The 72,089-nt window shown below is 44.1% G+C and overlaps 1 protein-coding gene across 5 annotated transcripts; it reads left to right on the forward strand.

The window, feature by feature from the left end:
• The first annotated feature begins 2,217 nt into the window (after positions 1-2,217).
• On the forward strand, positions 2,218-56,400 carry LOC131110065 (inactive ubiquitin carboxyl-terminal hydrolase 54-like). Of its 5 annotated transcripts, XR_009120830.1 has the most exons (22): positions 2,218-2,430; positions 7,708-7,879; positions 13,105-13,624; positions 22,569-22,661; positions 28,895-29,029; positions 32,180-32,293; positions 32,382-32,464; positions 33,751-33,856; positions 37,659-37,805; positions 40,092-40,241; positions 40,535-40,733; positions 40,977-41,159; positions 43,851-44,070; positions 44,176-44,535; positions 44,606-44,733; positions 46,528-46,680; positions 51,891-52,038; positions 53,760-54,490; positions 54,563-54,690; positions 54,766-54,900; positions 55,091-55,224; positions 56,257-56,398. XR_009120830.1 is itself a non-coding variant. In XM_058062758.1 (21 exons), exons 3-21 carry the CDS (start codon positions 13,481-13,483, stop codon positions 56,344-56,346), a joined length of 3,447 nt encoding a protein of 1,148 aa, XP_057918741.1. In that variant the 5' UTR covers positions 2,218-2,430; positions 7,708-7,879; positions 13,105-13,480; the 3' UTR covers positions 56,347-56,400. The 5 variants fall into 5 exon arrangements, 3 of the variants coding, with proteins under 3 accessions (XP_057918741.1, XP_057918739.1, XP_057918740.1); XR_009120829.1 differs by having other exon boundaries at positions 54,563-54,900; XM_058062758.1 differs by lacking the exon at positions 55,091-55,224 and having other exon boundaries at positions 56,257-56,400.
• Positions 56,401-72,089: the final 15,689 nt, after the last annotated feature.

Below are 72,089 nucleotides of genomic sequence, written 5' to 3' on the forward strand. Positions count from 1 at the left end.
TCTAATTTGGAGGCTTGCCTCATTGATATTAAACATTGGATGTCCTGTAACTTTTTACTCCTGAACTATGATAAAACTGAGATGGTGATCATCGGCCCTGCTAAACAGAGCCGCCTGTTTAAGGACACCACTCTGAGTTTTGATAATAGCATAATTTCCCAAAGTGACTCTGTGAAAAATCTGGGTGTGATATTGGACCCGACTCTATCCTTTCATAAACACATTAAGAATGTTACTAAAACAGCATTTTTTCATCTTCGCAATATTGCGAAGATACGACCTATTCTATCCACCTCTGATGCAGAGACCCTAGTCCATGCATTTGTCACGTCTCACGTTGACTACTGTAATGTACTGCTTTCTGGTCTTCCAATGGCGAGTCTCAAAAGCTTGCAGTTAGTACAAAATGCTGCAGCGCGACTTCTTACAAGGACACGTAAGTGTGACCATATTTCACCAATACTAGCCAACCTGCACTGGCTCCCAGTTCATTTAAGATGTGACTTTAAGGTACTGCTTCTGGTTTACAAAATATTACACGGGTTGGCACCTTTTTATCTGGTGGACCTAATTGTACCCTATGCTCCGTCTAGAAACCTACGCTCACAACACGCCGGTCTTTTGACTATCCCGAGAGCCAGAAAGAAGTATGCGGGCTCTAGAGCCTTTTCCATTCGGGCCCCAACGTTGTGGAATGATCTACCTGTTAATATTAGAGCTGCTACCTCAGTAGAAATGTTCAAGTCCCGACTTAAGACTCATTTCTATACTTTAGCGTTTAGTTAACTAACAGTTAACTAAACAACTTAACGTTGACTGCCGCTCCTTCTCTCTCCCATACCGCCCCCCCGGCTGAGGGGGGGGGCGGGGGGGGGTCCAGGAGAGGCTGTTTTGGAAGTTTGCCTTGACGAAACTGGACATCGGACGTGGCCTACCTTGGAGGCGCTGCAGCAGAGGGATAGTGATCATCTCAAGACCCGTGGCTGCCCAACTGTCCTAATGGCTTCACATCTTGGACCTGGACTATTATACTCTATGTTTATATTTAACTGTCACATGTAAACCTCTCCACATCCATTGCAGCCTGGTCATCCTAGAAGGGGGATTCCCCCATCTGCGGTCCCTTCTCAAGGTTTCTTTTTCCCTAATGGGTTTTGAGTTTTTCCTTGCCCTGATGGGGGTTCAGATCAGGGGATGTCGTTTGTCGTCTATTGTCTGTCTTCTACTGTTGCCTGCTTGTTAAGCCCTTTGAGGCTCTTTTGTGATTAAGGGCTATATAAATAAACTTGACTTGACTTGACTTGACTTTCTTCAAATTATTTTCCAATTTATTTTGGGGTGGACCATTGGCCCCCGGGGCGTCAAACTTTTTTGTTTCAACTTTATTTGTTGTACAAGTTTTGTGATGATGGTTGAGGTCACAGGTTTTTTAAATGTTCATATCCACTTGTATCCCAGTGGATATAGAGTCTATTTTGGGGGTAGGCAGGGGTGGCCAAACATAGTCAAGTCTACTGCACTCTCTTATGGATTATCCAACGTTTCTCATTCATTATCAGTCTCTATTTTGGGGTCCTACAACAGTGGGTGGGCACCCTGGGCCTCATAAACTCCTGCTACAGCCCTGTAAAATCTGTCAAGTAAACATGGTTACAATATAGTATCCCAAAGAGGAGTATGATGGTCTGCCGTGCATGGCTGAGACCTCTCACACTGTGGCTGCAAAGCGAGGCTGGCGGGTGTCAAATGTTGGACAGATGTCCTCGGCATGTTGCTGTCAGCCGGTCAAATATGATAGTGCTGTGTGCGTGTGCGTGTGTGTGTGTCCCTCAACCAGGTCTAATGGAATGACATCAGTTGTACAGTTTCTGACCGTACAGTGCATCCTTAACATGGTAGAGCGCCCTTGCCATGTAGAGGATCATTAAGTAGCTTCTTTTGCAGTATTTTCTTAAACAGGAGAATGGATCCGTCATATAGAGGATCTTTGACTCGCATTTTTTTGCAGTATGTGCTTAAAAACAACATTTTATTTGAATAGCCCTGCCTTGAACTATCAGAGAATGCGTGAAGACTATACGGGGCAGGATGACGTCATTCTCTCGCCACACCGTTATAGAATTGCTATGCTGCCCAGTAGGGGGCGGCATGGCGCTGAGCTTCAGGACACGTCACAGGCGGCTGAAGTGAAGCGGCTGGTGAAAGAGGAAGAGGAGGAAGGAGAGCGGTATCGCGAGAGCGGTGGTGTGGCTCGCGACCGCAGCGCTGGATGGGGAGGACAGAGTTGCCTGCCTGCCTGCCTGCCTGCCTGAATGCCTGCGTGGAGTGGAGTGGATACGCCCACGGCTCAGCCTCCTCTTTGCCGCTGAATCACACTGTGGGACACGCGGGAGGACGGAGACCGGCGGCGCCTGGCTGCATCCATCCGGGGTGAGTAAGAGCGGGTCCGAGCGCGCGTGTGTGTGTACTGCATGGTTGCTGCGTGTGTGTGTGTGTGTGTGTGTGTGTGTAGTCAGCGTGTTGGCCAGCATCCTCATCAGCGCCATGATCCGTCCATCAGGTGTTCTTGTGCAGGGTCACCACTTCTTTTTATTGCTCAGTCATTTCCGCCTCGGATCTTTCCCTGTCATCCCGCATCACAGGTGTCATTGTGTTGGCGGATCTCTGTGTTCTGATGTACAGCCCTGGCAAGGTGCAGCACGTTTGGGGTGGGCGGTGTAGGTTCGGTCTCTCAAACCGCAGCCTCTTACCGGGCCCATCCACGCGCTACCCACCACTAGCCGGGTGGCCGCTTTATTATTAATTTAACGTTGCGGTTGGAAGATTGATGCTTTTGGACCCCCAATGAGGACCCCGGCGTGGTACGATCCACTATACACACACTACACAGACACACACATGTGCAAAGTAGTCCAAGTCCTGCATTGTCTTCGGGACGTGTGTCTTTCATGATGTCATGATGACATGGTATCAACACTAACACATTTTCACTAAAAATACACATGCAAAATCGGAGTGATCATTATAGGTCATTAGGAACCAATTAAGAAAAATAGCACTGTTTTTGAGTGAGCGATTTATTGTAAACAAGCCTGACAGTGAAATACTGTTAATGGAAAGTTTAAGAGCACAACCTTTATGAGGCAAAATTGTGTCTAAAATGTGGTTTGAATTTAGTGTCAGGTATTCACACTGGCTGTGTTCGAAACCGCATACTTACCTATACTACTCATACTAACTTTTTGAGTATGCAGTGTGTCTACACTGGCAGTATGCGATTTTTGAGTATTTATCGTCAGCTTACTACGCATACCCAAATTACCCAGGATGCAACGCGACATGACGTCACCGGGACGAGATCAGTCGGTGTCAAGCAAAATATATTGTGAGTTGGTTCGCTTCTTGTTTTCAAAGTAAAAGCAGTGATTTATCACTATGTTTTTTTGTATGAGAAAAGCAAGGGGTGTTTTATTTTGGGAAAATAACCGGAAGTGTATTGCTCACTAGCTAGATTAAATTTTGCTGAATTGAATAGGAGTGCAATGCATTGTGGGTTATCATGTAGTACGCTGTAGTGTAAACGCTTTGCATACTGTCTGATGGATTGGGTATGCAGTATGAAGTGTGGATAGTATGGGCATGGAAGTATGTAGTAGTTAGTATGCAGTTTCGAACACAGCCATAGTCATGATCTCTTGATGGCAAAGGCAAAAAAGCGTTCTCTCTTTGAATGTTGAGCTGGGTAAGCAAGGCCTCTTGCAGCGCACCATTGTTGCTGCGTTTGGACGCCTTAAGACAAACAAAACGGTCAAGTGGTAGAACCGGCCCTGAGATGGAGGATCAAGATACGAGACCATTGTTGGCCCAAAGAATATGGTTACGGGTGCCGAATGTCGTCTAATAACCAACCATCAGACGCCATCTGTGACAGAAGGCTTTTAAGAACAATGCCTGAAAAATGCCTTCAAAGCCCCAGGAGAGCATCAAACATGGGACATTGAGAGGTGGAAAAAATGTATTATTCTCTGATGAGGAAACAAATGTAACCATGACGGTCCTGATGGCTTCTCACCTGAGATGGCACAATGGAGGGGGCGCCATCATGCAGCTAAAGATTGTGCAGGGTTCAAACGGCAGCTGACTATATGTAGATGTTGCGGGGGGCATCCCTCATGACCGAAGGTCCTCATCTGTGAGGTAAAGATAACCGAACGATGATGCAGTTGTCGCTTGCCTGAAGAAGGACTTCTTCCAGAGGAATAAGCTCACTCTTTTGGACCAACCTCCATGTTCCCCTGATTTAAATACAATAAAGAACACTTGGGGATGGATGGCAAGAGAAGTTTAAAAAATGGAGTTCCAGATAGTGGATGCGGATGCTGAGGTTCACATTGGGAGTGACCAGGATGGATAGGATCAGGAAGGAGTACATCAGAGGGACATTACATGTTAGAGGTCTTGGAGATAAAGTCAGAGCGGCCAGACTGAGATGGTTGGGACAGAGAGGAGAAAGAGGAAGAGAAAGAAGAAGACGACACCACACAATTGGGGCTTACGAAAACCACTTTTATGCTGTCTAAATTCCATCACACTTTCAATACATAAATATAACATATACTGCATGTCTTCCAAGATGTAGAGCATGGTTTACATTGTATCACTGTAGGTTTACAATGCTGTCTGAAGCCAACGTGCAGCTTTGGAAGTCAGCCATAAAGCTAAATTGGATGTATTTCAGTGTTTTATTTTTTTTCACAAATGTTCCTGTGTTTGTTGCCACTGTGGCTCATCCGGGGGAATTGTGTTCAGGGAGACTGGGAGGAAGTTTTATATACTAAGAATATTCTAGCTTTGGGACGAGCGAAAAAAGATCTACTTGATTAGACTTCTCTGACTGTTGACGGTTCTGTTTGCAGTGAAAATGAGCCTGAAGGATGACAAATAAAAAAAAAAAAGACTTTAAATGGTACAAATAGGGCACCTGAGCTGTTTTACGGGCATCTTTTAGTGTTTGCATAACGGCTTTGTGAATTTACTGTATTTTTTTATTTTTACGGCCTATTAAATAACTGCTATCTGTACTCATCGGGGGCAATGTTTGATGGGCGGAGGCCCCACTGCAACCCCTTAAAACAACCTCACCTGCTCGGAAATAATCATTTGTACTTGACTTTTATTATTATTTAGTATTTTGGAGTCATTGATTTGAGAAGGAAAGGTTTTTATCGCTTATCTGATATAAAACAGACCTTGCAAACAATAATATGGGATTACACACATTGGCTGAATGTTTACAATCAGGGGTGTCCAAAGTGCGATATGGGGGCCATTTTTAGCCCGCAATTAGTTTTTTATCGGCCCTCGACATAACCTAAAAATAAAATTAATTAATTATCACTGCGATATATTTATAGGTATTACCGATACCACAAAGCTAAGGTCTCCGGAAGTACTGGACCAGTGAAACCAATTCCTACATTTTAATTGTAAACTGAAAACATTTGGGTTTGACGTGAAAAGATGAATATAAGACCAAGAGCATCTGGGTCTGATGCACCACCAAAATTCGGCCCGGCGGCCATTTACGGCTTATTCTAAAAACACAATTAACACCAACAAAAATGGAAAAATCATCAGTAAATTGACAAAAACAAAGTCAAAATATTACCACAAAAATGTTGTGAGGTAACCAAAAAAGTCATAATTTTATGAGACAATAATAATAACATAAAAATGTATTTATAATAACATAATTTTGAAATATTTAAGAAAAATTAAATTATATTTTTCAAATTGGCAGAGTGGTTAGCATGTTAGCCACACAGTCAGTAGATCGATTCTCCGCTCAATTGGCGACTCCAAATTGTCCGTAGTATGAATTAGAGTGTGAATGGTTGTCTGTCTGTATGTGCCTTGTGATTGGCTGGCCACTTGTCCAGGGTGAATCCCGCCTCTCGCCCTAAGACAGCTGGGACAGGCTCCAGCATACCTAATAAGATGGTTGTATGGATGGGAATTTGATGTTTTAGTTTTTGTTATTTTTAAATTTGAAATACCTGGATCCTGGAGAGTGTAGGTGAAGGTTCCTACATTCCCATCGTTTTTTGTAAGGGAATCAGTTGAATAATGCTGACATGCTTAAGAATGAGTACAAAAAATGTAAAAACATACTACATCCTGTACACATATGTACTATGGCATTACATGACTGACACCACGTTGCATGCAATTACATTACTCATGGTGTCTTTCATACCTTTTATTTGGGAAAAAATGTCAATTTCTTCAGACTCCTATGTGTCTATGTGACAAGAGTCAAACATAGTCAGAGATGTCTATAAGACTTCCTCTTAAATAAAGTTTGGAAACCCTTGATTTAGACGATATCACCTTATTTTTTTCATGTGAGCAAAAGTTTATTGCAATCAGATTCACAATTATTTGTTTTTTTCCCCACACATAAACTACTCTCTGTTTTTCATGTTGTTTTCACCTCTAAATCCAATCTCCACAGTCAAAACCTATCCTACCCCAATCTGATACCCACCGTAGACATAGACATTGACTGTATTCAGCAACTGTAGGTGTAATGGCGTTACGGGTGCAGTTCCACTTTCCAGTTTACGACACACACATGACCTCCACAGCAAAAGTGTCCGGCCTTGGTGTTCTGGCGTTTGCTAACAATGTGAAAAAAGCAAATGATTCACGGTGTCTATTTGCGGGGCGAGCTGTCAAAAGTGAATCACCGTCTGCGCAAGCTAATTTTTCCCTGGGAGTGTGCAACTGAAGGCACCCCCCCCCTTCTTGTTGACATTTCAGCTTTTCGTCGGAATGTAGGAGATTATGAGAGGTTGCGGTTTTAAGGAAGAGCAGATTAAGCGATAGCAGAGGATGAGGAAAGGAAAGGATAAGGAACGCACGCTCCGCCGTCTCCTTTGACCTTTACCATCAACAGAGTGCCATCCCACATGTTTCTGCCGCTAAATCTTAAACATCCATTCCTTATTGTCTCCTCGCTGAAAATCCTCACCAATCCTGGCATGTAAATAAGGATGCTTATGTAATAGCCTAAATATTAAACACATTCTGCGGGTGTGATTGGACCTGTGCATATGTGCTGCAACGCATATGCACATAAGTATTAATGTGCATGCATGTGCTCCCTCACGTACGCTTTATGGGAAATGACCTTGACGATTGCAACAACCAAAAAAAAAATCATCAGCACGTGTGCCTACTGCATGTTTCCACACATTTAGGATGGAAGCACAGAAGGCAGGATGAACCCTGCCTATTGTCAACAGGGGCTATTTGAAGTTACACGTAACCCACTTACAGGGAACCCACTGTGTGTGCACGCACGTGAGGTCATGCATGTGATGTATTTTTTTCGAGGAGGGGTAGATGGAGACAACAACAACAACAACATCAAAATAATGAATGAGTCGAGGTCACCGCAGGAAATGTGAATGGAGGTTCATTTTGACCTTTGCTTTGCAGTAAGCGTCTGCGAGTGAGCCATCGTCATCGGTGACACCGGTGTCAACGTCCCCGAGCTGCACGGTGACAGAAACACCGACAACAATGCCAGGGCTTGTCAGAGTCGAGCAGACTGTGGGAGGGTGGTGGTGGGCATTGAGAGAAAGACGAGAGTCTTTAAAGTTCCTCATGGGCGACTAATTGCATCCGTTTTGTGACTGATAGGGATCCATGTTGGGTGAAATATCCGTATGGCTGCCAAAATAGCCAAAATGCGTCCTCCGATGACCGGCTGGTCGTACTAGCCCCCTCTTCCCAAGGTGGATTCCAGACGCCATAAGCCGCTGGACTTGGAACCAGGGAAGGCCTGCTCTGCTGCCCGGACCGGCGCCACAAGGTACCTCAGAAGTGGTTTGGGCTCGGGTGGGGGTTTGCGGCGTCAAGCCGCTGGGCACGGGAGCCAGGCCTTGGGAACCACTGGGGCTGCCACTTGGTCGTCGTCTGGTTGGGTCATTCTGTCACGTTCGGACATGGTCATGTAGTGTATCAACCCCAGGATGCATAGAGGACCCAATTGCAGGTAAAAATGTATTTATTGCCAATGCTATGCAGCAGCACCACTCGCTAGCATGTCCAACATAAAAACCACAATGACCCAACGTGACAGAATGACCCAACCACGAAAGGAGCGTGCACCTGAACCAAATAGGCATCACAGAAAATGGGAAACAGGTGCGGGAGATATTGGAAAGCAACGGAACACAGAACAGAGCAACACAGGAAGTGAATACAAAAGGGCATGAACCAGGAACAGAGGAAAAGAGGAAAACTAAGAAAGCTGGCACAAGGGGGTGAAGCCCAATCGTGACAAATATAGTATCATCTTGGTTAGATCTCAATACCTGACGTCTGAAGAAAAGTGCAGCCAATTGCGAGTCACCAAAGATTTTGACTGACTACCAGATTTGGAGGGAATTTTGGGGTATTAGGGTAATTCAGAGGAGAAAATGCAGAGGTGATCAAGTATAGGCTCTCACAGAAAGTCAGATTTTTTTCAAAACTCATTACAAAGATGCGTATTTTCCACATTCGGTTGTTAAAAATATACTTGAGCATTGCGAAGGGAGCCACCACAAAGAGGCTGAAGAGCCACATGTGGCTCTGGAGCCGTGGGTTGCTGACCCCTGGGTTAACGTGACAGCAAACATGGGGGCCATCCATCCATTTCCTAATCTAATCTTCCAATAGAACCATAGCTTGTGCAAAAGTAAGAAGTTGATTGAGGAAAGCGAACATTTAAAAGTGAATGGACGTACCAATATGTGTTTTGTTTACTTCTCTGATTGGTTCATCGATGCCAGCGTCGGTACTATGTCCCTGTGTCAGCGGGAAAGGGTCCGACAGACAAGTGGAGCGCTTAGCGAAGTAGACCAACAACATTATCAATTTTGGAACTCATCGGTGCACACATAAGGTGCACCGGATTATAAGGTGTACCGTTGATTTTTTTAAATCAAATTAAAGACTTTTAAGTGCATCTTATAGTGCAGAACATACAGTAGTCTGTCTGATGGTTGTAAATTGTGAACACTGGAAGATGGTGTCAGTAATTATCAGGCCACTAGTAGTGTTGTTATCAAAGTCATTGGTGAATATATTATCCATTAAGTTGGCACAGTGGTCTGTTAGTCTATGACATCATCTATTACCTTATTCTTATGTGGATTCAGAAGATCAATATTGTAGTCTCCACGTATTAAAATTATTGTGGACTAATGTCAATAAAGGTTGTTTTGATCTGATACTTGAGTTCTCTCCTGATTTCAATGGTTCAATTGTTGTAGTTCCGATTTTTGTCCACATAATCAGCCACTCCTCCTCCCCATGTGTCGTTCTTGTGAACACAGATCATATCATAGCCTTCCTGCTCAAAGTCCATGCCTTTGTTTGCGTTCATCCAACTTTCAGAGATTGTGATTACTTTGGAAGGTTCCTTGAATTGTAATAACAATTCGTGTAATGACAACAGTCATACTGATGATGTTTGAGCTGTTTTCCTTTTCCATGTTGGAGTAATTTTTACTATTTTTCTAGGTCCCTGATTTTTTTGACAACAAGCACTCTGGCTTCCGGTCCATCATTTAGCCTGATGAAAATTTAGCAGTTGGCACGCCAAGTACTTTGGATCCTTTTCCTTGCTTTCTTGGTGATTTCAGCATTACGCTTTGTCAGATGCTCATTCATGTAGACGTTTGTCAGCTCCTTTCCCTGTTTCAGTAGAGCTGTCTAGAATTTCCTGACAATGACGATGACTACAAGTGTGGTACCACACAGATGATGTAGAAGTATTTCATTTAAACTCAACATACAACCTGGCATCATGGCTTGTGCCAACCTTTTGATGGTTGAAGTAGCTGTTTTATCAATTTGGTTATTTGTCGTGGTCTGCTGTTTACAAAGTGCTCCTGAAAAAAGGGACACAGGCACATAATAATAATAATAATAATAATAATATAACAATAATAATAATAATAATAATAATAATAATAATAATAATAATAATAATAATAATAATAATAATAATAATAATAATAATAATAATAATAATAATAATAATAATAATAATAATAATAATAATAATAATAATAATAATAATAATAATAATAATAATAATAATAATCATGCACTTCACATCAAATAAATGATCTCAAAGTGCACATGTAACAGATTGCATGACACTTTTACAGATACAATAATTCCAGGTAGACTGTTACGTGTAAAATATATAGTCTGGCCCCCCTGTCAATTTTGTTAAATCAATGCGGCCCGCGAATCAAAAAGTTTGCGCACCCCTCATGTAGATGGATTGGATGTATTATTAATCTTAGAAGTCACGGTCTCCCAACAATTGATGCGCAGTGTTTCATTACATTTGATATTCATATGAGGTAGTCTGTTTGGACTACCTGTTATATACGTATAACAGGACCTGTTATATAGTGTCTTTCATAAATTAATTTATCAGCATGACCTGCCACATCATTGACATTTTCTACATGTGGCCCTCACTGGTAAAAGTTTGGACATCCATGCATTGAACGACATTACTCCCGATGCTGGAACACCTTATTCTACTGGTTCCTCCTGGGCGCCAGTGCACGGTCGGGGGATTTGATTGACTGGTGCCTTGACTCAGTGTGGCTTCCAGGAACTCTGCAGCATCAATACACATCATCATCACTTGCTGGCCCCATGTGTCTCTACATGTGTGTGTGTCTCAAACCAGCATGTGTTTGTGTGCGTTAATATCACATGGTTCGGCTTTGCCTCCCACGTGCCTGCTCGCTTGGCCTATTTCCATGGTAACTAGCCGACAACACACACACCCACCAGTACACAGATAGAGGTCGTATATAAAAGCACTTGCCAGAGCGATCGTGCTGGGCTGTTGGAGGCTGTAGAGTGCAGTCAGAAGGAGAATGTGTGATCGCACTCTCCACACCCACTCGGCGGGACATACACTCGTACACAAACAGTTGGTGTATGCTGAAACAGAAGCTCTGAATACTGCTTGGGGGAGGCAAAAATCGCCAACACAGCCATGACTGGCAAATCCTTCCATAAATCCTGTTGGCAAAGTGGATTTGTGGTTTTATGTATGATGTTCTGATAGATATATACCGAGATGTATAGATAGATTATCTTTACCACAAAGCCCCACGGACCACTGGCCTCTTTCCAAAGAAAAAGGGGGGTGCTGTGCCACCAAAGCAAGCTGGCAACGAGTCAGGTGAGGCCGAGGAAGATGTTGCCAGAAGCGGCAAATGCCCACTAGCCCGAGTCTCGAGGTGTTATGCAATTTTGTGTACGTACATCAACACACGGAGGCAGATTTTGCCGCTAAGTAGTGATTATGAAATGATTTCGGTGCACTGGTGCTATGTCAAGCCGACCTCAGAGGGAAAGCTGATTCATTGGCACCATCTGATGAAAATCACATTCAGTATGTCGACCTTTTAATATAACGCTCGACAGTACAGTTCAGTGTAGAATTGTTCCTTACTTCTAAAAGAGCCAGTTTTACGGCTCTTTATCCATCAGTCTTGGACAACAAATGCAACATTTTAGACCGATACCTGACAATACAAGGCTCATTTATTTGATTGGTGAAAGTGGACGCAGATGGACATCAGAGTCCAAGTTTCTTACCCGGACAAGGGTAAGTCCCAAAGAGATCCTGCCCAAAGTGGGGAAGTTGAAGTACCGCAGGGTTCTTGTTCACAGATGAGGGACGGATGGATCGGGACATTAACAGGTAGACATTAGCCACGTATACATGGACCCAAATATTCCGATTGCATTTGGTTTATTTGCTCAAACGGAAAGAATTGAACCTTTGTATACACCTCATTCTGAAAGAAAAGCGCCAATCCGAATGAATATGTAATCAGATTCACAGGGGTGGAATATTCCTTTCCCCAATCTGATTGTCAGGGTGCGTTCTTCTTCTTCTGTTGTTTATTGGCGGTTAGCAAGTAGCTTTCGGTGTGCATTACCGCCACCTGTGGAACAGAATCTAAACTCTTCTATGCTTTATTCAAGTCCAGTTTTTCTTAAAAAAGAAAATAAATATCTATATAAAACATGTCCTGAGTTTAACTATAAAATATTAGCAAGATTGAATAGAATCTTTTCCTGTTTAAATTGATCCCGGGTACATTCTTTCAGCGCATGCTCAGACATGACGTAACACGCAGCTTGAGATGTTCTTCAGTTTTAAAAATGGAGGCAAGCAATTGGCAATGGACTGCTATGCGAAGTTTGTTTTTGATCCAAACTAATTTCAAGACCGGACAAACGAAAAACAATACGGAGTTATTCCAACAATTGAAAGTAAAACTCGGGGAAGCCGGTATCACATGATGTTGATGTTTACGTTTTACTGCACATGCCCCATTGACTATTCTTTTTGATTATAGCGGCGCATGTAGACAAGAGATTGGAATATTCCTTTCCATGTATACCACTGTTTTCGGAAAAGTCATTCGGAAAGATTCCATTTGGAAAACTCCTTATGTATACGTGGCTACAGACTCGTTGAACTAGACCAACGGGTCAGCAACGTTTAGCATCAAGCCATTTGGGTTTGTTTCCACCAAATTAAAACCCAATTGGAGCCACTAAACCTATTTCGTGTCTGGCTTCCTGTTCCTCCTTATGAAGGAGGTGGAGCCATAAGCCAGACCCGTTGTCATGGTTCTTAAGAAGTGTTCACCGAAGTGTTGGAGCACACATTGATTGGTTCCAGTTCCACGACCCTGGGAAGTCTCATGACGGTGTAGTAACTACGTAGTGACTGAACCTGAATCAGTGGCGGTTTCAGCCAGATCATGGACTCCTTGTTAGCCACCATTATTACTTCAAGATGCCAATCAGCCTTCAATTCTGCACAATGACCAGAATCCTTAAGACTTAAGGGTTTGTACCTCATATGTTGTGTTTTTGTAAGATTCTTACGGACATACTTTTTGTTACAAAGGGTGTCTATGGATGTTTACCTGGAAAACGCAGACAGGGTTTGACCTTTGTGCGCTGACACAGCTTGGTCCTTGTGTCTCCCAGGTCCAGTGAAGAGGACATGAGAGGACATGGGAGCATCTGGCCGGCCCAAACAACAATTATCTGACCAAAGTAGTCAACTTGCCAAAGGAAGTGACAAAGGAGTGACAAACAAACGGCAACAGAGACTCTGGCAGCAAGCACTCAGATTCTAAAGGGGTAAAACCACCGCTGGACAGGGGCCGGCTTGTATGGGGGCCAAATCCCCATCCAAGTCACAGCGCGTCTCCTCGATCCTTCGTTCTCCTCCCTCCTCTGTCTCTGTTTTTCTCTCAATCTCCCTCTTTTACTCTTATGGGAGTGACATAGAAACTGCTGCTCTGTCCGCTGCTCGGTCCCTTCCCTACCTTGCCGAGGGAACGGGAGCGTCCAGGTAGGGATGTCGTGGAAGAGGAACTACTTTGCGTCCGGTGGCGGGGTGCAGGGGCTGGCGACCCCGAGAACCATGACCTCCTTCGCGCCAAGCAAAGGCCTGAGCAACGAGCCGGGACAGAACAGCTGCTTTCTGAACAGCGCTCTGCAGGTCAGTGACACGCAGTCAGTGATATGAAGTCGCTGATGTGGCCTCTGGGTTTAATGCTGTGCTTGTTCTCGTGTTGTGACCCCGATTAATGGGAGGAAATTCTACAAGATTGTAGTGTGTCTGTAGACATGTTTTATCCATTTGTGAGTTCCAAAGCCATGCAAGTTGGGAGCGTACAATTGTACAAATTGATGACAAATGACAAAAAGATTCAGGGGAAACTATAAGGACTATAAGGACCCTAGCCCATGTTATCTATTGATCAATTCATAATTGAATAGGTATGATACAGTGTATAATTTGCCTGTTTTACACAGAGATACCGAAAAAGCCTGATCCAAGCCATAACAGAGATCCAGTACTAGGCCTCTTAGCAACTTACGGGTACAGCAGGGCTGTCCCTAAAAGAACAATCTACTCTACTGTGTCCCATTTAGACTGATTACTGGAATTGAATTGTTTGACAAAAAGATGCCACAATGTGCCGAAACTGCAGCGACAAGGCAGAATCCTTTAAGATACCACATACAGTCAAATTAGGCTGGGGTGTCCTAAATCAGTGGTTCTCAACCAGCGGGTTGGGACTCAAAGGATCCATCCGGGGTGGGTTGCAGACAGCTGGTAGAAATCTACATCAAAATATGGACTCTGAAGTCCAATTGTAAATATCTGATTCTGTGGTCTTTTTGGTATTTCATTTTGCCTTGGGGGCTGCACAGCGGTGGTGGTTAGCATGCAGGCCTCACAGCTAGGAGACCTTAGTTCAATTCCACCCCCGGCCATCTCTGTGTGGAGTTTGCATGTTGCGCGTGCATGCGTGGATTTTCGCCTGGTACTCCGGTTTCCTCCCGCATTCCAAACACATGCTAAATTAATTGGCGACTCCAAATTGTCCATAGGTATGAATGTGAGTGTGAATGGTTGTTTGTCTATATGTGCCTTGTGATTGGCTGGCCACCAGTTCAGGGTGTGCCCCGCCTCTCGCCTGAAGACAGCTGGGATAGGATCCAGCACCCACGCGACCCCTGTGAGGATAGGTGCTAGAAAATGAATGAATGAATGAGTTATAGTTTTACATGCATAAAATAATACCAACATAATTATCAATGGCAAAAGAATTTATCATCACTTTTTTCTGTTCTGTGCTTTTATTTTGTATTTGTTTCCTGTTTTGCCACTGTAAGCTGTGCCTTTACTTTCCTTGCGTGCGCTATTACTGCAGCTGGCTCTGAAGTATAATTAGCCGTCGTATTTAGCTCAGCTGCTCTGTTTTGTAGTTGTTGGTTTATTCTGCTTCCCTTGGTTGCTCTTTATGCTCCAAGATACCAACGACAGCCTTATGGTGAATCACCCGCTTCCTGTGATGACCCGGTACTCTGTTACTTGCTTGTATTCCAAAGGTCTGTCTTCTCTGTTGGTTATTTAGTAGTATTTGCTATTATTCTACCTCCTTAGGGTGTGTGTGCGGCTTAGCATCATTGCCATAGTAGTCTTCTAGTTTTGGGGCAGGGGAGAGGCAAACTTTGGGGTTTAATAATAATAGCACATACAACACAGTAGAGGTGTGTGTCTTGACAAATTTTCACCCTTTTGTGTGGAGTGGTTCAGGAGTAGAAATGCTCTGCTTGTTTCAACTTGACAGCATACTGTACTTCTTTTGTTTGGACCAGGCAAAGGGTACAGCGCCCCGAGTGGACTTTTTGTACACGACAAGTTAAAGCACCATCATTCACATGCACGCATTTAACTGATAATTAAACGTGACAGCGAGATAAGCTCCATATTAATGAGAGTTTGCATGTTCTGCTCTGGTTTTGGCATCGTTTGAGAGAGAGGGTGTTTGCAGAGATGCTTACTCTGCATCGCCGATGCTGCATTTCTCGGCTGTACACACACACATACAGACCTCAAGACGTCCAGCTGGCATGGACACACACCTACACACACAAGCCCTGACTCTTCAGATGAGGAGATGGAGAACGCACTAAGCTCTACACGAGATGGGGCAAAAGCTTAGCGGCCGATGATGGAGATGGAGGAGATGATGGAGGAGTACAAGAAAGAGATGGATGAGGAGGATCTAAAAAATAAAAACAGTGCACGCTAGCAACTGACAGATTAAAAGTTAGGAAGGGAAGGAAGGTAAGACAAAGAATGTGCAGAGTGAGTGCACTCTGCAGGACTGGGTACATTAGCACTTGTGTTGACAACATTGTGCTCACCATACAAGTCAGGACGTTTCCGAACCAGAAGCCCTGGATAAACACGGCCACTGTCCTGCGTACTCATGAATGCAATGAAGCTAAGTACAAAGCTGCCCAGTATGAGGGAAGCCATCACGCTTCTCTGATGCTGGATGACTGGATTCTATTCAACTGCTGACTCTGGGCAGATGTGGGGAGGCCTGCAGCACCGACAACACCACCACCGGCACCATCAGCTCTGCAGACAGCCTTCCAGATGACCATGGTGCCCCTCCCTAAGAAGCCACCTACCTGGACCCCTTGCAGTCTACCTACAGTCCCAATAGATTTACTTCGGATGCCATCACTGCTGTTCCAAAACAAAAGACTCCAACATCAGGATGCTCTTTGCGGACTATAGCGCCGCCTTCAACACGGTAATCCCCCACAAACAGTCTATGCTTGGTTCTCACCCCATCCCCACTAGCTCTGTCAGGATCGGTAACAGGACATCAGCCAGCATCACCACCAACCACCAACACAGGAACTCCACAGGGATGTGTCCTCAGCCCCATCTTCTACACCTGGGATGGGCAAACTACGGCCACATGCGGTCCACCAAGCATTTGAATCCGGCCCACCAGTTGCTTTCTCAGTATTTCAACTTTTAATATACAAACTGGCAACATGACTTGCACGTTGGATGTCTTATTTAGTAAAAAAACAACAACAAAACTGTCAAATTAAATTCCATAGTTTGATGTGGTCTGATGTTTATGATATAACACTTTTACAGCTAAAATTAGACAAATAATTATCACGACTTGGCCACGTGGCGGAGAGGTCGGATCCCAGGATGCAGGACACAGCAGGCTCAGGTAAGGTTTTACAGCTTTAATTGTCCAGGTGAGCGAGACACAATTAACTAAAGGCGACAGAGCACAAAAGAGGGGGCTCCGTGACAGAGTGCATGCAGGCACAACACAAATTACCAGAAAGAACAGTGAGCAGTCTTAGAGGCCAGCGGGCTACTGGACGGGTAGGAGGGTGCGTGGCTGAGGCGCGAGCAGCGCTGGAGGGGCACAGAAGCAGGGCCACAGCTAGGAGCTGGTCTGTCACGTCCACAAAGGAATAATCTAGCACCCTCCTGCCGCAGCTCAGTGCCTTAAGAAGGAGACCGGAAATGAGGACGATTGGCAACAGCTGCGCCCGTCAGGTAGCTCCGCCCAACTCAAGGGAGGTCCACATCTGCAGATGCACAAAGAGAGCAGTAAGAGTCCAAATAACAACAGAAACCGGACGTGCCCCAAACAGAAATACAAGGTAAAAGCACATGTCACTGCGCAGCGTGGCAGTATTCCCTCTCCCAATTCAACGGGTGGTCCTAGGCGGACAACCTGGCTTGTCTGGGAACTTGTGGTAAAAATCGGATAGGAGGGTAGGGTCGAGGATAAGTGACCGGGAGACCCATGAGCGATCCTCGGGACCGTAACCCTCCCAGTCCACGAGGTACCTGCCCCGTCTCCTGGCATCCAAGATAGACCTGGCTGTAAAGGCTGGGTGTCCGTCCACCAGGCGAGGAGGGGGAGGAGGCACTGGTGGTGGGTTAAGCTCGCTTAGAGTAACCGGCGTCCCGCCTGAAGCCGGTGGAACTGCCCTGTCTCCAGGGCAGAGGGGATTCTGCGGAGGGGAACAAAATGAGCAAACTTCGTGAACCTATCCACAATCGTAAGAACAGCCGTGAAACCCCTCGAAGCGGGCAGATCTGTCACAAAGTCCAAGACAATGTGCGACCAAGGGCGAGAGGGGGTGGGGAGAGGGTGAAGCAGGCCTGCCGATGGTTTGTTGGACGACTTGTTTCTGGCACAGACTGAGCAGGCAGCAACGAAGCTCTTTGTGTCGGCGTGGAGGGAGGCCACCAAAAGCGCTGGGACAGGAGGAAGGCTGTGCATCTGGCTCCGGGGTGACAGGCGATCTTAGAGCACTGGCCCCAGGTCAGGACCTCCGACTGCAGGGACCGTGGGACGAACAGTCGGCCTGGAGGGCAGCCCGCTGGGAGAGGGGTGTCCCCGCTGGCTTCAGCCACCCTCTTCTCGATCTCCCACTGTAGTTCACCCACGATGCAGGACTGGGGAAGGATGGCGTCAGGTGTTGGGTCCTCAGCTTGTGGTGCATGCATGCGGGAGAGTGCATCTGGTTTGCCGTTTAGGGAACCTGGGCGATAAGTCAGAGTGAAGTTGAAGAGGAAGGAGGAAGGAGGAAGAGAGCCCACCGGGCCTGGCGGGGGTTGAGGCGCTGGGCAGAGCGGATGTATGAAAGGTTTCTGTGGTCAGTGTAGATGACAAACGATGTGCAGTGCCCTCCAACCAGTGCCTCCACTCCTGCAGGGCGAGGACCACCGCCAACAGCTCCCGATTGCCAACATCATAGTTGCGTTCAGCGGGCGATAGATGCCTGGAGAAAAATGCGCAGGGGTGCAGCGTCTGGTCAGAGCTGGAGCGCTGGGAGAGCACGGCCCCTACGCCAGTATCGGACGCATCCACCTCAACGAAAAACGGGAGAGAAGGGTTAGGGTGAACCAGAACAGGTGCAGAGGTGAAGGACTTGAGGTGCCGAAAGGCCAAATCGGCCCCCGGTGACCAGGAAAACGGAACCTTGGCAGATGTCAGCTTGTTCAGAGGGTCGGCGACTTTACTAAAGTCGCGAATAAAGCGCCGGTAAAAGTTGGCGAAACCCAGAAACCTCTGTAACAGCTTCCTAGATGTAGGAGTGGGCCAGTCAACCACAGCCTGGATCTTGGCAGGGTCCGGTTTCAGTTGCCCCTTCTCCACGATAAACCCCAGAAAAGGAACTGACGGTGAATGAAAAGTGCACTTTTGAGGCTTGACAAACAGACGGTTCTCCAAGAGCCTCTGGAGGACAAGGTGAACGTGCTGCAGGTGTTGTATGGTGGATGAGGAGTAAATAAGAACGTTGTCAAGATAAACAAAAACAAAGTGGCCAATCATGTCGCGTCAGATATCGTTAATGAGGCATTGGAAAACTGCAGGGGCGTTAGTAAGACCAAAAGGCATGACGCAGTATTCAAAATGCCCTAATGGCGTGTTAAAGGCTGTCTTCCATTCATCCCCCTTCCGAATACGGATGAGGTGGGAGGCACTACGTAGGTCCAACTTAGTGAAAATGGTGGCAGTGTGAAGTGGAGTGAAGGCGGAATCAAGGAGAGGGAGAGGGTATTTATTTTTTACCGTGATGGCATTGAGTGCCCTAAAGTCGATACATGGGCGCAAGGAACCTTCCTTCTTTTGGACAAAAAAAGAACCCCACTGCCAAGGGGGAGGAGGATGGCCGGGTATGCCCTGCAGTGAGGGAAGTGGAGATGTACTCCTCGAGAGCCTTCTGTTCGGGTTTAGAAATGTTGTATAGTCGGGAGGAAGGAAGCGGCGCCCCGGGCAATAAGTCAATGGCACAATCGTAGGGGCGGTGAGGGGGAAGCAAAAGACTTCCCTAAAAGGGTGATACTCCTCCGGAACCAGAGATAGGTCAGGCGAGACAGGAGAAGGGTTCGAAGGACAGACCGGAGGAGAGGCGGAGCGGAGACAGTTAGCATGGCAGAATGAACTCCAGTTGACTATTTTAAAAGTGGACCAATCAATACAAGGACTGTGACGGTGCAACCAAGGGAGACCCAGAACTACAGGAGGTGTGAGGGGATAACAAAAAACAAATGGACTCCCGGTGGTTGCCAGACAGCAGGAGTGAGACCTGGCGTGTCTGGTGCGTGATGCTGGCTAAGTGGCGTCCGTCCAAAGAACGCACATTTTTGCATCTCTCAACACACACAGTGGGGATATTAAGTTCCTTTACCAAGCCACTGTCTATAAAGTTCTCGTCAGCGCCCGAGTCGGCAAGGGCAGAAATAGCAAGGTGCCCCTCCCTTCCCCAAGACAACGTACCTTCCACTTGCAGGCGGCCACGGAAGCAGTGGAGGAGGGAGGGGGGGATCGTCCGCCCACAGATGAGCTCTTGGTAGGAGACGAACGTCGAGTGGCTGGCTGGCTGGAGCAGTGGGAGACTGGATGGTCCACAGCGCCGCAGTAGAGGCAGAGGCGAAGACGCAGACGGCGAAGTCTATCCGCGGCGGATATCCAGTTGGCTCCCAGCTGCATAGGAACCGCCTCCCCGATGCTCTTGGTGGGTGAAGCCATCGACGGTGGAGGCGGAAGTGCAAGAGTTTCGTGGGGGTGAGAGAGTAGCTGGGGGCGTTCCCCACCACACTGACGGCTGCGCTCCCGCAGACGGTTGTCCATTCTGATGGCGAGGGAGATGAGCTCTTCGAAGGAACGGGTCTCCAATTCGTCCAGCAGACGGGGACTAAGGCTGGCCAGGAAAACGCACCGTAGGGCTTTTTCATCCCAGCCACTCTCCACTGCGAGAATGCGGAAGGAGATTGAGTGATCAGGAGGCGCAGTCCAACCTCTCGTTCTCTGACCGGGTGGTCGAACACGTTCTTGAGCTCCCCAACGAACAGGGGTAAGCTGGAGAGGAGTTCCGGCTTGTTTTCGCTCACCACCATGGCCCATTTGGCGGCGCGTCCAGTCAGAAGACCAATTATGTACGCCACCTTGGCAGAGTCGGTGGCGTAGGTTTGCGCTTGCTGGCAAAACACGAGGCAGCACTGGTGGAGGAATAGTCTGCACTTGCCAAAATTACCCTCATACCTGGAAGGGTGAGGGATATTGGGCTCTCGTGGGACCAGTTGGAGCTCCGACGATGTTGTGGCCGGTGGCGGAACGGCATCCGAGGGGGCGGCCACAGGCGTGCCAGTCATGCGGGCGTGCATGTCGCGGACCAATATGGAAAGGTCCTGTAATGTCCGCTCGTGGTCGCTGATCATCTGCCCCTGGGCCTTGAGGGCAAACTCGAGCTACTGGTGTTCCGTGGGATCCATAGCATTGGCTGGATTATTCTATCACGACTTGGCCGCGTGGCGAAGAGGTCGGATCCGAGGATGCAGAACACAGCAGGCTCAGGTAAGGTTTTACAGCTTTAATTGTCCAGGTGAGCGAGACGCAATTAACTAAAGGCAACGGAACACAAAAGACGGGGCTTCGTGACAGAGTGCATGCAGGCACAATACAAATTACCAGAAAGAACAGTGAGCAGTCTTAGAGGCCAACGGGCTACCGGACGGGTAGGAGGGTGCGTGGCCGAGGCGTGAGCAGCGCTGGAGGGGCACAGAAGCAGGGCCACAGCTAGGAGCTGGTCTGTCACTTCCATAAAGGAATAATCTAGCACCCTCCTGCCGCAGCTCAGTGCCTTAAGAAGGAGACCGGAAATGAGGACGATTGGCAACAGCTGCGCCCGTCAGGTAGCTCCGCCCAACTCAAGGGAGGTCCACATCTGCAGATGCACAAAGAGCAGTAAGAGTCCAAATAACAACAGAAACCGGACGTGCCCCCAAACAGAAACAAAGCAAATGTCACTGCGCAGCGTGATAATAATTCAAGAAACGGGCTGCACGGTGGTTGAGTGGTTAGCGCACAGACCTCACAGCTAGGAGACCTGAGTTCAATCCCACCCTTGGCCATCTCTGTGTGGAGTTTGCATGTTCTCCCCGTGCATGCGTGGGTTTTCTCTGGGTACTGCGGTTTCCTCTCATATTCCAAAAACATGCTAGGTTAATTAGTGACTCCAAATTGCCCATAGATATGAATGTGAGTGTGAAGGGTTGTTTGTCTCTATGTGCCCTGTGATTGGCTGGCCACCAGTCCGGGGTGTACCCCGCCTTCGCATGAAGACAGCTGAGATAGGCTCCAGGCTCCACCCCCCCTGACCCTTGGGGTGAATGAATGAATGAATTCAAGGAACGACTGTGTTGCCTCCCACAAGGATGACATCATCCCGAAGTTCGCCAACGACACTACAGTTGTAGGATGCATCCTTACAAGGGATGAAGCGGCCTACAGGATGGAGGTGGCGAGTCTGGCGGCCTGGTGCGAGGACAACAACCTCACCCTCAACACAGACAGGACAAAGGAGATGTAGCGGACATGAGGAAGAAGAGGAGACCTCATCAGCGGGTGAGCAGCTTTAAATACCGCCGGATCCGCATCACTGAGGACACTCAACACCTGCATCGCTGTGTGGTACGGCAGCACTACCGCTAAGGACCGTAAAATGCCGGCAGAGAGTGGTTAAGTCTGCTCAGAGGATCCGCAGAGTCGACAGGCGCTTCCATCATCCAGGACCAACCCACCCACAACACAGACTATTCAAGGTGAAATGCAGGGTAACCCATAATGAGGTGTTATTAGGTGGAATATTTTGCCCTTCCTCCCGTATGATGCAGTGCACCACGGCACGAAACAAACACACATCTGTATATCCTGTAGCTTATATATGCAAATACAATCAATGGAGATTAACTAAGTGAGCCTCACACGGTAAATTAGTCAGGCTGATGTTGCCATGGCGATGATTTTAAGTTGCTCGCTCGTGATGGTGATTTTTGGGTTAGAAATCGTGCGGTTCCTCGTCCAGCCGCTTATAGGAACCAATGATCCTCCTTCGAGGGCTGTCAGCTGTCTGTTCACTATATTTGACAACGAGGCATGCACCTGGGCAGACAATGTATGGAGAAACATTTTGTGTTTCCATCGCGACCAGCTTTACCAGTATCAAGCCACTTTGGATGCTTTTTAGTTGATGTTTGAGTGGTTTTTTTTGCTTTGTCTTACTTTATCTCTGTTGTGTTTCAGGTTTTGTGGCATCTGGACATCTTCCGGAGAAGCTTTCGCCAGCTGACCACGCACAAATGCATGGAGGACTCGTGCATCTTCTGCGCACTGAAGGTATAAACATTTCAGCGGCCTGAGGCAGCTGCATTAATGTGTGTGCGTGTGTGTTTTTTTTACCCATAATGCATTGAAGAGCACAGTGATGACCAAGTGATGATGACGAACAGTGACGGTGGCTATTGATTCTTCTGGTAAACCCTGTTGCTTAGTCCTGTTCATATTGTAAATGAACACAAGAAAGTCATAACGACAATATGATTCGATTTTACACTGGGTGACACATGATAGAAAAAGGATAATTAAGTGATAACATTGAAGTGTAAAATAAAAACAGTATTGTATTGTAGGAGCTATTCAGCTAAATTGTTCTGGGTGACACACATGTATATTATAAATACATATACGGCTGCATGACCATGTGGTTAGCGCGCAGGCCTCTCAGCTAGGAGACCTGAGTTCAATTCCACCCTCGGCCATCTCTGTGTGGAGTTTGCATGTTCTCACAGTGCATTCCCCACATTCCTACGTTCTTCGGTTCGTGATATTGAGTAGACAGTACTTATATATAGATACTATGTGAACTCTGATGGGTTTCTTGTGTTGGCAACACCTCTGCGCCTCTGTTAGTTCAATTCTATTGTTGTAGCATTTATAAAGTGTAACATGTAGCATTTATTGTTGTAACATTTATAAAGTGTGTGGCTGCTCCAGACCAATTTTCCAATACGAGATCCAATACCAGATCCATGAAGAGGCAAAATGTATTACAATTTCCCACAATGTGTAATGTTCTGCATGCTTCACTCCTCCTCCTCACTTCTTCCTTCAATTAAGTCCTTCCTCCGATTCTTTGCCTGTAAGAGGAAAACGTAAAAACAAAAAGATGTATGATTACGTTTTTGGGATCAGCCAAAAACACTTAAAAGTAAAAGTAACACGTAAAAAGTTGAACGCTAGTCGAAGATCTTCTATAAGACAAGAGCTCCGGTCTGATGTCACTCATGTTGTTGAATATTACTGCTATATGCATATAATGTATATTCCACACCTTTGCCACAACATTAGGTACACCTGCACAATTCATTGTCGGTTTTGTTAGGTTCAAATACGTATTAGGATTGTACTCCAAGCGTAGAAGAAGAAGACAATGTGTGGCACCAGCACTGACCAACGTGTCTGAGTGGAGGCAGAGTGCCATGACTAATGTGGTGTAGTGCAGCAGCAACACACTGTCGGAGTCTCCGGTCCAGCACTCCTCTGTAATTAATTGGCCTGACTGAAAGCGCTGAGCTAGCACAGCCCACGCTGGAACCACACACACACACACACACACACACACACACACAGTGTGTTCCTGCAGCAAATCAAAGTGCAGGGACTTGATTTGTGTGAAGGCGCATGCTCGTGTGTGAGTCACCCGTGGGCTTTTGCAGCTGAGGTATTGTCACCGTGTCTGTTCAAACCCGTCGGTTTAAGCTAACACATACTGTTTCTGTCCCACAGATTTGTCTGCTTCCCTGTGGCACGTCGGGATTAAATAAATGTTACATATTCACACAAATATGACAATAATAATGTTCTAATAATAAGATGTTTTTTTTACTTGTCATATACAGTGAGTAGTAGTAAAGTGCAGGCCTAAATGTGCAATTTGGATCAGATCCGGATTAAACTTGCTTTGGTGTCAAAGGATGTTGTTAGATTATTGTTTTATTATATTTTAAGGTACAACAAATCAACAATGCTATGCATAGAGACGGTGACGAAGTAAGTAGCAAGCATAAATAGTAAGTAGCAAACATAAGTAGTTAGTTGTAAACATAGGTAGAAAGTAGCAGACATAAGTAGTTAGTTGTAAACAGGTAGACAGTAAACATAGTAAGTAGCATGGTAGCAAGTGGCAAGCATAAGTAGTCAGTAGTAGCGAACATACAGTAGGTGGTCAGTAAGGACCGTACGTTGGTAGTAAGTAGTAAACATAGGTACTGAGCAGTAAACGTTGGTAGTCAGTAGCAAACATAGACAGTCAGTAGTAAACATAGGCAGTAAGTAGCAAACATAGGTACTGAGCAGTAAATGTTGGTAGTTAGTAGCAGGGCTCGACAATAACGTTGTACCGATGGCCCGGGGCAAGTTAAAACAAAATTCGGGCAAGTAAATCCAATCATTAATATTCCCGTCGGGCAAGTGCACTTTAGCATGCCGTACTGCCAAGAGTTTTTTTAAAGCAGTTCTTGTTGGGTGTTGGTAAAACACGGACTGCGTAATTCCGGTGGTAATTTGAAAACCAATCCTTGCAAATCTTGAAATGGACCAATCAGAATCGTTTATTTATACCGCGGTCCGTAATCCACAATCCGCGTTTTACCCACACCCGTTCTTGTTCGCGATCAACCAATCAGCGATCGTTTTACTAGGAAAACATCTATCATGGCGTCCCTGCCAACATCGTCTAATTCTTCAACAACTTCTGAAGGAAAACACCAAAAAGTGATGAAACAGTGCCTCCTAAACAAGTATTTTATTAGCGGCAGCAAATCAAATGATGGCAAAGGTGAGTGAATCACGTTGCTGTGACAATTTGAAGTGGTCACAATGAAACACCGCCCATTAGATCCAATACCAAGTGCTGATTTTGCACAAGCTACAAAACCTAGCGGTTTCATTTCTCTGTGTATTTTTCTCACCTTTGCTTCACAAATTATTGTTTGACCATTGAGCATTTTTTCTGGATTAAAAACACTTTACTAGTACACAAATGTGTCAAATGTTTCATTGAGGTGCACAACTTATAAATATCACTGCTTACTACGACTACCATGTGTAAGGTAGCATGGCTTGCCATGTTAACATACATCTCCACAAATTTTCAGACATTCCTCCAAATACAATGCATCAGTACTATTATCTGATGAATTATCAGCATATATTGATATATGATATCATTATGGCAGTCTTTTCATTTTACATGGGGCAAGTTCGGGCAAGTAGTTCTCACCTTAAGGATTCCCCATGGGCAAGTAATTTTTGTTTTTAACGTAGAGCCCTGAGTAGCAAACATAGGTAGTCAGTAGTAAACATAGGCAGTTAGTAGCAAACGTATGTAGTAAGTAGTAAACATAGGTCATAAATAGTTAACAAAGGTCTGAGCTGTAATAAACATAGATAGTAAGTAGTAAACATAGGTAGTTTGTAGCAAACATAGGTAGTCCACAGTAAACATAGGTAGTTGATAGCAAACGTAGGTAGTCCATAGTAAATATAGGTAGGTAGTTAGTAGCAAACATAGGTAGTCCATAGTAAACATAGGTCGCTGATAGCAAACATAGGTAGTCCTTAGTAAACACGTAGTTAGTAGCAAAGGGAGGTAGTCCTTAGTAAACAGGTAGTTAGTAGCAAACGCAGGTAGTCGATAGTAAACATAGGTCATTGATAGCAAACATAGGTAGTCCTGAGTAAACAAGTAGTTAGTAGAAAAGGGAGGTAGTCCTAAGTAAACAGGTAGTTAGTAGCAAACATGGGTCGTCCATAGTAAACATAGGTCGTTGATAGCAAACATAGGTAGTCCATAGTAAACATAGGTAGTAAGTAGCAAACATAGGTACTGAGCAGTAAATGTTGGTAGTTAGTAGCAAACATAGGTAGTCCATTGTAAACATAGGTAGTTGATAGCAAACATAGGTAGTCCATAGTAAACATAGGCCGTTGATAGCAAACATAGGTAGTCCTTAGTAAACAGGTAGTTAGTAGCAAACATAGGTAGTCCATAGTAAACATAGGTAGTTAGAAGCAACCATAGGTAGTAAGTGTAAACATAGGTAATGACTAGTAAACATCGGTAGCAACTTGTGGCTATCCCGCTAGATATTGCCGCAACGCTTCATCTCTATCCAAACCTCAGAAGGAAAGAGAAGAAGAATGGGAAGAGATGAGAGTTGGGAGAAAGATGAATGAATGTGGGAGTTGCTGTAGATTGCTGCAAACTTCACAATTAGATGGTCACGTGCGCATACACACACACACACACACAAACACACTTCTCCCCATCCCTCCTGTTCTCCTCCTCATACCTTCCTCTCTCTGTAGGGTATATTCCCCCTTCATTCTCCTTGGTGCATTGCTGCAGTCATAACACACACACCCACGCACACACACACACACAGTCAGCATGACTACATTACCTTTCCCAATGCCAGCCTTCAGCTGTTTTATAACGGTGTCTTCCTGCGTGACCCCCGCCATCTTGGTCGGCTGGCTCAGAAACAGGAAACATAGCAAACTAACTACTACATTTAATTTGGATGAAATCGATGAATGCTTTTCCACATATATTTCAATGGCATTGTTAATAGATTTGATAGACTAAACAAAATAGCTTAAATCGTCATCATTACTGATTTGTCATGAATTAAACTAATCACCCAGTGACAAAAATGAATACGCACTTTGTGATTGTGTCCACTGTCCTGTCCTGTGTTATACTAGTGGACCACAGCTAGCGCCGATTGTGGTTGCATTAGCTGTAGCTGGAATCACCACCATTTTCCTCGGTGCTAGTCCTGTGTTTATGTTGTGTAAAAATGTGCTTACTTGTGCAAATGTATGCTGATGTTTTTTAACAGTCCCACACTGTACTCCTCTTTTCTTGTCGTTCCCTTTCTTGTCCCTCCTTTATTGCCCAATCATCCTGTTGTGTAAATGTTGTGTAATTGCGCAATTTTGCTTGTACCTCTGTATAAGTGACAATAAAGGGCCCATTATTATTATTATTATTATTATTATTATTATTATTATTATTATTATTATTATTATTATTATTATTATTATTATTATTATTATTATTATTATTATTATTATTATTATTATTATTATTACTTAGTCTATGCATTGTTAGCACACATACTATTTTTGTGGAACTTGGAAAATAACAATATGGTCTTTTGGACTGTCTACTAGTGTGTGCCGAGGACATGTCTCACTGTAAAATCCATACGTTAGCCTTACTTAAAAATGCAATCCAATTGTCTTGAAACAAACAAGTAAATGGAACTTTATATTTATAATTGACCACAGCAGATCTACGTTTTACTTGGTGTACTCAAGGGAGATCAACTTAAAAAAATAAGTTTGTTCTACTTATTTTTCTGAGTTCAGAGTGCTATTGGATTTTACAATGCAATGTTTCTGAATTGAGATCACCAGCCCCATCCCCCATGTACAAATGAATATATAGCTAAAAAAATACTTTCAGCTAGCGACCCACCAGCATATTAGTTCCTTTTATTTTTTGTTCAAAATAGGTGCGCTTTCTTTGCCTGTTCCAAAATAGACAACAAAAAAATGGGTCAGAATTTTTTTTCACCTTCATCTGAAGTCGCCATGCTTTTATCTCTCTGGCTTCAGTTGTTGAAGTGGTTGGAAAGTGCACCTTAGCTAACTTTGCTAAGTCCTTTAAACAGCCCGTATTCTAGTATTTTTTTATTTTTTGATTTTCAGTCATTCTCAGACACAATAGTGGATTGGTTAGCTGGATAGCTCACCCAACTGTAAACACACCATTTTGTGTCCACCGTCAATTAATGTATTATCACAGCAAAAATATTGACCACAATTAGGGATGTACGATTATTCCGATATCAGCATAAAATTGATATCGGTATCAGATTTTCTGGTGATCATCAAAAGTGATATAAAAAATGCGTTGATTAAACTACAGGAACTACAGGAGATATGTCATGTTACACATATTGGTATCGGCTGATATCTGTATCAGAAATTGAGAGTTGGACAATATCGGGATATCGGTTCTCGGCAAAAAAGCCAATATTGGACATCCTTATCCAGAATACCTGTTTCAAGGCCGTTTTTTGGAACTGTGGCATTCGGCTAGCAAACTATGGACTTTGTGCCTTCATTCATATTAGCGTCTTGCTAATTGCTAGCACTCCGTGCAGCCCCGCCTCCACAAAGAGGCTTAATAGTTGAGAGGTTGCTCACTCTCTCACATATGCAGAGTGAACCCTCTTCTCATCCAGCCTGTGTAGCACAGAAAGATGGAGCCCATACGCTTAATTCAATTTATCGAGGGTTCATAATTACTGACCTGTTTTTATTTTTTATAATATACATGGCTTCTGCTATGGAGGCTGGCTGCAAGCCTCCTTCGCATTTGTTTGTTCCTTGCCTTCAGTTTCATGCTTCAACAGGCAAACGCGAAGGACGAATGCACGATGTACAGCACAAAAACATGGCTGCTGACGAGACGTTCTGCCTTGTGTGCTTTGCAGAGCATCTTTGCCCAATTCCAGTTCAGCAGCGAGCGTGTGCTGCCGTCAGATGCACTGCGCAGCGCCCTGGCCAAGACTTTCCAGGGAGAGCAGCGCTTCCAGCTTGGCATCATGGACGACGCCGCCGAGTGCTTTGTGAGTCGCATGCCTGGCTTATGCTGGAGATTTAGCATAAGCATAAGCCAAATTTCCCCACTGAGGGACGAATAAAGGCATATCTTAATCTTAATCTTATACAAAAATTCTGCAGTGATTAATAGGAAATTCAAATTTTTTTTGTCATGGAACTTTGGCAAAATAAAGCAGGATACAAATGCAGCATTTGAATGCTAAGATATGACATTTTTACCCTGTTGCCACACACTAATTTGAATGTAATGTTGAGCAAAAATGCTTACAAATTTACAATAGCATTTATTCAATGCAATATTTAGCCATTAAGTGAAAATGCTTGTCCAGTAATCCCTCATTTATTGCAGTTAGATCATTATCATTCCCAATTGCCATAAGTCAATTCCTTTATGACATTTTTTCCTCAATAACATTATTAGACATGAAATAACATCTCTAGTCACCATATTCCAATTACCCAATATGGGCGCCATAATAAGAGAAAATAAGACATCTAAGACATACATATGAAAGCTGTTTATGGACTTCTAAATATACTTTAAAAAAAAAACAAAAAAAAACACGCACCCGGCTGAACTAAATACAATCAACAAATTACTAACAGATGCGTGAGGAAGAGAAAGTGACAGAACACAGGAAATACAAAATAAGAGCATCAGAGTAGAAACTAAGGCTGACAAAGTGAAAACAAAAACTGTCACACAAGCAACGGTGCGGGTGGCAGGGCCACCCAGGAGAGCGGCCTGAATGGTGAGCAGGCCGACGAAGGCAGGACTCTTCTGGAGGTCTCCCAGAATGGCAGGCCCCGCGGAGTCCATGGATGGGCCCCTCTGGAGGGCAGCCAGGGCGGTGTGCCTGACCGGGGAGGCCGGCCCGACATGGTAGAGGTGATGCCGGGACAGGAGGCGTGGCGTCCCGCCGTGGAAGAGCGGGCCCCGGAGGAGGCGTGGCGTCCCGCCGTGGAAGAGCGGGCCCCGGAGGAGGCGTGGCGTCCCGACGTGGAAGAGCGGGCCCCGGAGGAGGCATGGCGTCCCGCCGTGGAAGAGCGGGCCCCGGAGGAGGCGTGGCGTCCTGCCGTGGAACAGCGGGCCCCGGAGGAGGCGTGGCGAGCCCTGGGTCTTGGCTGGACTGTGGAGCAGATGAAGAGGAATGCGAGTCTTGGACAAGAGGTAACATACAGGACAGCACAACCCGGTTAGCTGCAAGAACCGGTTGTACTGGAGGTCCGGCGGGCTGTTCCTCCTCGGGCGACCAGCAGAGGGCTTCATCCCCACACGCCACAGACAGGGTGTGATGTGCATCCTCCGATGCACGGCTGGTCGTACTAGCCCCCCCTTCCGAAGGCGGATTCCAGACGCTGTATGCCGCTGGACGTGGAACCAGGGAAGGGAGGGGTGGGACCTTGAGGAGGGCCTGGAGTTCTGGTTGCTCTGCCCCCGACCGAAGCTCCAGAGGGCCTCGGGCTCTGGAGGGGTCTGGAGCATCACACCGCTAGGCACAGGAACCCCTGAGGCTGCGCGGCTTTGGCACAGGAGGAATCCGGGACTCCACGCAGCTTGGCACAGGTGCCGGGGCTTGTGGAACCTTGAAGCTACGTGGTTTGGGCACTGGAGGAATCTGTGGCGCCACGCAGCGTAGCACGGGAGCCGGGGTTTGTGGAACCTTGAAGCTGCATGGCTTGGGCACAGGAGGAATCCGGGACACCACGCAGCTTGGCACGGGAGCCGAGGTTTGAGAACCCTTGGGGCTGCGTGGTTTGGGCACAGGAGGAATCCGGGCCGTCACACAGCTTGGCACAGGAGCCAGGGTTTTGGAACCCTTAGGACTGCGTGGTTTGGGCACCTTGAGGAATCTGGGGCGTCACGCAGCTTGGCACGGGAGCCGGGGTTTGGGAACCCTTGAGACTGCATGGCTTGGGCACTGGAGGAATCTGGGGCGTCATGCAGCTTGGCACGGGAGCCGAGTCTTGGGGAACATTGGAGCTGCGTGGCTTGGGCACTAGAGGGGAACGTGTGCTGTGCTCCTTTTCATGTTGCACGAGAGGCAACAGGGATCCGGAAGAGGGCGGCGGGAGATCGGCCTGCTTACATTGAGTGGGAGCCTTCTTGCGCTCGTGAGCGGGGGGGTGGAGTCCTGGCTTGGCGTGGAGGTGAGGGAGGAGACGGCTTCGCCTGACGAAGCCTTGCTGGAACGTGCATCGTCGGCGGGCTGGTGTGTCAGCGCCGGGTCCAAGATACACCCACGCCATGGGGATGAGCGTGCTGTCCGGCCCCCACACCATGTCCTCCAGCTCCTCCGGAGTGAACTGTGCGCACTCCTCCTCCATTGCCTTGAAAACCTGCACGGTCCAAAAATCCATCTCCGCGAGGTCGTCGTCTGGTTGGTGCATTCTGTCACAGTTTGGCATGTTGGTGTTGCCGTGCGACCCCAGGATGCAGAGATGAAGGGAAGGTGCAGGTAAAAGCTTGGCTTTATTTCCGAAAGAGCGAATGCAGCACTTGCATACAACACGTAAAAGTGATCAATGCACCAACAAAAGGAACACGCACCCGGCCGAACTAAATACAATCAACAAATTACTGACAGGTGCGTGAGGGAGAGAACGTGACGGAACACAGGAAATACAAAATAAGAGCATGAGAGTAGAAACTAAGGCTGACAAAGTGAAAACAAAAACTGTCACACAAGCAACGGTGCGGATTGTGACACGCTAGACTTGAACTGGAAAGTCATGAACATGAGCAGAGTCTAGGGTTGACAGGAAGTGACATCGGGATGCAACAGTAGCGCATGTTAAGAATTATTGTGCAAAAAATAAGCAAACATTTTTTCAATCTACATATTTTTGTACCAACAGTACGCCATATTGCGTAACAAAACAGCATGATTTTACATTGTAGGAAGTTAAGTGCATAGAAGTAATGAGGTTAATATTTCTAACTGTCCTACAAGTGTAAAAAGAAGTAAATCACTGTTGATGTTAAAGTGGAAGAACCATTAAAAAATGACTTTTTTGAAACGTAACATGATGTTGATGGTAAAATGGGACCGTAATGTGTTGCAAATGTGCTGGGTCAGGTGATTAGTTATGAAATATAGATACAGCTACCAGTATGCACAGATTAACTCACTTACATATTTTTTTTGTCTCAGGAAAATCTTCTGATGCGTATCCACTTCCACATCAGCGCCGAAAGCAGAGAGGACATCTGCACAGCCAAACACTGCATCCCGCACCAAAAATTTGCCATGACTCTGTTTGAACAGGTGACACACATGCACGCCCCTCCCACCACACACACACACACACATACAAGCACAGACACACGTGTGATGCCAGGTTTTATGCTTGCAGTGTGTCTGCAACAGCTGCGGAGCCACCTCGGACCCGCTACCTTTCATTCAGATGGTCCATTACATCTCCACCACCTCCCTATGGTAGGAAACACGCGTACGAGAGGATGCTCATGTGTGGGCTTGCGAGTCCATGAGTTCTGCCACAATAATAATCATATTGTTAGTCAGTTGTTGTAAATAATAATTATTGTTTATGTATATGTTATATATGTATATGGGCTGCATGGCGGACAAGTGGTTAGTGTGCAGGCCTCACAGCTAGGAGACCTGAGTTCAATTCCATTGCATGTTCTCCATGGGTTTTCTCCGGGTACTCCGGTTTCCTCCCACATTCCAAAAACATGCTAGGTTAATTGGCGACTCCAAACTGTATGAAGGTATGAATGTGAGTGTGAATGGTTGTTTGTCTGTATGTGCCCTGTGATTGGCTGGCCACCAGTCCAGGGTGTACCCAGACAGCTGGGATCAGCTCCAGCACCCCCCACGGCCCTTGTGAGGATAAGCGGTAGAAAATGAATGAATGGATGAATGTTATATATATGAATGTTATATATACCGTGTTTTCCGGACTATAAATCACACTTTTTTTCATAGTTTGGCTGTTCCTGCAACTTATACTTCAGAGCGACTTATAAAGACCGACTTATAAATGAAATTTCTGTTCATGTTTATTTTTTGTGTAGCTGAATAACCATTGTGTTAGCATATCTTACACCTATTCGGCCTGTTCTCTATTCTTTTATTGTTAGAACTTGCCTTCCAAGAGGATGTAATGTCAGGTTTGGTCAAGTAGTTTGGAAAATAAATTAACCGCAAAAAATGCCACTTATACTGCAGTGCGACTTATGTATGTTTTTTTCTACCTAATTATGCATTTTGGGCCTTGTGCGACTTATACTCTGGAGTGACTTATAGTCCAGAAAATACGGTATGTATGTATATATATACGTATGTATATATAGTATAATGGTATGACTCCTAACCATAGAATTGTATACGTTTTATTGTGTCTGTCTACTTCATTATCATCATTATTTTTCATTCATTCTTTTTCTGTGTTGCTTCATCGTCATCTGGGTAGCAGGGGGGTATGCTGGAGCCTATCCCAGCCGATTACGGGATAATGGCAGGGCACATATGAGCAAACAACCATTTACACTCATACCTTCATACCTATCTATACCTATGACTGTGTGGACTTATTTGCCAAAGGATGCAAACCTGACCGTCTGACCATTTTACAAAGCATTTCAACATGAAAGTGTAGCTCTCATGTCAATTTAAACTGTGATTATGTCGGAAATTTGCCTGAAAATAAGTTTGGTTGTGTTGGTATTAATACTGTGTGTGTGTGTGTGCCGCTCCAGTAATCAGGCGGTGAGGATGCTGGAGTGCAGAGAGAAGGCCACACCGGACATGTTTGGGGAACTTCTACGCAACGCCAGCAACATGGGAGACCTCCGCAACTGTCCTGTAAGACGACACCCAAACCAGTTTCTAATCAAGATGAAATAATAATAATGGCGGCTTTATATAAGATAATCACAGATGGCTTTATCGTGTTGCTTTCAGGGTCTTACATAATTAGCAGCAGCTCATTTGCATTTCCCTCACTTTTCCCCGCTGCTTTCCTGAACAGTAAGCATTTTTAAGTGTCCTCGTCCACCCCGCTTTACAGTAAAGGGAAGCCATGTTGGAGAGCTTGGTGTAGCTTTTTGTATAAAAGTGCTTTTGTGGAAGGGGGTGGGGGGGGTGGATCTGGACCGCAGACGTGTTGAGGTGTGGTCGTCCAAGTCAGAAGAGGATCGGAATAAAGCGAGGAGGAGTGAATGAGATTGTGTGTGTTGTGTTGCCACGTGGGGAAATGCTTGGCTTCACGCGTCCGCTCATCCCTGCCAAAGTGTCCCCACAAAGTGGTTCCTCTCTGGGCCTCTTCACAGGGCCTCCACGGTGAGGCATGGTTGGTCTTCACAAAGACGTTCATTGACACTTTTGGTGTTCTCTTATAGCTCCATATGGCAAATGAATATAAGGAACACCCAAAACAATATTACATGCTCACATTTTCAGTTAACTGCAGAGAGTCACTGAGTAGCCACATATACATGAGGAGTTTTCCGAATGGAATCTTTCCGAATGACTTTTCCAAAAGGTGGTATACATCAACATCACGAGTTTTTCTTTCACTTGTTGGAATAAGTCCGTATTGCCAGTTTTCCGTTCATCCAGTCTTGAAATTAGTTTGGATAGTAGTTGGATAGTTTGCATAGTAGTGCCGATGTGCCGATTGCTTGCCTCCATTTTTAAAACTGAAGAACGAGCTGCGTGTTACATCATATCTGAGCATGCGCTGAAAGAACGTACCCGAGATTAATTTAAACAGGAAAAGATCAAATTCAATCTTGATAATATTTTATAATTAAACTCGGGACATGTTTTATATAAACATATATTTTCTTTTGGAATAAAACTGGACTTGTGAATAAAGATAGATAGATAGATAGATAGACTCCCTTTATTGTCATTGCACAAAAACACAGTAGTGAAATTGCCAACGAAATGTCGTTGCCTGGCTCCCATATAATAACAGACACAAAAGAAGATAAGTAATAATAAATAATAATAATAATAATAATAATGTGGAGAATAAATAGATATAATAGACACCAAATATGAACAACATAATGTAAAGTGCAGCGTGAACAGTAAATTGCCCAAATAATTTAAATAATTAAATAAATAATAATAATGTAAGTAAGGTAGAGGGGCTTATTTGGCATTCAGCAGTCTGATGGCCAGGGGGAAGTAGCTGTCTCTGAACCTGGTCGTCCTACAGCGGATGCTGCAGAACCTTCTCCCCGATGCCAGGCGAGAGAACAGTCCATGCTGGGGGTGTGTGGGGTCAGAGCAGATCCGATGGGCTCTAGATACACACCGGCTGTTTGCTATGTCCTTAATGGGGGGGAGTTGGGTCCCGATGATCTTCTCCGCTGTCCTCACCACTCTCTGCAGTAACGTCCAGTCCGAGGCCTTGCAGCTCCCAGACCAGACGGAGATGCAGTTAAGTATAGAAGTGTTTAGATTCTCTTCCACAGATGGCGGTAATGCACACCGAAAGCTGCTTGCTAACTGCCAATAAACAACAGAAGAAGAAGAACACACCGTGACAACTTTCCGTTTGAGCGGGTACAAGATACCTCAATCAGATTGGGGAAGGCAATAGTCGTGAATTATATGTTCATTCGGATTGGCACTTTTCTTTCGGAATGAGGTGTATACAAAGGTTCAATTCTTTCTGTTTGAGCAAATAAACCGAATACAATCGGAATATTTGGGTCCATGTATACGTGGCTAGTGTTTGGTCTAAAATGGTGTTCAAACTTTTCCCACATTTAGGTGGAAAAGTGACTTATTAATGTAAACTTTGGCTCTTTTTTTCTCATTTTAAATACTTAAATATATTTAAGCTGTTATTATTTAAGATGTAAATGATAAGATGTAAATATTTCAACATTCTCCTTGAACTGTCCCTGGAGAGAAACATCCAAGAAGCTAAAGAAAAACAATCAGCCATGGGTGACAAAAGGACTAAAAAATGCTTGTAAGAAGAAGAACATGTTATAAAGGAAATCATCAAAGAACATATAAAAATAAGTTGAGTGTGTGAAAAGTTGAAAAAATGAATGTGTCAATATTGCTCCGAACCCCTTATGTGTAAATACAATTCATTCTGTACTATTTCATAATGCAACTGACAGGTGACAACAAGCGATAAGAGCACATTTATTTTTGAAAAAAAATGACAAAAAAATTAGCTGCAGGCTGAACATAGCCCCCATCCCGGACTTTGGACACCAGTGGTATAAATCATCATTTAGTGATCAAAGTGGATCATCTCCTCACTGCAGTGTCTAATGCTACGTTCATACCGACGCCGAATGTCGCGCTTTGAATCGCCAACGAATTCGGCGTCATTTTTCAAAAAATCTCACGATCTCCTCAGATATGTTTATGTTCTGATAAGCTCTGATATGCTCTGATACGAAATTCGTTCCCGCTTTAGGCGACAAATTATTTCCGAATCGCTACGGCTACTCACGCTTTGATGCCGATTGATCAGGATTTGTTACGCTTTAAATCACGCTTTGATACGCTTTAATACTCATTGATAAGCTTTGGTGCGCTTATCACGCTTTAAATAACGCTCTGATACGATTATCAAGCTCTCTTGTGCATTGATAGGCTCTGTTAAACTCTGTTACGCAATGGAAAATTTCGAGATCCCGACTGCATCCCGCCTCTGATCCAGAGCATATATAAAGATGCAGCAGATCCATTGATCCTTTGAACCAAGCTCTGTTAAGCTTTCCTACGCTTTGAGCAAAACTTTGATAAGCTTTGTGACGCTTTGATAAGCTTTAATACGCTCTCCCCGCTTTGCGCAATTCGTGACAGATCGCCTCAAATTTTTAAACAGTTTAAAAATTTTTGGCGCTCTTGCCGAATGTCCCGAATTGCTCAAACCTTTCTTACGCTGTATTACGGTCTTTACGCTTTCATTAAGCTTTGTTACGCTTTGCCGCCGCTTTGCTCGCCGATTTAATTCGCCATCGATTCGGCGTCGGTGTGAACGTAGCATAATGATTAGTGAAAATCTGCAAACATGCACTTTTATCTGACCGCTGGTGCAATTATGTAACTTGTGGAAAAGGTCTGCAAAGCCCCCCCCCCCAAAAAAAAAAAAACAGCATGGCAAATGTGTTGAGGGGCTGAACCTGCAGCACTTTGCTGTAATGAAGCCATTGTTTCATGAATGATGTGAGGCAGCCTGTGTGGGTGTCGCTTCCCTTGAGAACCAAGACCCCGGCAAAGCCTGGTGCTCCACAAATGTGTGCTGTGGTGCATATGTGTGTGGGGGAGGCTTGTGTTTTTGGCAAAGACGTCCGGTCAGTGGGGTGTTCTCAGGCTGTTTTCGAGCCGGCTCTGCCAGCACTGTGTGTGTGTGTGTGTGTGTGTGTGTGTTTGCTGGCTCTGCGGTAGGCCATGACTCAAAGGAAGGATCCAGTACATGCCGTCCTGAACTCAGCAGAAGGCCCGAGGGACAAACATATCTCTTCCTGTGATGGCTTCTCTCGGATAAAAGTATTGGGACACACCTATTGGTGGGTCAGAGGTCACAGAGAGGCTTTTCTGCGCCTAAAAGTGTCCCGATAGGTATGTCCGAAGGGTCAAAGCAAGGCAAATAACCCATAACATGTTTCTCATTCCATCCCAGAGTAACTGTGGCGAGGTGTTGCGTATCCGTCGCGTGCTGATGAACTCGCCAGAGATTGTGTCCATCGGGCTGGTGTGGGACTCGGACCACTCGGACCTGGCGGAGGACGTCATACATAGCCTGGGAACCTGCCTACGCCTGGGCGACGTAAGCTAACGTTTTATTGTCCCCGAGCTTTGTGACGATTTTGGCTTCTTGGCACGTTTACAAATGCCCTCCTATTGTACGGTTAGCAGAGAGGGTCGCGGGGTGCACCCTGGACTATTAAATAAGTATTAAATAATAATAATGATAATAAGAATAATACATGATTTTATTTTTATTATTATTATTATTATTATTATTATTATTATTATTATTATTATTATTATTATTATTATTATTATTATTATTATTATTATTATTATTATTATTATTATTATTATTATTATTATTATTATTATTATTAATGGACTTTACATCAAATAAATGATCTCAAAGTGCACATATGGCAGATTGCATGACACTTTACAGATACAATAATTCCATTTTGTTAAATCAATGCAGCCCGCGAGTCCAAAAGTTTGCCCACCCCTGATTTAGACTATAAAAACAGCAAAGTGGTCCTGGTATCTTGTCATTTTTCAGTACATGGCCCTCGGTAGAAAACGTTTGGACACCTCTGGCATACATGGTTTTCACGGCACACGCGAAAGTATGAAAAAAGTTGCCCTTTGACCTGTGAAGGACCTGACAGGGAAGGAAGGAGCACTCCTACAAAAGGAAGCAACCTTCACTTTGAGGACAGGGAGGCCGTTAGCCGCCCCCAGCTGATGGAACCCCGCTAGACCAAGGTCAGCGTGTCAAGGGAGGAGGGGCTGCAGTTGTCACGGCAATGGGCAAGTCCCCCCCCGCTCACATTTTGGGGGAGGTCGTGCTATAAAACGGCTCAGCTCCTTGACGGCGCCACGTGACTGGGGAAGTTCCTGGGGCGGACGTGGAAGTCGGTGTCACGACCAAGCGATGTCATTCCCATTTCAACGCAGCAACATTCCAGGCGTAGTCATTGTGAAGTGATTCCCATGAATGATACATTGGAGAGCATTAAAACATGTCAAGTTCCGCCTTCCAGCCTTCCTGTGTCGGCTTTTCTCCGCCCGATGTCTCGTTTTCCATCCCCGGATGAAGCTAGTTGTCGGATACAAATCACAGCCGTAATGCGCTCGTACTTTTCTGTCGGCGTGTCGTCACAAGGAGCGGCTCCATCTGGCTGCCTGCCTGCGTCATCTTCCTGCCATGTCTCCTCGGTCTTCTGCCTTTTCTGTCCCTGTTAGTGCTGAGATGATTAGCCCCTTTGCGATAAATAGATAACAATTTAGATAATTACTCGCTTCCTGCCTCTTAAACGAAACAATGCACCCGCTTAACTAGCTTTTGACGGAATGGGATTGGGCTTTTCACACAAAAGAAGTGCAGAATTGGTTTAATTTGGAATATTAGACATAGCAATGACATATTCCCGTCTGTGTGTGAGTGAGTGTCTGTGGGGGAAAAAACTAGCAAAGTACACTGATTTCATTGTAGATGATTTCATTCAAATTGTTCCCATACAGTGAGAAGCATACAGTTGTCCGAAATTGTGTTGGTTTGCTTTGGAATTAGGTTTCAGACAGGTTCAGTCTGTTTTTTATATGTTAATTCATAGATTTGAAACGTTCCATGTTATAGTATTTTTCACCAAATTTCACCAATACAGTTAGAGCATAGAAAATCCGTTGACAATCTTCTAAACATGCCTTTTAACATTAATAGAGCCCTCTAGACATGAAATAACACCCCTATAGTCACCTATGCCCTCCTATTACCCAATATATTAGACTTGTACTTTAGCATTGTGAGAGTTCCTTGTTGTTTTTTCCTGGACAGAGTGGCTATTGTTTAATTAATGTAAATTACTGACACCTAGTGACCAGTGTGGAATACTGCATATCATCACAATTCTGAACAAATCTTCTAAATACCTTATATCTGCATTTTCGTTCTTTTTAGCTATTTGTATGCTTGAAAGTACTTAGGTAGGTCGGTAGGTAGGTCGGTAGGTAGGTAGGCAGATAGGAGATATGTAGGTAGGTAGGTAGGTAGCTCGGTCGGTAGGTAGGCAGATATGCAGGTAGGTCGATAGGCGGGTAGGTAGGTAGGTTGGTAGGTCGGTAGGTAGGTAGGTAGTCGGTAGGTAGATATGTAGGTAGGTAGGTAGGTCAGTCGGTAGGTAGGTAGATGCAGGATGCAGATGTAGTAACAACGGGAGGAGGGAGTGTAAGATTAGTGCATACCGCATGGAGGTGCAAAAATAATGGTGCTGGCATCCACGTGAACTCATCTGTCTCACGCTGCACATTTCTCCCTCTCTGCCCCGCATCCCTCCCTCCCACTCTCCTCCCTCCCTCGCTGTAGTTGTTCTACCGTGTGACAGAGGACCGGGCTCGCCAGACAGAGCTCTACTTGGTGGGCATGGTGTGCTACTACGGCAAGCACTACTCCACCTTCTTCTTCCAGACCAAGATACGCAAGTGGATGTACTTTGATGATGCCCATGTCAAAGAGGTGAGTGCGGAGTGCGTGTGTGCGTGTGTGCACGTTTGCTTTTCACAGCAATTGATTATGTGTTAAGGTCGTTTGGATGTTGGCCGGTGTCCGACACTGTGAGTCATGTGGAGGGATGTGCGCTTGTCGTGCCAGCTATACCTTCTTGCACATGAAAAAGTGTCATCACATGATCTCAACAGGGACACGCTGCAGCAGCATGCGCGCCGCTTTTGGCAGCAAATTCAACACTCTGTGTTAATATGGATGGATTTACTTTGATTCATGTTGTATGTGTGTGTGTGTGCTTCCAGATCGGCCCAAAGTGGAAGGACGTGGTGTCCCGCTGTATCAAAGGCCATTATCAGCCCCTGCTGCTGCTCTACGCTGACCCCCGAGGGACGCCGGTGATACTGCAGGAGAGCGCCAACCCCTCTACCGAATCCAACCCTCAGCTGGAGCTCCAGCACTGCAGCAGAAGCAGCAAAGCGGGCTACGACAGCGAAGACTCTGGTACGGAATCACCACAAAGACAAATCAGATCAGATTACTCTTGTGTTTATCAAGGGTGTGTGTATCAAGGGATGTGTGTGTGTGTGTGTGTGTGTGTGTGTGTACGTGGAGGTCAAACAAGGGTACGCCAATAAAGTGCTGACCCTCTAATGCCCGCCTCTGTGTACCGCACAACATATTTTTCTGCTGCCCGTGAAAGTAAACATATGGACACCCAGGATTAATCCAAGGATGCTTTCTTAGGTCGGGAGCCGTCCATTTCCAGCGACACCCGGACGGACTCTTCCACGGACAGCTCAAGCCACCGCGCCTCCCGCAGCCGACCCCTGCACCAATCCACGGGCAGCCACTTGTCCAGTGAATCGCAGACCACCGTGGTCTGTAATTACAAGCTTGGCACGCCATTGCACGGTGCTGACGCCAGAGGTATTACTGCGGCTACACTGGCCTGCGTTCTTTTGGTTGTCGTTCAGGTTTAGGAGTCCGTTTTTGTACCCGTTATGCTAAAACTCTACATCTGTGGTACAAACAGTTGCCTTGCAGCACAAAATATGTCAGTTCTACCTTGAGGAGGGCTATTCAACTAACCCAGGGGTCAGCAACACACGGCTCCAGAGCCGCATATGGCTCTTCAGCCTCTTTGTTGTGGCTATTTTTTTAACACCTGAATGTGGAAAATACGCATCTTTGTAATGAGTTTTGAAGAAAATAGATAGATAGATTTATAAGATGTTTTTAAATTATGTTTTGGGGTTCCAGTCTATTTTTCTTTAGTGAGCGAGGGGGTAAAATGGCTCTTTTTGATAGTAAAGGTTGCCGACCCCTGACCTAGCCAAATGCAGCCTGAGAATGATTAATATTAGACATGGCTGCAGTTTGAAACGTTAACTTGTGTTTTTGCATTACATCCTTAAGCAGCAGAGCCCCCTGTCATATACAGTATAGGATCTTTTTTTTTGCAGTAGATTCTTACCCATTTGTGTGTTCCCACAAATCTCTGCGGACTGGGGTAGATGGGGAGTCATACTTTATAACAATCTATTTTAGCTTACTGTATTTATTATGACAGGAACAACATCGACTTAAAAGCACAAGTGAATAGAGAGGAATACAGACACACCTTCCACCAGTAAGAGCCTGGAGGTTTTTTGTTATTTTTTTTGGAACAGGCTGTTAGCACCGGTGGAGAGAAGAAATAAACTGCTCAACTACAGATCTGTCTATTATGGGTATTTATTCTGCAGAATCAGAAAGACAGTTGAGCATCTGCTGCAATTTAGCACACACCCAATGGTGCATTCAAGGACCGTTTTTTTTTTTTTATCATTGCACCTCTGCTACTTTTGAAGACCGGATGGAAAAGTCAAAGATCCTCTACTGTATATGACAAATCTGCGCTACTGTTTTTAAGGTGCTACTGGAAGAAAAATCCTACTGACAAAGAGCTGTACTGCTTTTAACTCATGGACAGACATTTTCAGAGAGCTCCATACTGCCGGAGTTTTTGGGCATTTTTGCTGAACTTTCAAGATCCACAAAATATTGAGTTTCAGGACATAAACATTGAAACTATGTAAAGAAACTCAAGAAACTCTTCTGTCATCAGAAAAAAAAGAGTTTGTTTCTAGCCTTTTTGTGTCTTTGTAAATCGGCAGTAGAACATTGGGTGGTTTCAGTGAAAACACCTGATTTTGACCAAAAACCAGAGAAAATTAGCTTAAAATTAGAAGCAAATCCAAGCAAAACGGTGACTGACGTCCATATTTTTTTTTAGTGACACTTCAAACATCTGAAAAGTTGTTTACTTCTATGAAACAATAAAAACAACACCGGAAAAAAATAACAACATTTATTCACAGATATAGCCCATAATGCAAAATAATCGTCTATTTACAGGTGTGTGTGTGTGTGTGTTTGTAAACTATAGACGTGTTAGACCGGTTTGCATGCAGTTGTGCAAATACGCTACGCCAGTGTAAGCTACCTGCACACCTGTCTTTGCTGGATTCGTCCCTCCGTCAGCAACTTCTGTCTTCATATCCAAGCTGTTGCTGCCGATCGGAGGAAAATAGAACTGTTGCCCCCCTGCTGGGTCAGAAATACATTGCCTACAAGTCTAAAATTCACACACAGGATGCATAAGACTTTAATTTGTAGCTCCCGTGAAAAAAAAAAAACAATAGACTTCTTTGGCACGGAATGAGTTAAGGACCTACCGCAAAAATACTAGTCAAAGATCTTCTATATAACAGGAACAGGCTGCTGTTTTTAATGACCTCATGCAACAACGCTAGTAAAAGTCGAGTCCGATGTGCTGTTTTTTAGGACCAAATACAACAATGCTATCAAAGATCATCAATATATGAGGAGAGATCTGCTGTTCAAAATCCTTCAAATAGTAGAGCGAACAGTAAATGTAAATGTTGCAGAGAGCTCCTGCCGTGTAAACAAAGGTTGCATAGTGCTTTTACAATCAGTCTATAAAACAAGAAGAGCTGTGCTGTCATATACAGGATCTTTGGCTCATGTATTAGGTCCTTAAAAACAGCAGAGCACTCCTGTCATCATTGTGTAGCACCGTGAATGGTTGTTTGTCTATATGTGCCATCCCATCACAAACTCACTTCCAAATGCGCAAACCTCATTATCTGAAACTTGGGTGTCATTCTAACTACATTTATAGGTCAACATTTATAGGGTGTACCCCGCCTCTCGCCTGAAGTCAGCTGGGATAGGCTTAATTAATTTAAATACATTTAAAATGGATTAATTTCATTTTTTAAAGAGTAGAAACTGAGTAAAATCTACTCAAAATAGTTGAGGTTGAGTTTTATGGTATCATTTATTTGACTATACTTAAAAATGATCCAAATATCTAGTTTCAGATACAATTATTTCTTGCAACCACTTCCAATAATAAAATTATGTTCATTCAACAAACCATTTTTTCACTGTATTCTATAAAAGAATAAATATGAAGAAATAATAATATATAAATAATATAAAGCAATCAATGAAATTAAGGACTAAAGGGATCAAGATCTTAGATGTGACTTATCAAGAGAACAATTACGGAATTGGACTAATGAGACCCCCTCCTTCTCCTCCTCCCTACAGAGTCAGCAGTGGAGGGTCCACCCCGACCCCCCTCTCCTCCCCTGCAGGAGTACAAGGAGACGGCCGTCTTCCTTCTATCTTCCCGCCGCCCGCTCACCTCCTCCTCATCCTCCTCTCGCCCCCTGTCGTCCTCCTCCTCGTCAGGGGTAGGGGGCTGTGAGGGCGGCGTTGGGGGACCTCACTGGGAGGATGAGAGCACCAGCAGCGAGAGCAAGTCCAGGTACGGTTCATCTTGAAGTCATGAAGTACTAGTTTTGGGTACTGAGGTTAGGGTAACTGAAAGAAGCCAATCAAGAGTGATGTCTGATGTCCCCACGTGGTTTAGTTCCTCTGGCGGCTGCTCCCGGCCAACCTGGAGGCCTCGTAGAGAAGCCCTGAACATCGACAGCATCTTCTCCACCCCGAACCAGAGGATCTGCTCTCAGGGCTACCACACACTGCCGCGCCCCTCTCCCCATCCGCCAGTACCACCTACCACGCCCACGCCGCGAGGCTCCCAACAGGCTGCGGAGCTGGAGGCAAGATTCGGGCTGGTGAGGCAGCCCAGGTCATCGGGTGGCGGCCGGCCCACCATGGGCCCACCCGCTCCTCCGCCTCTGAGGGGGGTGGCGCACCAACCTCGCCTCATTCAGAGGATGGAGAGCGGCTATGAGAGCAGCGAGAGGAACAGCAGCAGCCCTGACAGGTTGGAAGAAAAGCAGAAAACCAACGAGTGGAACGACCAACGAGTGCTCACCTTTGTGTTCCTCCTTCAGGGAGGTGGGGCAGCACAAACGGGTGCTGATGTCTGGACCGTCATGGCGTTCGGTGCCCAAGTCTAAGAGCAGTGGTGCTATCTTGCAGGAGCTACCCTCACCTGAATGGCGTGGGGCCACCAACACTGGTAAGGACGCGCTCCTAATTGTACCATTAGTCCTACTACAAACTGGTAGACTGGGGGGAGTACTGGACAGTCTGAACCGGGGGTGTCCACAGTGTGGCCTGGGGGCTGTCTGCAGCTGGGTTTTTTTGTTTGTTGTTGGCCTGTGACACATTTAAAAAATGTAATTTAACAAGAAAGCTAAAAAAAATTCAATCCACAGCAAAAATAGAACATTATTGATTACCAAAAGCATAGTTCTATGTTTTAATAAACCCGAACGCCTGATCCCAACCATGTATATTTACACAAAAGAGGCTAAAGAAGGTGCTGATGCAACTCCTCACAAATGGATTAATGCCACTTGCTAAGAGCTCGGCAGGGTTAATGAGAGGAAGGAGAAACACAACACAGGAACAGAAAGTTTAACACACGTAGTTTAACTCAGTTTAGTTGAGTTCCAAATGTAAATTGTAAATAGTTTACGGTGTAATAATTGTAAATAAATTGTTATTTTGCTAGTCACAATTTTATTTCATGAAACAATTGAATTAATGAAAATTATATTTGAGTGATGGACAGTTTACTTTACTAATGTCTACTTCAGGTACATTGTTTGTTTGTTATACATTGAGGTACATTTTGTGTTAAAAATAACAAAACATTTAACAAAGAAAATTGCAAAAAGCAAATATATTATCCCGTCTCATGTCCATAGGTGTATTAAAAACTTTAAAATGATCTTGCAAAGTTACACTTATAATTAGGGATGTCCGATGCCCGATGTCAGCATAAAAATCGGAAACCGATATTAAAAAAAATGCTGTTTACAACACACATGTGTTTATTCCACCTCAGGAGATATGTCATGTTACAAATATCGGTATCTGAAATTGAGAGATGGACAATATCAGCATATTGGTTTTTCTGCAAAAAAGCCAATATTATTATTATTATAATAGATAAAAACTTCTATCTGCAATTGATTGTAATTAATTACCTATAGTTAATTGTAATTGGGCTGCACGGCGGCTGAGTGGTTAGCGCGCAAACCTCACAGCTAGGAGACCTCAGCCTCCACCCTCAGCCATCTCTGTGTGGCGTTTGCATGTTCTCCCCATGCATGTGTGGGTTTTCTCCGGGTACTCCGGTTTCCTCCCACATTCCAAAAACATGCTAGGTTAATTGGCGACTCCAAATTGTCCATAGGTATGAATGTGAGTGTGAATGGTTGTTTGTCTATATGTGCCCTGTGATTGGCTGGCCACCAGTCCAGGGTGTACCCTGCCTCTCGCCGAAGACAGCTGGGATAGGCTCCAGCACCACCCTGTGACCCTGGTGAGGATAAGCGGTAGAAAATGAATAGATGAATGAATGAAATGTGAACATACGAGGAGAAATCGTTGCGAGTGTGCAGGCCATTTTCCAATGGTGACAAACAACAGGAAGTGGGCCGAATTTCAGCAGGATTCTGAGCACCCACGCTATCCATGCTGGAATTTAGGGGTGAAGCAGGCCCAAGTTTTGTCCCATTCATCCCAGTCATCCTGACTCATGCTGTTGATGGGTGCTTATTTCCATGACCGTGTGTGAGTGAAAGGAAGAAAAGCTCTGATTAGCTTGGGTAGAAATCGATTGGTTTGCGTGTATAAATCTCTAGACCCCGAATATAAGACGCTGCAACGTTATTCTAGGGAAAAATCCATGATGTTGTGATATCCGTTATGAGGTTCGGAAGAAAACCTCATCTAGATTGTGTTGGCACACATAATGAATGACTGTATTGTTTGGACTCATCACTCTTCGCTGTTGTGTCAGGGTGCACTGAGCTGGACGAGCTTCAGGAAGAGGTGGCGAGGAGAGCCCGCCAGCAGGAGCAGCAAAAGCGCAAAGAGGCAGAGCAAGAGGCGGCCATGGGATTCAATCCCAAACCCAGCAAGTTCATGGACCTGGATCAGCTCCAGCACCAGGGTACGGCTAACACTGAGAAATAGAGATGGCTTTGTACCCGGTATTTATTTTTGTCGACATTCGGAGATTTGTCACATAAGATTTAGGCGCTGATGCTGACTGTTTGAAGTGGTATCAGTCGATGAATTTGGAACGCTTCCTGCTAGCCCGGCGACGAGCTCAGGCAGCAAAAGAGCAGGATGTTATACACAGTTTGGCACTTCCAGTGTTTTAGATTTTTATCGGAGGCCTAGGATTCCAGATTGTTCACATTTTACTATTATTCAACTTTCAGCTGAGAGGTCACTCGTATGTAAATGTCTCCGTCTGACTTTAGTCCTCACATCCCATCTGCTCGTCTGTCTCTCCATCTGGCCACCCTCCTTTTTTTATTCAGCTTTTTTACGTTGACCTCAACGTCAGACACATCTTTGGTGGTGTTGTGAGAGCGGGATTTTCAGGGTTCAAATAGCTTAACGACTGTGTTAGAGCAAGGATGAGCTTAAAAAGTATCACTGCCATGATGGTAAGCGTTGGCACTTTAGCTTCCAATAGCATGTACTAGCAGGTAATTGTATAAATACTTCATTTTCGACCGTATATCCTCACGAGGGTTGCGGGGGGGCTGGAGCCTATCCCAGCTGTCTGCAGGCGACAGGTCGCCAGCCAATCACAGGGCACATATAGACAAACAACCATTCACACTCATATTCATACCTATGGACAATTTGGAGTCGCCAATTAACCTAGCATATTTTTGGAATGTGGGAGGAAACCGGAGTACCCGGAGAAAACCCACGCATGAACTGGGAGAACATGCAAACTCCACACAGAGATGGCCGCGGGTGGAATTGAACTCGGGTCTTTATTCCGCCCAATAAAGTCAAAATATTAAGAGGAGTTGCAGTTTTACTAAAATAAACTCATAATATTAAGTGGAAAAATAATGTCATTTTAACTCTTTGCTACTAAAACATTATTTTTACTCATAATAATTTATTCTCAAAAATTGTTTGACTTTTTCCCCTAGTAAATAAATAACATGACATTTTTTTTCTTTATATTTTGGCTTTATTGAAAGATTTTCCATTTCTGCTGTTTGTTTTTTTCCAACTATTTCAACTCTCTTCTTTCAAATTTTTTTTATCATAATTATGACTTTATTACCATAATGTTTTGACTTTATTTTAATAATATTATCAGTTTTCCCCAAACTAAATACATTTTTTAAATGCGAGATAATATCAGACATTTTCTATGACGCAAACCAAAAACTTTGATTTACCTGGCCACACACAAACGCCACTCCAAACCTCCATTTGTGTGTGGACTAGAGGACATGATGGTAACAGAAGTACATGTACTCGAATGGACGTAGCCTTAGTGTCTCCCCAGAGTGTGTGTGTGTGTTTAGAAATGACTATCAACCCTTTAAAACATGCATCTGTGTGTTTTAGTGTATGTGTGTCGTCTCTGAACTGCAGGTGTGAAGGCTTTCCTATCTAGATCAGGACTAACTAAATCTCTCTGTGGGATTATTAGATTGTGTCCTGTCTGTCCTCTTATGTGTGTATGTGTGTGTGCTTTTTTCAAGCACACACACACACACACACACACACACACACCAAACCAACCTTGATGAAGTGTGAGGACAACAAGCAAGCGGACAGATGGCTTCACTATCAGCACAATTGCATAAGAGAATTTGGTCTCCTGCAACAATCCGTATCGATGCGTTCAGGGCCCTGAACAATCTGCCTCCGCTTTAGAGGACGCATCGGCTCGCCACAACAGAGCTGGCGCTGCTGTCAGCCTCACTTTATTCTTGTCGCTATCCATCATGTAGCTCTAAGCTGCAGCCAAATAAAAAAAAAAGAAGGGACAACAGCTGCTCGTTTGTTGTCCTTTTCTGCATCTCACTCTGTAAAAGCTATATTATCCCTCTCACGCTTATTAAACACATTTTGAATACAGTTTTACACATGAACAAACAATTACAGGCATACAGTATGCAATAGTGGGCTTACATTTACTCAACATCACATTGTGTCAAAGCATCTTTCTACTAGCCGATGTTGAGTGGATTGACCTGACAGTTTAATGCACGGGTGTCCAATGTGCAGCCTGGGGGCCATTTACTTCAGGAATTAGAAAGCAACAGACAAAACAGCAGTAATTTTACAAGAATAAAGTCAAAATATTAAGATTAAAAAGGTGTAATGTAATGTTTTACGAGAAGAGCAATATTATGATGAAAAAAAATAAAACCTGTTTAATTTTTAATGTTGTAATATTGACAAACAAAAAAAACAATGAATAAATTTAGAATTTTTAAGAAATAGTAGTTTGGGTAAAACTAATCTAAAAAGATAAGGTTAAGAAAATAAAGACAAAACACTATGGTAATAAAGTCATAATTATGAGAACACATTTTGAAAGAAGAAAATTTAAATAGTTGGAAAAAAAAACGACAACAGAAATGGAAAATTTTACAATAAAGCCAAAATATCAAGAAAAAAATATCATATATTTATGAGGGGGAAAAGTAAAAAAAAAATTTAGAATAAATTATTATGAGGAAAAATAATGTTTTAGTAGCATAGAGTTAAAACATTAAAGAAAAAAATATTCGTTTTTTAAAAATCAACAAACAAAACAAAATAAAGTTGTCATTTTGGGAGACATTAGGTCTAAGTAAAAGTTATAATACTATTTTTTTTTCTATACAATAACTATGGGACCTGGTGTTGCCATCAGAGAATTGATGAAAAGCGGTCCACTAAGTTAAAGTTAATTTCCATTTAAGGACCGAAATAATACTAATTATTTTAAGTCAAAATAGCAACTAAATGCTGGTTAATATTTTTCTTGAATATATCCATATTTGGTAAGGTGGGAAAGGTGTGAGCTGGCAGCGAGTTCCATAGACGGCATGCCCTTGGTACGTAAGAGGATTGGTGAAGATGTGTGCGAGACCTGGGGATAGTTACACAGTGTGGATGTGCAGTAGAGGAGGATCTTGTTGTCCTCAAACTAGCAAACACCGGGGGGGATGATCGAACCAATTTCCAACGATGGCTTGAAGAAGAAATGTCTGTAAAATGTGCAGAGAGTAGCAACATCTCTTCTAAGCTCCAAGGGGTAAATACCAGCATTGATTGGGTCTTCAATGTTCAGAAGACGCAAGGCCTTCCGCTGAAGTCTGCATAGAATACTGAGAGCAGTATTGCCAGCTCCACTCCAAATGGGTGATGCATGCTCCATGAGGGGTCGAATGTAGGCCTTGTAGATGGTAACTCTGGCCTTGAAGGGGAGAAGATCCCTTGACCGACTTAGGATGTAGAGCCGCTTTGCAGTCTTCTTAGCAAGATATGTAATATACGGGGTCCAAGTAAGAGTGTTGGTAATAACAACACCAAGAATGGTGATGCTCTTGGTAGGCTTCAGCTGACTGCCCATGACGTGAAGAGGGGGGTGTGTCTTGTCACGCTTCCTGCTGATAATCATCTCCTCTGTCTTGCTAGCATTAAAAGTAATGCACCAGTCAGATGCCCACTTCTCAATTGCGTGTAGGTCTTTTTGCAAACTGTCAGTGCACATGGCACGATCTGCAGGATTCTTGATGACTGCATGGAGAGTTGAATCATCAGCAAATAGGTGAAGATCGTTGTCAAGGTGTGAAGCCAGATCATCTATGAACATCAGAAAAAGAAGGGGACCAAGGACACTTCCCTGTGGCACGCCTGCAGATAGAGCTTTAGGAGTGGAGATAAATCCATCCAGGACCACAGCCTGCTGACGAATAGCTAAGAATGAAGATATCCAGCTGTGTAAGTCAACACAGATACCAAAAGATGTGAGTTTGGCTAGTAGACCATGGTGCCATACTCGATCAAACGCCTTCTTGATATCGAGAGCAATAATCCGAACTTCTTGTTGAGTATCTAGACAGTCATTCCACCACTGAGTGATATATGCCAGCATGTCAACAGTAGACCTCTTCTCCCGGACCCCATATTGAGAGTCACAGAGAAGTTGGTTCTTGTCCAGAAATTTGCGGATATGGTCACTGATGCAGCCTTCCATGACCTTCGAGATAATTGGTCGGAGGGAAATGGGTCTGTAGTTAGATGGATCTTGTTTGCTGCCCTTTTTCGGTATGGCTACTACATGCGCCCTCTTCCATTCGGTGGGGACAGTCTTACTTGTGAGTGAGATGTTGAAAAGTTTAGACAGGACAGGAGAAAGCTCTGGAGCACAGTTCTTCAAAACGGTGGCTGAAATGCCATCAGCCCCACTGGCTTTCGATGTATCGAGGTTGCGAAGTTTCTTGATGATGATCTTGGGCCAGAACTTCAGAGAAGAGATCACCTTGGGGGTTTTAAGTTGTAGATCTGGTGGAGCTCTGCTTTCTCTCTCGCGTCATTAAGTACTTGACCATCACCTGTTTTCAAGGGAGGGACAGCAGATGTTTTATGGCTGTCAGTCACAGACTTCACGAGTTTCCACCACTGTTTGCTGCTAGCATACTTGAGTTGTTCTTCAAGATGATGTGCAAATTGAGTCCGAGAGCGGCGTAAGGTACGCTGGCATTCTGCTTTGGCATCCATGTAAAGAATCCAAAGTTCCCTAGTACGGGTCTTCTGCCAGTTCTTGTAGGCTTTTTGCTTATCTTGAACTGTGTCGTGACACTTCTCATTGACACTATGGGAATAAAGATGAAATATCATGGGAATAAAGTCATAATATTATGGGCAGAAAGTTTACTAACATTATTTAAGAAGTACGTTGAAACTACAGCAAAACTGGGGGCTAGAATTTGGGTTGCTATTTACGGGCAGGCATAGCTGAAGGCAGCTATTTGGGGGATTGTGTCAATATGACCATGGCTGAAGTGGAGAATGATGTAGCATTAGCAGTACTAGCATTAGCAGTCACCAGGAAAGATTTTCAACGCATCAGTAAAACATTATAGCTACCTTATTGAATATGGACTCACCATCCACCAGTACGAGCCTGGACCTCGCTTGTCAGGGAGGTTGTGTCCACCTTAGATTGGTCAAAATGGCCCTTTTTGATTTTTTTAGTATGTAAACATTTGGACACCCCTGCAGTAGAAGAAGATGGGTGCTGCACCCCGTCCCCCTAACATAACCACGCTCTCTGCTTCTGTCTCCTCCTTCCACACTTCTACTGTACTTTCCTTCCGCTCTTGTCGCCGGCGCCCTCAGCTGTGCTCAGACCTGTGCATGAGGCTAGCGGTCATAGCAGATTGGCTGTAGCCGCGTGCATGAGGAGCGCCGCAGGGGACCCCGTGGTCAAACGCAGGCAGGAACAGGAAACGGAGTCAGGAAGCAGCCGCCCACAGGGGCCTTGCAGGTACACCAACCACCATGACCTCCATCATTTAACCCTGCACGCACCTCCCATCTCGTTTGTGTGAAGACCAGCTTTTGTTGTGTGGCCCTTTGTGTTGTGATGCATTTTAGGTATAAAGTTGCTTGGCTCAAAAAAGACAGGAAGTTTGCTTTTGTTTTTATTTTTTTTGCGTCTGTTTGCGTCACCCACTTCTCCCACTTGCTGATTTGTCCCACTCTCTCTCGCTGTTGTGGCTTTGTTTGTGCGATGGCAGGCGCCCATGTGTTGTGCTGCCATGCTTTACAGCATGTCAGATTGTTGTTGTGTGAGGGGAAGAAGCCCATCACATTTAGTTTGAATAGAAAAATTGTCGATATATTTGCTTCGTCTGAACTTTCTCATATATTTTTTTAATTGTTTTTTTAAATATTTTATTTTAATATAAATATTATAGGGTTGTATTTAAATAATTAAAATAAAATAATTCAAGTCTTATCATCAAAATATAAAAAAATAGATTTATCCTTAGTAAGGCACTTACATAATAATAAGAATAATAATAATATTATTATTATTGTTGTTGTTGTTGTTATTTTGTAACAAAAAGTAACCATAATTATTAATTTTTTCAATAATGATATATCCATTTCATATACTTTTTATTGTATTTATATAATTATTGTAATTATATTATTACTTTTGTTTCTGCGCGGAGAATGCAAATCAAATCATTAAAATATCAAGGTCATATTTATCATTTATTTTTATTTAAATTAAATAATTGTGATATATTTTTTGTTAATTTTCAGCTCTATGAGCTTGATAAAACATTAACACATTTTAAACATTTCCTCTCCATATGACACTCATTGAATGCATACTTGAAAAAAAAATCAGAATTTTTCTTTAGTAAGGATCTTTATGTACAGTATGTGTATGTGTTTTCTTAATTATATTTATTATAATCCCCCATTACATCATTTTGTGCTGATTGGCTGTCAAAAGTCACATGGTGTGGGTTACCAAATATGGTTCCTTTTCCTTTAAAGCGTTACTAAATTATCACTGAATCCAAACTGTTAGCCAGGAGGAAGAGGTAGAAAAAAACGCTCTGTCGCACTCTCTTCCCTCTTCCTTGTTAAAAAAATGAACTTCCTTCCTCTTCAGATTGTGCTTCTGATTTATAGCACCGCTGCTGCAAAGCCTACTGGGTCATTTCTGAGGCTGAGAAGAGACAGGAGAGTTGATGTGGAAGGGGGTGGGATGCTGACAAACACACACACCCACTGATAAAAAAAAAAGAAAATTGTACGCACTTGCTGTTCTGGTGTATAGCGACACACACACACACACTGATAAGAAGTGCACTTAGGATGTGAATGTGGAGCGTCGATCATTTAAATCAATAAAGTGGCCCACTGAAAGCGACTCTCCACCATGTTGACGTACAACGCTGGCTCGCTGCCGTAAAGGTTAGATTGCTGTTTTGAAAGTCAGATTAAAGGAAGGTGTATGTATGTGTTTGTGTGCGTGTGTATGCGTGTGTGTGTGCTTGTACATGGCTGTGAAATTCCATACATCAGCAGGGCGATAAGGCTCGATCATCGTGTGTGTGTGTTGTGACCTTCCCACAATGCACCTGACGTCACAACACCTCTTTTTGTGTGCTTATGTCACACTGCACCCCCCCCCCCCATCCCCCACCCCCCTGCTCCCCTCACTTACCTCCTTGTGTCCTCCAGTGAACAGCCTGGACTGGTCCAAGTACTGCTGACACCCAATCAGGAGGAGGTAGAGGACCAGGTGTCAGCCAACCAGGAGCCGCCCCCTCCGCCTCCACCCCTGCCCCCGCTCTATCGCACCCCTGTTTCTCCTCCACGTCCCGCTGCGCTCACCCTCGGCATCACTCACCTGAGCACCCCCTCCAACCAAGGCAGGGTCGGGGACAACGAGGGAGACAGCACGGTGGTGAGGCTGTGTGAGTTACTGCAGGCAGGGGGGGTGAGCATCAGACCCCTGGGAAAGCACTTGGCTATTTCTCTCCCATCGCTTCCTCTGCGATTTTGGGACGCACCCGTCACACAGCCTCCCCCGCCTCCCCCGCCTCCCCCGCCCCCTCCAGAACCCTCTGGACAAAGGAAACCTATGACCCCTCTCTGGCAGCCACCCCAAACCGATTCTACCACCACCACCGCCCCTCAGCCTTGGCAGTCCTCCAACAGCGCCACCCGCCATTGGTCCTCCTGGAGTCTGGACCGCCCCGACGCCATGGTGACACCCTATGACACCCCTCCGGACCACTGTGCCCCTATCCCACCCAGGCAGAGTGCCAGTGGGCACCCCTCTTGGGGGCACTATAGCTCCCAGCATGCCTTGGGGCAACACGGTGACCTCAGACGCTCTGAGCAAGAGGAAGCAGAGCTAACGGAACTTGACACCCTTTACCAGGCCAGTCTGCAGGCGGGGAGGACAGGTAGACACACAGTGTGCCATGCTCTACAGAAGTGCAATCATCAACATGTTCATTCATTCATCTTCTACGTAGGCTGCAGCCCCTCAGAGCGGCTCATATCCAGGGTGGGTGGCCAGGCTCGCTCCAGAACCCCCAATGCAGACATGGAAAGGAGCGTGTTTGGTCCGGACAGCGCCAGCACCCCCACCTACCTCAACAAGGCAACCCCCCTCTCGACCCCACTTTTGTCTTTCCATTGGCAGTCCCCCTTAAAGATGTCTGTTGTTTCTCCGCAGCCAATGGTGTTGCAGGATCTGCGTTTGGGCACGGGGCCCGACGAGGGGGGCAACCTGAGGCGAATTGGACGCAGCTTGAGCGGCACAGTGGTGGTGACCCCGCGCCACGGCCGCCTGACAGCGACCCGCAGCTTTGTGAGTCCTTTACTTCCTGCGCTCTGCTGCCCCCCTATGGCTCGTGTGGCTCACTGCATGCCATTGTGATAACGCGTGAGCGTGCCCTCTTCGTGCTGTTTGTCTGCTTCTTCTTTTTCACTCTGGCCTCTCTTTCTCTGCTGTCTTCTTCTTCTTCTCTCTATCTTTATGTCTTGTGTCTCTTTCCAAGGCGAAGCAGGCTGATGTCAGTGCCTCGCATTGCTTACTTCCTCTCTCCTGAGTCCTTGTCGCTATTGCACCACTATCACCTCCTCCATCTTCTTCATCACTTTGTCATCACCACCTCCCTCCACTGCCTCACAGGTAAAACCCCACCCTGCGGTACCGTGCTTCCAAATGACAATCAAAGTCTGCCATTGTGACATCCGATTGACAAACTGGTGGAGTAATGGTAGAGCTGCTGGGAGAGGTTGTGGGTTGGATCCCAGCCCCAGATAGTCTGTAAAGGGAATATATATTTTTGAATAGAGCAGAGAAAACCTGTTTATGACCATCTGAATGCGTTTTTAACATTATTAGAGCTTTCTAGACATAAAATAACACCCCTTTACACTCATATTACCAAGACATAATAAAACATTTAAGACTTAAATGTTAATGGCTAATGGAGATGATTATGGGGCAGACAGGAAGTGATGTCGGGGGCTCAGAATTTTGAATTTTTACTTGCTTTGGGGTTGCAGCTGCAACAGTATCCCATGTCAGGCATTATTGTGCCTGTTGTGAGATCATTCAAAGCTGCAATAAAGGTCTGGTGCTTGTGTGTCTCATCTAGAATTACAATAACATTACTGATATCTAGCGAACAATGTAGAATACTACATATCATCACAACGTCTTTGAGTGTAATATTTTATTTAGTTTAGAAATGCTCAATTTAGGCAAAAAAACATGCAAAAATGGCTTCCGGGGGGGCGCAGAATATATATTTAACACACACACTATTTTACGCTTATAATTCTAACAGAATTTGAATTTTACAGTTTTGTAGTTGTATTTTTTTTTTACTGAATAAGACATCCGACCTGCAGTCATGTTGCTAGCATGTATGTTAAAGTTGAAATACTTAGACTTAGACTAACTGGCGGGCCAGATTGAAACGCTTGGTGGGCCTCATGTGGCCCCCGGGCCATAGTTTGCCCACCCCTGACCTGCAGGACATCATTGGAATGTAATGCCCATTTTTTTGCAATTACACAAGACAGAGGGACATGTTTCCATTTGGTCTGCCTCCACTGAGTGATACTGTAGTTGTCTTTGATTTCGCTATTTGGTATCCGGGTCAATATTTAGTGTGTAATTACGGTCCCCTGCCCTCTGCTTTCCTGTGTGCAGGAGTTGTCGGGCAGCGGCGGGAGCTTCTGGCTGTGTTTGACGGGGGTCAAGCTGTCCCCTGGTGACCAGAGTCCCGCCCGCCTTCACTGATGACCACCTGGGCATCATCAGGTGGATGGACAAAGCCCTTCCCTCTATCCCCCCCCCCCCCCCCCCCCCGGAAACGCCATGCAAACACACCCACACAACGTAGCGCACCCTTGCTTTTCCCTCCCTCACCCTTTAAACCATTATTCTGTCTATGCAGTCACTCTGACCCCCAAACCTCAAACTCGCCGCCCCCCATGCCCCTGTTCCTTCATGGGCATTTCCAGTTGAACGTAGCAGAACTGGTTTCGATGGACAGCCATATCTTCTATCTTTAGTTTTTTTCTTTTGTCCCTTCAAAGCGGTGTACAGACCAACTCATCACGAATAAGACCTGACGGAATGTTGATCATCAAATAGAAAGTGGGGTTCACTTGTGTCTAGCCCCTCTGCCCCCCCCCCCCCCCTCGCAGGACACCTGTAGCAAATATCAGGACTCCCGTTTCTACCGGGAGCGTAAACAAGAAAAGCGCCTGTTTTTTTTTCTCCCTTTATTTCCTGTTTGTACTGTCGCTTTCATTCCAAATATGACACGGTAGCAAGGGGGGGAACACGTACAGGAATGAATGTAGAATGATGCTAGTGCACTTTGCAGGGCCTATGTGGTAGAAGTGCACTTTTTTAAATGAAGGACTGAAAGGAGGAAACTTGTGCTTGTTTCACTTTAAAAGGTCTCAGGTCTAATCCACGATACACTTTATATTAGAATGATAATACTCACCTTGGGTCCGAGACGTGTTGCTTTAAATGTCTTATTAGAGGTCTACTTTCTGCCCGTGTGCTGAAGGATGTCAACCATGTTGTACAGTCACACACACACACAGACACACATACAGTATATACACCCTGTACTAAGCAGTAGGGGTGTAACGCTACACTATCATCACGGTTATCATGAATGGTCCTGCTGATGGTTACTTTCAACACTCAAGGGCATCAAAGTTGTTTTTATTGAGGGCCACATTGCATTAATGGTTACCCTCAAAGGGCCGCTTGTAACTGTCAATATACAGTATATGGATAGAAATGTATAATCACCTCTTATTCTTATTAAACAATTGCCTGTGCATTTGATGATTATATTTTTACTAACAAATTGAGAAGTGACAAGCTGACGTTCAAGTATTTATTTTTGATAGCTTGGAATATCTTGTTGCATGATTAGAACAGGGTAGTTAAAAGTTTCTAAAATTATGATTTCACAAGAAAAAAGTTATAATGTATATTTAAATGTAATAAAGTGAAAATATAATGGGAATCAATTCATATTTCAAAATTTTGAAGAACAAAGAAAATGAAAAAACATTTAAATTAAAAAACAACTGCAGAAATTGAAAAAAAAAACAGCTGTAATTTTACGAGAATAAAATCAACATATTAGGGGACCTATTATGCTCATTATTCCACCCTTTGTAATGAGTTGTGGACTCCTATAGACCAGCTACTCACAATAACCTGCACAGAAAAATTTCTAGATCTTCCAGAATCTTTACCGATTCCAGATGTATTTCCTTAGATTTGTGCTTCCCGCCAAAATGATCTGTTTTCATTTATTCCACCCACGGCCCACCTCTGCTGTGATTGGTCACACGCCCCAAAGTGCTTGCTAACTACGAACCCCACTCTCTAATGTAGTGGGTATAGGAGTTGATAATAAATGAATAAAGATTTTAAAAATACAGCTAATTGAAAAGTGTTTAGGAGCTACTGGCTGGAGACCCCTGACTTACCGTGAATGAACTCAAAGAGTAGACCCCTCTGCAACCTCAACTGCCCGAGGAGGCGCACTCATTGGCTGACACACTTTGTCAGAGGCACCATTCGTGCTCAGAAGCCAGGCGCGAGTGCACTGCGTGGACATACAGCGTGTCCGACAATGCATCTTTACTAGCAAGAGTGCGCTGCTTCTGGCTTCAGCAAGAGTTTGGCGGATATTTCACGTTCATGTTCACAACATGACATGACAGATTGCTCCAATAACTTCTGCGTGAGCTTGCCTCGTGAACAGAGAGGCAGAGCTTGGGCGGAGGGCAGAGAGCGTATTGCGCCTACAGCCACAGCCATAAGGAAGCCCGCTCCTCTGTGATCACAAAGGAACAGTTTTGCTACGCCCTCTGAAACCGAGTGTTTTGAGCCATCCCATCACAAACTCACTTCCAAATGCGCAAACCTCATTATCTGAAACTTGGGCGTCATTTAACACGAGAATACAACATTCTAACTACATTTATAGGTCAGAAAATCATAATAGGAATGTGAGTGTGAATGGTTGTTTGTCTGTATGTGCCCTGTGATTGGCTGGCCACCAGTCCAGGGTGTACCCCGCCTCTCACCCGAAGACAGCTGGGATAGGCTCCAGCACTCCCTGTGACCCTCGTGAGCATAAGCGGTAGAAAATGGATGAATGAATGAAAAACATAATAGGTCCCCTTTAAAGAAGGAAAAATAGTATTTTTGCCATTTTACAAGAATAAACTTGTAATATGAGATAAAAATAATATCATATTTGTAGCATAGAGTTGAAATATGAAGGAAAAATTTTGGTATTTAAACAAAGTTGTAATTTTTTTGGAAAATAAGATACAAGGAAAAAGTTGTATTATTATGCAAATAAAGTTCTAATATTACAAAGATAAAATGTAATTAAATGATGAAAATGAAAGTTGTAATATTTGGAAAACAGTTTTTAATGGGGCAAAAAAAAGAGCAAAAAGTGAAGGCTTTTTCACCCACAGTATATGAAAAAGCTAAAATACATTTTTTTCTTATATATATAACTTCTTGGCATAGCTAGATGTGTTGATTTTTACGAGAAATATCAAAGTGCCAAAATTGCATCCTTTCATTTTTCATTATGTGCCCCTTGTTGGAAAAAGTTTGGAAACCCTTGGTTTAGAAGAACTCAAAGAAGAACAAAGAAAGAACAAATATGTTTAGAAGGAAGAAGTGGTTCTATTGTTCTAGGATTTTACTGAGGCACATAAAAAGATGCGGTGGGCCTTGCTTTTAACACCTGTGCTCAGATCTATAGGTTGTTTTTTTTAATGTTTTATGCCTTTTTGTCAAAGAGTCCCCTGTTTTTTGTGGCAAAAACACAAATATGCAATGTTTTCAATTGTTTTCAAGTTTCAAAGTGGAATATTTGATATGAGCTCATCAGAGCCTTGAACATGTCAAGATTTCATCACTGTTGTGTGAGTGCAAGCACAGGAGTGTCCATATTTTATTGGCCTAATTTACAAATAGCATCAAATATGGCCATCCACATTACAAAGGATATCAGCTACATTAAACCGTATTCATTCATCATGAAACACAACGTGATGACTTGCATTTTAGTCAAGGAAAGTTGCCTTGTTGTGCAACATTAACACTTCTACCTTCTAGAAGTGTTACGTCCTGTCCCTTAGTCAAAACCGGACGACATGTACATGTACTGTTACACCCCTACTATGCAGCATTCGCGTCACGCTGTACATAAAAAAGTGGCCATTGTAAGAATTGATTGCATAAGAAAGAACACTTTTTATTTGTCCTTTTAAATCGTTCTTTTCAAGGATGCAGGAGAATGTAGCCAATTGTAACGCTATGCAAAAATCAACCCTCCCCCCTCAAGGCCCTGTATCAGTCAGGAGGACAGAATATAACATAACACAACACAGGCAAAGAGGAGGAGGAGGACGAGAAGAAGATCTAATGTTTTGATGCTGTTGGTGAACTTTGTTGTTCTTTGTTGCATCTATTTACTCTTATACTTTCAACCGATGGGAAGGACCAGAGCAAGAATGAATGTAAATGAAAGGACGACTACGATGAGGAGGTTAATGTTTGTGGGCGTGTGTGCTTGTGTGTGAGGGGGGTGGGAAAGCGGGAACCTGTATTTTTGCAATAAAGTTATTACCAATGCACTCCCACAGGGGGCATACCCACCGTGTAATCTCTCTCTCTCTCTCTCTCTCTCTCTCTCTCTCTCTCTCTCTGTCAATTGCACCATAAAAATCATGTCATTTCTGTGTAAGATTGGGCACTTTGGTATTTTTAAAGATTCTTAAAGAAACCTGATATGCATATATAAAAACAAACCTTTGTGTTATTAGTTGTTAGTATCACCCCCCCCCCCCCCATTTTTGCTCTGCTCAGCATTTTTGCATTTAACTCCTGAGCTAATGCAATTTGCAATTTGCCTGCGACAAAGTATGCCGTGACGTCACACACGCGACCTGTGTTTACGCCAGAAACAACAAGAATGCCCACACTACTGCGTTGGTTGTGGCTATTCAAGCGTTTTTTTTTTTTGCTTGTTCACTTTTGCAAGCCCAAATACTGCTTCAAGTTGACGAGCAGAGGCGAAGAAACACTTTGAGGTCAGTAATTTTCCCTTAAATAACTGTTCCATGGCCCGGGGATCTTCTTCGTAACAGGCACTGACGCCGGTTTTGGGTCAGACCGGGATGCACTGCTAGCTGGTGGGAGAACTGTGAGATGGAAGTCGTCCTCCTGGAGGAATGGTGCGACAATTTCTGAATGTGACGATCCTCGCAATTGTTGTTGTCAGTGTTGTTATCATAATAATAATTATTATTATTTATCCGGTGGATGTTTTTTTTAAATACGAGGTTGTGTGGACACCATTTTTTTCATAAATGGAGAAGGGGAAATATGCGGTTTTTAAAAAAAATGCCCCGTTACATGTGGACAAGGCCTGAGTCTCACAGCGTGGCTGATGAAGATCTGATGATTATTTGTTCTCAGGTGTGTACAGGTGGCTCTTCCCCGGCAGGACCAGCAGTGCACTGCAACAGACAACAGACAGGTGGCAGCAGAGCAGCTTAAGCGGAACATGGCCGTAAACGGTAAAACATTTGCATACCTACTAAAACCTACTAAAAACCACTCTAAAACGCCAATAACTGCACGAGGCATCTTTGTATGCTATGGTGTCAAACAAAGTCAAAGAAAAAAAACATTAAACAGTGACAGACCAAAAGGGACAAAGCAGCATTCGCTGATAATTAGTGAAACGTATACATTTCTTATACAATAACCACCCAGGTGTTGCTAAGCGTGCTTGGTGCGAAATGCCATCAACAGCATTGTGTCCCCATGGACACAAAAGAAGTGCCTTTTGTTTCCTGACAGAGTCAGACGGCTAATGAGGAGGGTTTGGATTACATTAAGTACACTGACACAAGCTAATGAGATCCAACAGCAAACATTTAAAAGTATAATAATTCAAAGAAGATTCATAGTATCAACAGGTTGTTTGTTTGAGCAGTTGCAATGTGTACAAGTTCATCTGTGCTACTCCCCCAGTTGCCAAAAACAGTGTCAGTTGCCATGGCAGCAGGCTTTAACTGCTGAACTGAAGTGTAGCGATCTGTGTACTACGCTATACATACACATACTCTTTTCCCTGCAGTGAAAAAACTCCTTGTATTTGGAAGGCAAACTACTTACAGGCTGGTTCTTTAGGGCAGGGCCCGGATCATGCATAGGGCAAATACCAGATGGCTAAGCCGTGAAGAGAGGGAGAAAATCCAACCTGAATACAAATAAGCCAGAAAAAAAAATAGAAGGATGAAATGATGGAGTCTAATGAAAATACAAGAGGAGCTGGATGTGTGTGTGCCCGCATCAGAAACTCTAAGGGCAATATTTTTGTAGGCAATTTGCATTTTTTGTTAACTGCGCAGTCTGATACAGCGCACCCACACAGAAAAGGCGTGAGAGGGTTTAACACAGCCGAGTGTAATCTTAATCGATCAAATGAACGCCTTTCATTACTTTTAAATGCGCATAAGGTAAGGTAAGGGCCCACCGGACTGTGCATCAGAGGCCACAATGCGCGTCAGCTCGCACTTAAGTGACAATTACATTAAACACAGCAGCAGGCATCCTGGTCGTAATCCACCTGCATGCCTGCTCTGTCATCAAGTAGGAGAACCTTTGATGGTATATTCTCTCCTGGTATCTCCTCCTCATCCTCCTTATTCTAATGTACTACATCAAGACACAGACTGACATACATTTATTCAAATGATGACAGAAGCTGAATATATCCTCCGTATCGGGTACTGTGGTTGGTTGAGAGATGTGAACTCATTAGTTGGCATCATACTTTCAGCTGCCCTCAGGTTGAGTTCCCATTATGCGTGACGTCTTTGATCAAACATCAGATGTGATAATAGAAAAATGCAATAATTTACAGATCAGACGATTACACCCCTTGCAGACAATGTTGTTTCTTTTCTTGCTCCATTACAACAAATTGGATAAGAGTTCAGAGGCTGGCAGGACAAAAGAAAGATTGTGGACACATAAACATAGTTGTATATTAAGCTGCAGGGGTGTTAGATGTACTTACGTATTGGTCAGACTTGTCTACTCGCTGTACTTTTCCATTTGCTTGGCCTTGCATCTTTATCTTAGCACCCTTTGCTCACACTCAGTATCGACCGGCTTCATCCAGTTAAGACCATAGCGTCACACACAGAGACATACGACAGGAGAGGGACCCCAGCTGGATAAAAGAGCATCTGAGCAGACGTGCATTGCTACTGCACCCGTGTAGAAGACAAGTCCCCAGTGGTGTATCATTCTTCCTGGTTAAACTGTTCCAATTGAGCTATTGTTTCTAAGACTTATTTGGAAGCATTCAAAATATTGAACCAACAGCAACAAAACTTTCAATTGTAATTGTTTATAGTTGTCATGGTGTCACACGGTGTGTCACATGCTTCAGTGTTGTACAATGGTGTGGTGAATGCTTTCATGCATCGTGGATATCAGTAAAAAGAACTGTGGAGCCTTTAATAGACCACGGTAGTTGGTATTTTTTAAAATGTGGCCTAATCCGAGGTGGGTGAGTGACTGTTGCCAACGGATCTGTCAACTGCGTCAAGCAGCTGCGTCATCCCAGCAGACTTTGGTATTTACAGTGCAGTTCGTGACATCACCAACAGAGGAAACCAAAGTACTTCGGCCAGACATGAAGCACATGTTACATAAAAACTGTATTTGTGTGTAGTTGCAGGTATAAGCCCTTCTTTGCTGATTATCTGAGTACCCTGTCGTCTGTTTCTGCTTAAAGAATGTTCCCACTGAATTGTGACATGTCAGTACAGAAGTAGTCTTGTAGTAGTATTGTATCAGTGTGAGAAGGGAGCTCGACAGAAAGATTCCCTGTTAGGAACAAAAGAGATAATGACAGCAGAAGAAAATGAGGGAATGCGCATGCAGGAAGTCAAATGTATTATACCAAGAAAGTCCAAATGTGAGAAACGTTTGAGACCCAAAATTCAGGAGTTTAAAGAACATGAAGCAGTACAAATTGAAAGACAATTCAGAAGTAGCAAAGCCCGGCTTGAGCTGTTGGAAAAAACCTGAAGCAGGAATCGTCAGAGACTCAATTGTATGACATGGTGGCCTGTGTAGCTCTTACAGCAGATCTATTGGGTCTTATGAAAGTGTGCATAACGGAAGAAGGTGAAGAATTTGACACTGAAAAAAGGACAATATTGTATATGCTGTTGGATGGAGAGTATGCAAAGTGCATATATGGATCCACAGCCTCCAGAGTCCCCAAGCATTTCAGTCGAGAGAGCAGAATCAGCAGGTAAGTTAGCTGCAAAGAAGGCTGAATCAAATCAAATCAAAGTTTATTTATATAGCACCACAACATCCTAATGGTACCCAAGGTGTTTCACAAAGGTAAAAACTAGTTACAGAAAAATAACAACAAAGATCAAATAAGATAAAAACACTAAAACTAAATAAAAATACAAGCACAGAATCTCAGAAGCCTATCATCATGTGTCAAAGGCCAGCAGTTTTTAAGTGAGATTTGAAAACTGGCAGCTCTGTGATAAAATGCGATCTGATCTGTTACCTACAAAAGTAACAACTGTGTTGGCAGGCAGTTTTTACAGTAAAGATGACCAATCCTATGATCAAGTATGGGAGAAAAAAAAACTACCAGGCACGGTCATCCATTCACCGTGCAGCGAAGATTGACCCCCTCGAGAGTATGAAAGGCTCAGAGTTAAGCGACTCTATGCAGTCTTGTAGCAATGCCCTGCCCCATGTCAGTGCCCTGCAGGTGTTAAATGACCGTGAAGAAAATCAGAAGATACGAGTCAATCTCCCAGACTGGGTCACATCCAGATGGAATCGGTATGCAGCAGTAAACAACAGCTGGACTATCCCAGCTTTAAAGAGTTTGCTTCATTCATAGCAAAGGCAGCAAGAATAGCATCCAATCCAGTGACATCCCTACTAGCCTAAACTTAAGTCGATGCCCGTGTTGTGAGGTGAGTCACTCAATTCACAGATGTCAGATCACAGATGTCAGAGGTTAACCCAGATGCAGGGCTCGACAATAACGTTGTACCGATGGCCCGGGGCAAGTTAAAACAAAATTCGGGCAAGTAAATCCAATCATTAATATTCCCGTCGGGCAAGTGCACTTTAGCATGCCGTACTGCCAAGAGTTTTTTTAAAAGCGGTTCTTGTTGGGTGTTGGTAAAACACGGACTGCGTAATTCCGGTGGTAATTTGCAAACCAATCCTTGCAAATCTTGAAATGAACCAATCAGAATCGTTTATTTAGACCGCGGTCCGTAATCCACAATCCGCGTTTTACCCACACCCGTTCTTGTTCGCGATCAACCAATCAGCGATCGTTTTACTAGGAAAACATCTATCATGGCGTTCCTGCAAAAAACATCGTCTAATTCTTCTCGTCTAACAACTTCTGAAGGAAAACACCAAAAAGTGATGAAACAGTGCCTCCTAAACAAGTATTTTATTAGCGGCAGCAAATCAAATGATGGCAAAGGTGAGTGAATCACATTGCTGTGACAATTTGAAGTGGTCACAATGAAACACCACCGATTAGATCCAATACCAAGTGCTGATTTTGCACAAGCTACAAAATCTAGCGGTCTCATTTCTGTGTATTTTTCTCACCTTTGCTTCACAAATTATTGTTTGACCATTGAGCATTTTTTTCTGGATTAAAAACACTTTACTAGTACACAAATGTGTCAAATGTTTCATTGTGGTGCACAACTTATAAATATCACTGCTTACTACGACTACCATGTGTAAGGTAGCATGGCTTGCCATGTTAACATACATCTCCACAAATTTTCAGACATTCCTCCAAATACAATGCATCAGTACTATTATCTGATGAATTATCAGCATATATTGATATATGATATCATTATGGCAGTCTTTTCATTTTACATGGGGCAAGTTCAGGCACGTAGTTCTCACCTTAAGGATTCCCCATGGGCAAGTCATTTTTGTTTTTAACGTAGAGCCCTGAGATGTCTGCAGAAACATTTTATCAATGGAATGCAGGAATAAAGCCACATATGGCACCTGCAAGAGGCACCAGCCAACCCCATTGCACGATGCACCCCCAGCAGATACAAATACCTCTGCATTGTCAGGCTGTGTGAATAAGACAGATGATCAATAATCATCAATAATAGTCCCAGTTTGCACTTCGTCGTCCAATGCCCCAGAGTCTGAAACATTTGCTGTATGCTTTATTGGAGTGACCAATACGTGACCACATATTTGTCAATCAGGCACTGTGAAAAAACCTGAAGGCAGACATAGAGCCAGTAAGACTGAAGCTCTCTACCATGCTGGCAAGAAAAGTTGTTTAGAGTCATGAGGCAAACAGTCGGAGGAGAGTGAGAGGTTTTGCCTGTAATCTTCATTGACTTGTCACCAGCCTATACAAGAGACATTCCACTTGAAGGCCCACATATTCTTACCAACAAAACAGCCAACAAGTCGGGGTCGATTCGTAAAAACAGCAGAGTGCCCCTGTCATATGTACAGGAAGATATTGGACCATCATTGTTTGTGGTCATTCATTCATTTTCTACCGCTTATCCTCACAAGGGTCGCAGGGGGTGCGGGAGCCTATCCCAGCTGTCTTCGGGCGAGAGGCGGGGTACACCCTGGACTGGTCGCCAGCCAATCACAGGGCGTTGTTTGTAGTAAATTCTTAAAAACAGCAGAGCATGTCAATTTCGCACATGATAGACACGTTCAGATGTTTTGAAGTAGATTCCTAAAAACAGCACACGTCTGTGAGGTGTAAAGCTACACCTGGACAGGCTGAGTGAGTGAACGCATGGCGAATGGCATAAATCCATGTGAGCGTATGCAATCAACTCCTAAATGGCAAGAAAGGGTTGTTATGGTGACTGTGCAATCAAGGAGCTTTTCATTTTCTTACATGCCGACATTCATTGAGAAGCAGCAGCAAAGATAAAGCGATCCGTCCAAGAAGTTTGTTGTATTCCCGAGTCACGGCTCACTCATGCGCAACAAGGACTTTGTACACCAGGGATGGTACATGAGGGCCGACATAGAAGATAGAATTTTAAAAAGGAAAGTCAGGATGGGGGGATGCTGCACAGGGACACCAGTGTGTAAAAATAACCCTGCAGTTTCTATTTAACATCCAGCGGAGTCTCTTTCCACTCCTCCTCTGCTGCTGAGCTATTTTTAGGCTGTCGTGATTCTCCTCCGGCGAGCGTGAGCGTCTGTCTGCCATCTCGCCACACGTGAGGAGTCTCACACGTGCCCGCCTCATGGTGACGGCCGACCCAGGCGGCAGTCAGACAACTGCTGCATCACTACCCCATCACTGTGTAGGGGAGTCGAGGGGAGGGATGTACGCATGGATGGATGGGTGGGTGGATGCAGGGATGGATAGCTGCTCGTGAACTGTATGAAAGGCCCTCTAATACTGAAGATGAATGGATAAAAGGTGCTGCGAATGGACAAACGTTATGAACTGGATGGTGTGGATGGATAACTGAACAGATATGGTAGTAGGTAGACCCAGCTATTGTTGAGCATTCGACTGCAAAATCAAACTTCAAAGATCCTCTATATAACACAAGTTCCAGCTATTTCAATTGATCTGCTGCAAAACAATCGAGAGGTCCTCTATGAACCCTGTGCTGTTTTTATGATTGTACTGCTAGTCTAAAATACTCAGTATGACAGGAGAGATCTGCTGCTTTTATGGATCTACTGCAACAATGCTTGTCAAAAATCCACCATATAATGAGCTATCTGCTGCTTTTAAGGACCTATTGCCAAAATACTCATCAAAGATCCTGTAGATGGTAGGTGTGCTCGGCTCTTTTTTTTAGGAATTTCATACAAAAATGTTCATCCATGCAACACAAGTTCTCAGCTTTTCCCAGTGGTTTACTGTTTTTAGGGTCCTCCTTTTTTAAAGAGTAATTACAAAATATTTGGCAAGATCCTTTTGGCCCTTGGTTCCTAAAGTGGAGTACGTCAGTTGTCATAGGATGTATGTGAATAAAAATGAAAAAAAAAAAACAAGTCACGCCTAACACTCACTGCTCCTGAATGCCTCACGGCACGAGGAGACCGCAGCAGGAAGGAGACAGACCATCAAGTCGTTCCTTTCTGAAAACCTGTAGATTCACCTGAAAATAAGGCGTTGGTTGTATTTTTGCATTTTGGACACTATTAAGAAGGGGGTAGTGATTATTTTAGAGTTGGGACACCATGGAAAGTTTCCAGTCAGATAACAGACACTTCATACTCAACAAGCAAGATCAAAACTAGAAAACTGCAATCACTGATGAGCTAGCTTTTGCTAAGAATGGTGCATTTAGGTCCATCACGTAACTCCTCGGGCGCAAGTTGCTGCTGCATTCACGGACACTTTTTACTTTATTTACAATACCAACCACTTGTGCTCGTAACCTTAACACAGTGTTATAAAATATTGAGTCAAAAATGACTTGATGACTTCTTGGTCTTGCCCTCGATGGTTGCTTTTATAGGATTTTCTAGTTACATTGGATCTACTTATTTGTTTTATTTGCCAACCATCAACACCGCTACATGAGGGATATTAAAGGTGACCTATTATGCTAATATTCGGCTCTTTGTATTCAGTTGTAGACTCCTATACTTTAAATTTTTTTTATTTATTCAAAATTATTTTAACTATTTATTTGTGCAATTTACTGTTTACGCTGTACATTGTTGTTCATATTTGATGTCATCTCTTTATTCTCCACATTATTATTATTATTTATCTTCTTTTGTCTCTGGTATTATACGGGAGCCAGGCAACGACATTTCGTTGGCAATTTCACTGCTGTTATTGCTATCTATCCATCTATCCATCCAGAATCTACAACTATTCCACTTGAAAACTGTTTGTTTCAATTTATTCCACCCACGGCCTGCCTCCGGGCATCGCCACTCCACTGTGATTGGTCACAACAAGCGAAGTGGGGGCAGGCCTACATCTTGTACCCAAACACGCCCATTGATGAAGTCGCTGTCACAGTCAGCTGGTGTTAGAAAAAACTCTCTGAAACCAAACTTTTTTCATGGCTCACGTCCCAATCCGCAATTATCAGAAACTTTTGCATTCGTTAACATAACATTTATCGGTCAGAAAAGTGGAAAAAGCATAGTAGGTCCCCTTTAAATACCATTTGAATTTTAAAAGGAGCACGGTGTTGCCAGATAGAATCCACCCTTCTCCAGGTCACTATTTTCATTGGCTCTTTCACTTGCATTTCTTGCTTTGACATTTATCTATCTCTTCCCTTCAGGCATCCAGCTTCCATTTATCTTTGCTGACAAGCTGAATAATCCTCAGATAGATATCCTCTTACCCCCAGCCCCACTGTGCCTCAGTCGCTACTGGGTATCAGCCATGTACCTGGGGGAGCTACTGGATGTCACACTGGTCAGAGTCCAGCTTTATCTGATGTAAGCACGACACAATGCAAAACAGAGAACCAATCATCTTCTTCTGAGACACATTTTTCCTATACAGAAGACATCATCTCATCATGTATGCTTGCATCAACGCCTCCTGTTTAATTTGTCCCATTCAAAGCCCAGTTCCAATTCAACAACGTTGCAATAACATCTTATGCTCGCCCACTCGTCCTTGTCAGCTCTGACATTTGCAAAAAAAGTTTTTTGAAGAGAATTATGATCTCCTGCCCCCATCCATCCATCCATTGATTCGTTTTCTATGTCACTTATCCTCACCAGGATCACTGGAGTCTATCTCCGCTGCCACCTTCTATTTTCTCTCTTGCAGTGGTCTGTCTTCCATTTGTCTTCAAATTGAGTTCCAAAGACTTAATTTGCATTGCATATGTGATTGTTGGGGGTCATATCTTCAATAAATTCATCCTTAAATTAGATAATCATTCAATCAAAAGCAAACTTGGCATAAAGGGCAGAGAAAAAGTTGAAATGCCCCAACGGGGTATTAAAGGCGGTCTTCCACTCTTATCCGTACCAACTAGAATGTAATGATGGGAATGCTATAACCGGTAGCTTGTTGGATTCCTAACAGTAATTTAGTTTAGCCCCCAGTAGTCGATACAAGGCCTTTGTTGTTGTGGGGTCTTTTGTGACCTCTTGGATGAGTCATCACTGTGCTCTTGGAGTAATTTTGGCTACCAGTCCTGGGAAGGTTCACCGGTCAATGTTCACACTAATTTGTCAAGTGTTAATAAACATAACAGAATAAACATAAACAACCTGAGCATTACTTGGACCTCTGTGAGCGCCATCAGACGTGCACACTTGTAGTATCACACCTGTCCAAAACCTGAGAACTACTTGGTAGCACTGGTAGGCTACCGTTTAATTGGCCATGTCACGCAGTGTTGGACACTGTTTGGAAAAAAACAGATATGTAACATCTTTCTGTGTACTAAATATTCCATGTTCAGACACCTGCATCTTATATACAAGTGCGGCCTATGTAGGTCTGTCACAATAACAAACCCTGCTGATAATATATGGTGTGTGTTCCTCAAGTTTGCAACTCAAGGACCACTTTGCAGTTATTTCTGTCAGCCTTTTGTGCCCTCGCGTGCGGGTTTCCAACAGATGGAGCATGACACAGAGGTAGCAAAGTACGGTGAGATGAATCAGTCCGTGCCACCATGGATGAAACTTTACTTTCCGTGTGGGCGCGGTTATTCTCTGTGTGGTTTCTCTGGCTCATAGTGGAGCTAATTAGATTTAGAAATTAGTGTTCAGTTGTCGGGTTGAAAACAAACATGAACGGTCATGGCATGGCTGGAGGTGTTTAGTGGGCAGCAGCAGGAACAATAAACGGTATGTTCATTTACTCTGGACTGTGCTGTAACTTATTTAATGAGTTATGAGTGCATAGTAAGGCTGCACGTGGTTAGCGCACAGACCTCACAGCGAGGAGACCCGAGTTCAATCCCACCCTCGACCATCTCTGTGTGGAGTTTGCATGTTCTCCCCGTGCATTGCGTGGGTTTTCCCCGGGTACTCCAGTTTCCTCCCACATTCCAAAAACATGCTAGGTTAATTGGCGACTCTAAATTGTTCATAGGTATGAATGTGAGTGTGAATGGTTGAATGAATAAATGAGTGCATAATGAGGTTGCATTTTTCTTCTTTGCTACCTCAGAGATTCATTCATTCACTCATTTTCTACCGCTTATCCTCACAAGTGCCACCATGGGGGGTGCTGGAGCCATCCCATCTGTCTTCGGGCGAGAGGCGGTGTACACCCTGGACTGGTCGCCAGCCAATCACATGGTACATATAGACGGGGTTTGGCGGCAAGAAAATTTCAAAATGTTTACAATTTTTGTCACGCCACTTGCATCAAGCTATCGGCGCAAAGTGTCCTCCAAGTGGAACCAAATGTCGCATTCAATCCGCCTATTGGAATCCACTGGAATGTAATGGCGCTAATGCTAGGAGTCCACTGGTTCGCGCCAAAGATTGTGATTAGCGTGTAGTGGCTTGCTGTGGTACCGAATTAACTGCAACATGGCAACATGTTGAGCAAAACAGTGAAATAGCAAAAATACAAAAATCAGCACTAATTTTACAAGAATAAAGTCAAAATATTAAGTTGTAATTTTGAAAAGTAATAAATCTATGAGAACAGTGTCAGATTATGAGGAAAAATAATGTCTTTTAAGTCATTATGAAAATCAAGCAAAATAGAGTTGTAATTTTTGGTGTATTAGGTTGCAGAAAATGAATTTTACAAGATTAAAGTCTAAATATTATCAGAATAAATTCATAATAAAATTTAAGATGATTACCAAACTTTCTGGTGTATAAGACATATACACCCTGCCCACTAAATTTAGATAGCAAAACAGATTTGTACATCGATAAGCCGGGCTATACTGGACTATAAGCACACAAAAATTATGAAAAAACGCAAGAATTGGAGAAAAAAGTTACGTTTATACTAATGATAACCTTTTTCACCTACAGTTTATCACAAAGCTCAGATGTAGTTTTTGTCTTAGCATAGTTTACTTCATACTCTTCCAAAATATCAAAAAAGTTGCATTCGTTCATTTTTCACCATTTGGAATAAAGTTTGGACATCACCGCCTTCAATTCAAACGCAGACCTTGTGATTTGTCAGCCAGTAAAGAAGGAACCACCTGACTGCAAGGCATTTGTTGGCCATTTCAATTTCCCTTTGGACGTTTCTAGAAAATTCAGTGAAAAGAGTTGACTCAGCAGTCAGCTGAACGGCTGCTCCAGGCTACCGCCACTACACTGTTCCGTTCGTATGAATCGCTTTATTGACATGCCACACACCTCCTGGACACATCCTAGATCTGAAAGTGGGTCGCTTTGGATTTGCTCCACCTCATGATTGCAAATCTCTGAATTAAAGGCGA

This window comes from Doryrhamphus excisus, chromosome 22 (genome assembly GCF_030265055.1).
Source record: "Doryrhamphus excisus isolate RoL2022-K1 chromosome 22, RoL_Dexc_1.0, whole genome shotgun sequence".
Taxonomy (NCBI): domain Eukaryota; kingdom Metazoa; phylum Chordata; class Actinopteri; order Syngnathiformes; family Syngnathidae; genus Doryrhamphus; species Doryrhamphus excisus.

Excerpts from the sequence above, each read along its gene's own strand:
- LOC131110065 (XM_058062756.1), top strand. The coding sequence starts at position 13,481 with ATGTCGTGGAAGAGGAACTACTTTGCGTCCGGTGGCGGGGTGCAGGGG. Across the intron at positions 54,491-54,562 it reads TCTGCAGGCGGGGAGGACAG|GCTGCAGCCCCTCAGAGCGG; the intron begins GTAGACACACAG and ends TCTTCTACGTAG. Across the intron at positions 54,901-56,256 it reads TGACAGCGACCCGCAGCTTT|GAGTTGTCGGGCAGCGGCGG; the intron begins GTGAGTCCTTTA and ends TCCTGTGTGCAG.